Below are 72089 nucleotides of genomic sequence, written 5' to 3'. Positions count from 1 at the left end.
GAAAGAAAGAGAATTAATAGTAAAATAATACTTAAAGAATTTAAGAGTTGAAATGATAAAAAATAGATTGAAGAAACAAAAAGTTTGATGCTTTTAATCAATATGCTAAAACTAAGCATGTAGCTCTCAGTAATTGCTGTCAGCATGCCTCAGAACATGGCTCATTGCCAGGAATGAGATATAAATTAATAAACCAAAATATTTCTTTGCTAGAAATAGTCAGAAAATATACAAAGCATAAATGCAATTAGTAAGGAAAACAAATTACATGCATTGAAATCATTTTAATTATAATAAGTTCTATAAGTTGACATATATAATTTTGATAATACAGAACGCATACAAATTGACTGGCAAAACAATTCTCAAAGCAGATACAATAAATAGAAAGCAGAAAAGTTGGTGAGAAAACCTACAAATATATTTAAATATTACTTAAATAAATTTAGTAAAAATAACACAAAACTGTCTGTGATGGGTTGAGTGAGAATGGATCCTATAGGTCGATATATTTGAATGCTTGGTTTTCAATTTTTGGAACTGTTTGGAAAAGATTAGGAGACCCACCCTTGCTGGAGGACATGGGACCAGACTTTGAGGTTTCAAAACACTTGTGCAGGCTAGGCATTGTGATATATAACTTCAATTCCAGCACTGCAGAGACAGAGGCAGGTAGATTTCTGCAAGTTCTAGGCCTTTTTTCTGTCCTTGGGACTCAAGTGGTAGAAAAATAAATTAGATTCCTCCTGACAGTTCTAGTTCTCTCTCTCTCTCTCTCTCTCTCTCTCTCTCTCTCTCTCTCTCTCTCTCCCTTTCTTATCTCTCAAATGAAAATGAAATAAGAACAAAAACATGAGACAGGGAAATTGCCAAGCATCTGAGTTCAATCTGGACTACACCGTGATTTCAGGAAAGACTGGTCTATACTGTATGAACCTATCTCATCTTCCCTTCTCAAATTAGTTTAATAACTAACATAAACCCACAGGATTTGTTTGATTTTAGCATAAAATGTAAGAAAAAGAATAAAACAAATTTAAATACACAAAATCTTAACTTTATAAATAATATAATTGGAAAACAAATTATGTTTTATTGATATATTACAGCTACTGAGTGAGTGATTGTGTGTCCGATGACATATTGATTATCTTGGAGGAAAATAAATACATATTAGATATCCATTCCAGAGTGAATCACAAACACAAGAAAGAATAACGTATGTATTACAGCCTGATCAGCTTAACAAGAAAATTAAAACTAGATCTCTATACTAGAATTTTCACAAATACTCAGGACTTAGAGGAAAATGAAGGACTGTTAGCTAAGAACAAATGAATGCAAATTAGAAGAACATTTGTTTCCAAAATCTGTTTTCCCATCCAATGAGCAACAAGAGCTGTATACCACATGGAACATACTCTGGACTAGAGAACATCATATGCACCCTAGGTATACACATTAAGTGATATAAGCCTATTAAAAACCACCATGACTCTTGGTGTCTTCCCTAAGATCCCAGAGATCTAGAAACTAGGACTTTTGATCCTTATAAAATTATGATCTGCCTCTTCAGAATAGTCTTATCAACTATTGGAGAAATACCTAAAGATGTCTCATCCAGATATGTCATCATAAGGAACTGGCAAGTTAATGTTCTCAGGGATCACAGCTTACAGGAGTCTTCCTCATAGTTACATCGTCAGATATATGTGGTAAACTAAGGTATTTGGTATACACAGTTCTGAGAAAACTGTACCATATGTATTATACAAGGAACTGGTAAGAATACTGCTCACTCAAATTATAGAGTACTTAACATCTCTCTCTCTCTCTCTCTCTCTCTCTCTCTCTCTATCTCTCTCTCTCTCTCTCTGTGTGTGTGTGTGTGTGTGTGTGTGTGTAAGAGAGAAACAGATATGTTAAATGTGAAAGATTTTAAGAATGTAAATTCTGTTACAGATTAAAATATAGTAAAAGAAATAAAAACTCAGATAAAGTATAGAATTAAAAATAAAAACTCATACAGAAGAGCAATGAAGAATGAGTTTTGTAGATTAATATCCAATCAAAAAGGCATTTAATAAAGAAGAATGAAAATCAGAATGAACAATTTTTTAAGCTTCATAAATGATGGGAGATAAAAATAGGTTTGCAGTTTTTAACAGAGGCAATGAAAGTTTCCAGACAATGAAGAATTCTCTCCCGATTATTAAGAAAAATGCTTTGCCTCCAGAGAATCCACACCTAAATCATCACTGATCTTTTATATCAGTAGATGTCTATTTTAAAATCCGTTTAAACTTTCTAGAATGTCCCCATATGTCTCTTCTTAATATGGCACCTGGCTCAATGACAAGTAAGGAACATATCCAAAATAAAGAACCAAGAAGGGTCATTGCATATCAATAGCAAAGCATAGGATGAGAGCTCACCATTAAAGGTTTGTAACCCTCAGTGTGCTGTAGAGTAAATCAAGTGGCTTTAACGAAGAATTTTCAGGTTAATTTTACAGAATCTCTTATGCATTCATAAGTCATGATTCACAGTCAACCTTTGGAGGCTGTTATTGACAAGATGAAACCCATACCTGACACTGTTTGACCAAGAATCAGAGACAAGATAGACTGGAGACCTAGGGTAAAGCCAAATAGTAGTGATCTAAAACAAAAAAGAAAGAAAAGTTGCAGTAAAATTATTCCTAACAATATTCTGTTTTCCTCATAGATCAGTGTCTTATTCAGTTGTAATCAAAGAAACTTCCTCCTGCAACATATGGGAACAAATACAGAGATCCACAGATAGACACTGTGCATAAATAGAGAGACCTGGCAACACAGACATCTAAATGGGATATCATCATCTAATCTGATCCTCACTGTGGTAAAACTTAAATTTAAACATATTTAAGTATATAAAATAGATAACAAAAATGAATGTTAAACTCATAAAATGAAAATAGACAAACATGTAATGTAGTTGCTATCAAGAAAGGAAACATTAGAAAAATAATTTCCTTATGTAACAAGTCAGAGTGTGTGGAACACTCTTTCTACATCTGTGTTTTTTAAGACTTTATTTATGGGTGAGCTTGTGTGTGTGTGTGTGTGTGTGTGTGTGTGTGTGTGTGTGTGTGTGTGTGTTTCTATTCATACATGTGTTCAGGTATCCATGGAGGTCAAAAGAGGACATCAGATACCCTGTAGTTAGACATTTGTGAGCCCCATTATGTGGTTGCTAAGAATCAAACTTTTGTCTTCTAGAAGAACAATAAACTCTCTTAACCACTGAAAAACAATAGCAACAAAGAAAAGTTGGCTTAGTCTATTTTTAATAGGAGAATTCAAGTTAAAAAATAAACTAATCCCCCTCTGCCTATTAGATTTGCAAGCTGAAAATCTGAACATGCTAAGCACTGTTTTGGGAAGATGATAGTTACCAAACTACTGATGGAATAAATAGTGGAAAGCATTTGGTGATATAAGTATATAACTGAAAACCCAATCACAGCATTACATGTGGCAATTATACAGGTAAGTATTTATCCCCCACAAATACTAGCATGAAGGTATAAGACATGCTCTTTGTATCACATTCTGTAGAAGGCAAAAAGGAAACTAATGTAAGTGTCTACTATAGGTAAAAAGATAACTATCATGTCTTGTTATGAATTACCCACTGAAGGGATATCTGTGACCAGATAAATTCAAACTTTTAAATTGCACCTTGAAAACACATCTAAATAAAACACTATAAAGCAAATATGTTTAATATTTAGATTCTACACCTTTTCTCCTAATTAGCTTCATTCTCTTTAATTAAAAAAGTATTGTTGGTATCATCTACCAATATATATAATTTCATAATAGCCTGGAAGAGAGTTTAGAGATCACCTAGTACAAACAAAGCAGCTGTAAACTTCACCCAGATGATAAACTCATGAAATAAGTTGAGTCTGAAAAAGATATAATGCTATAAGTATAAATTCTCACCAGATTCCAAAGACACAGAATTGGAAAAAAATGAATGTATGTTTCTAGTACCTTTAGAGTTCAAAGCACTAAGTGCTTTCATAAAGAAATTGGAGAGCTCTCATACTAGCTATTTGACAAACAGCACACCTGAAAGCTCTAGAACAAAAAGAAGCAAATTCAACCAAAAGGAATAGATTCATAAAATAATCAAACTGAGGACTGAAATCAATAAACTAGAAACAAAGAGAACAATACTAGAATCAAATAAACAAAGAGTTGTTTCTTTGAGAAAAGCAACAAGATAAACAAATATTATCAAAATTAACAAAACTAGAAATGCAAAGTGGGGCAAAACACTGGACATTGATGAAATAGAAAGAATCATCAGGTCATATTTCAAAAACCTGTCCTTCAGAAAATTGGAAAATCTAAAATAAATAGACAATTATCTCAATAGATACCACTTACCAAAGTTAAATCTAGATCTGATGAACAGTGTAAGTCAACCTATAACCTGTAAAGAAATAGAAACAGTCCTTAAAATCTCCCACCCAAAGAAAAAAGGTCAGGACTTGATAATTTTAGTACAGAAATCTACCAGACTTACAAAAATGTTAATGCCAATACTTCTCAAATTATCTCATGAAGTAAAAACAGAAGAAACATTGTCAAATTTATTTTATGAGGCCACGATTACCCTGATATTCAACCACATGAAGATTGAACAAAGAAAGTTATAAACCAATTTTTCTCTGAACACAGATGCAAAAATACTCAATAAAATACTTGCAAACTGAATCCAAGAATACATAAAAAGATTATCCAGCATAATCAAGTAGGATTCATCCCAGAGATGCAGGGATAATTCACCATATGAAAATCAGTAAATATGAATCACTATACACATAAGTTTCAAGAAAAAACCCCACGTGATAATTTCATTTGATGCTGAAAAAAAAAAAAAAAAAAACCTTTGACAAAATCCAACACCCCTTCATGAGTAAAGTTCTGGAGAGTTTAAAGATACACTGAACATTCCTAAACAAAATAAAGGCAAGTGATACTAAGCCTATATCAAACATCAAATTAAATGGAGAGAAACTGGAAGCAATTCCACTAAAATCAAGAAGACAATGTTGTCCATTCTCTTTGTGGGATTGGAGGAGTGTGGCTGGGGTCTGAGGGAGGTCAGAACCTTGAGAGATACTTGGGAGAAATATATGAATGCTGAGAATCTGAATGCCATCCAATGGGATGAGAAATTGTTTTTAATAATATGGATCCTTCTATGTATGGTCTTTATTTCTAAATAATTTCTCTCTTGTGACTTCAAAAACACTTAAACTATAAAACGTGTGTGTTGTGGAAAAGTCCTGAGACATTTCCTTTAATGAAACTCTAAAACAATCCATTTGGTACAATTAGATGAGACTTTGATGTGGGAAGCAGTGGGAGACACCCTGGTTTCCTTCGTATGTGAGTAGTCAAGAAGAAGGTATAATATATTTACTATTTAAAGAAGAAATATAGAGGCTAACTACTACTGTTGACTGTGGAATTCCCTAGGATAATAGAGTACTTGAATAAGCAATAAAATATTAGAATAAATATTTCTTCTGTAGAAAAATTGTTATTACTTGTGAAGGAATATAAATACATGTAGCAAATTCGTAATACAAAATATCTGTCAAACACTAAAATATTTCCCATAATTTTCAAAAATGATTTCTTAAGAGTCTTGGTTAAAAAACAGCATTTCTTGAAATATATTCCAGGATTAAGCAGTTCTCAAACAAAACAATAAAGTACAATGCTCCTTGTTGTGGAATATTAGTTCAGGATGTGTTACATTTATTTATGCTCTGGAATGTTTATTTACCAATGCAAAGATGTGTTGTATTCTTTTATGTTGAATTTGTTTAACTCTTTGAAACTGTGTTGCTTTCCCTGTCTCAAACACCTAGTTGGTATAATAAAGAGCTAAACGGCCAATAGCTACACAGGCAAAAGCATAGGTAGGGCTGGAATGCAGAGAGAATACATACGTGAAGAGAGGAGAAGGAGGATAAAGAAAAGAAGGAGAGATGATGTCAGGGGCAGTCACCCAGCCAATCACTCAGCTACAGAGTAAGCAAGAAAGAGATATAGAATAAAGAAAGGCAAAGGCCTAGAGACAAAAGTTAGACAGGATAGTTTAAGAAAAGTTGACTGGAAATAAGCCAAGTTAAGCCTGAGCATTCATAAGTCTCCATGTATTTATTTGGGAGCTCGGTAGCAGGTAATCAAAGAGTGAAGAATAAAAAATAAAATAAAATAAAATAAAATAAAATAAAATAGCTACAGTTCCTCTCTTCTAAAAAGTCTGGGAAGTTATCATTGTGATCAAAATTCTATTTCATAGCCACAAGACCCCACAACATACCCATCAATATATCCTGCCAAAGTCGGGTACATAATTGTCCAGATTTTTTTGAATACCTGACTGTGGTCTGCAGTTTGTTATAATATATTACAATCACACTGAAATAGTTTATTTATCATAGGAGTTGCATTATTTTTTAGATTTATTTATGTGTGTATTTTGTAAGTATGCATACATTTATAGCACCATCATGTTGTGTACTGATCCCAACACAATTCAGAAAAGGTGGCACTCGAGCTAAGGGTGTTTGTAAGCCACCTGATTGGTGCTGGGAACTGAACTTAGGTATTCTACAAGAACAATAATAGGTCTTAATAACGGTGCCATCTCTCTAGCACTGAGGGGCATTATTCCTTAAAAGAGGAGAGTTTGGTCATTGCTAAATGTTTGTAGTATGCCTAACTGTATCTTTCTAAAAGCTACATAGATAAATGAATGTCATAGCCATCATGCGTGTCCATGTTACAAGCACGTAAACACTGAAAAAGTTATTTTGTCTTTTTTCAAATGCATGGATATAGAAATGACAAAAAGATGATTTTTTAGAAATCAAGTAAATCTAGGAGGGTGGTTTGGGACAGAGGATAAAGGTGTTTGCTGCCAAAATCAATAGCCCAAGTTCAATCCTCATCAACTCCATGCTGAGAGAAGAAAAAGGAGCTCTACAAGTTTTCTTCTGACATCCACATGTGTTCTGAGGTATTCACATGCTCTCCTCACATCAATAAATATAAAAAATACTAAAAAAGTACAAATGTGGTTCTTCTAAAATTATATAAATTAGATACCAAGATTTTTGGAGATTTTTGCAAAAAAAATAATATGTTTAATGGAGCAAATGCACCTACTTTAAAATCTGAATTTGTTTCCTTTTCTGCCAACACTGCCACACATTTCAGAGTCCTTGAGTTCCAGTCATGAGAATGTGCTACAAGAAACATGTGGGTAGTACAAGAGAATATATCCTTCTTTTTGAGAAGGAATCTCACAAATATTGCCTCTTTCTACATCAGTCAGTGACTAACTTTATGGCATTCCTCTTACATAAAATTGGGATATTCTTCCCATTATGAAAGTCTTATCTCGTATTCTCCTTATACCACATATGTGATTTTGCTTTCTCAGGCTGCTCTTCAAAGAATAACAATCAATCTAGGTGTGGATGTGACAGGCCTCTTGGGGGCCCAGAGGCAATACCAGTTGGTTTGTAGAATAGAGGAGAGAAAGAATCACAGGTCCCAAGTTGATAGAAGGCAAAATGAATCTGTGAGCTCCACAGAGAACAAGTATCAGCCATTGAGAGGGACCAAAGGAAGATCAGAAATTAGCCTTCCATTCTAAGAAAGCTCAATCCTCATATAGCTAAAAGCCATAGTAGAAATAGCAGTAAACAGGGAAAGATCAGCTGCTACTAGGATATGGGTATTAAAGAAAGATTTGCACACATGCCTGGAACAATCTATAAACTAAGTACTGATGTGGGATTCTCCTCTGTATGCTGTGAATATCATTGGTTAATAAAGGAACTGCTTGGCGCCTATAGCGAGCTATGGGGAACAGAGCTAGGCAGGGAAAACTAAACAGAATGCTAGGAGAAAGGAGGCAAAGTCAGAGAGATGCCATGTAGCCCCTCCGAAGACAGATGCTGGCTTTTTAGAGGGTAAGCCACAGCCACATGGCAATACACTGGTTAATACGATTGGGTTAAATTAATATGTAGAGTTAGTGAATAAGAAGCTAGTGGACCAAGCAGTGTTTTAAGTAATACAGTTTCTGTGTGGTTATTTCAGGGCTAAGCAGCCAGGAAGTAACTGGTGGCCTTCCTCCTCCAAAGTACAACTCAAAAACAATATGTTACTAGCTAATGACTAAGTGGAGACCTAATAGAGAGAGAAAATTTATTACAGATTGAAGAAGGATCTTTATCTTTATATCTGAGTTTTAGTAGGAGTTGAACCTGTGATCCATGCTTGTGCTTTATAAAACACCTCTTTCTAAGAACTTGACATTTATTATACTTCAGGGTGTAGGTAAATTACCCTATCGCCATGCATTGGAGATCAGAGTTCATGTAAATGAGCAACTCATTATTGACAAATCCATGTGTATCATCCTTTGCAAACCTTACTAATCAGTCACCAACACCCACTATAAAAACTTGCTTCAGTGTAAGAGCAGAATGATGGAAAGAAGCACAATTCTGTCCTTTGTGATATCAAAGAAATGAAAAATAACCCTAAAGAGGTTCGATCATGTCATGGACCTGACACAGGCAAGATGCAATTAAAATATGATTCATCTCTTACACATAAAATATCATAGTGAATGAGTCAAAGATGGAATTTTAGTTTAGGCCCTTGAGCATCCAGTTTTCTTAGAAACCTGTTATGTGATATTGGTCATCCCAAACTATTTTTCTGTAAAGTTAAGTAATTGTATTTTTACCTGAGAAATGTTTTATGGGCATTAGGAAAATGGATGCAGGAAGATACCCACTTATTTTTAACCCAAGTCATGTAAATCTTCATTCAACATGTTCCCACAAACTGGCATGGATTCCCCTAGACAAGCAATCAACAAAAAAAATTTAGAAAAGCAGAGAATTCTGAGTTTGCAGCTATCTCAGTATGAAAGAGTTGAAGGTCAATTCTTCATGGAAAATAACTGACTTCTTGGTAAAGATACACAAAACACTAGAATAACAAAAGTTTTGTAATAACCATAAATTATGACATTCTCTTCTTAATACACTCAAGATGATCTTTATAACACAGCACTTCATTAATGAAAGGAAGTTCATGCATATGCACGCAAATACAGAGGCAGCATCTGAGAATCTTAAAATGTAATCAGCCTTTTCCTTCCTTTCAGTCCTAAAACACTTCTCATTCAACACTTCCCAATTGCAAACTGTCACATCATACACATGTCTCAACTTTGCTCAAAACGTTCTTGATAGAAAAAGTTAGGTCTCGCTCTTTCGTGTATCCCAAAAGTAAGTTATATACTGTTTGGGACATAAAAGAACTTAAAAGCATGTGATAAATGAGTTCTGCAAAGCTAAATCTCTAAATAAACAGACAACTTGGATGGGACTGGCAAGGGAAAGCAGAAAGGAAATTAAACACAGAGTTTCCTTATGAGGGTGCATGCATAGAATTAGCAGATATGAAGTTATGCAACCAGAATCACCAGACATAACACAAAACAACCACATTCACAGAACACTAGCAGGGTTCTTTCCAAGCAATAAATCATACCTTGCAGATGCTGTCTGCTTTTAAAATATCACCAGGCCAGTGTGAAGACAGTCTTCCTCCACCTGTCCAAACAATGGAAGTTAGTTGTGAACAAACATGCTTCTTTCAGACTTGTAAATACTGATAGTATCTGCCCTGGAGTTAACTAGTTTTACTGGAATTTTTAAATGTTCTGAGTGTTTATTTACCAAACATCATCCAATAAAGAGTAATAAATTTCCTGTGTCTCAGCTGTTAAGAGAGTATACCACTGTTGCCTGAGTTCAGTTCCCAGTATCCAAGTCAGCTAGGTATTTTTTGGGGAGGGGATTCCATATGCACCTTCCTGTATAGACACTTGGAAACACACACACACACACACACGCACGCACACGCACACATGCAAAACTTGAAAATATTAACATATTTAACGAAGCCTTTCTATGAAAATCAGTTATTTCATTCACAAACCAAGTCATTCTGAGATCTTAAAAGTGGGTCTTCGACATTTGCTCTGAATTTAAATACCTAACAACAACAATGGAGCAACCTAGGGTCTGCCCAAGTCATCCCCAGTAAGGGACAGTGCACATGATCAAGAATTATTGTCCTGCTTCTGAGGCAATTTTTACAGTGAAAACCATAGTCTCTGGAAAGAAAAAACAATGTGTCTCTGTACGTCATAAGTGCCGCTTCAATGTGACAGGCTATACTGTGAGTACTTATTCCTCTGGAATATTCTGTAGTGTGAGCAGTTCTTCAAAAAATCAGGGGCTGTATCTCACAACTCCTGAAAAAACCCTTTAGCTCTGAAATGATTTCTGCCTCATCTTTCATTAATCCAAATGAAAATTCCATCACCAGGAAAGTCAATATGACCTTACACACATGTCTGTCCTTTGTTTTTTTTTTCAGTGTTTTATTTTTGGGTTTTTTTTTTTTGTCCTTTCTTTAAAGTAAGTTATTAGAGATTGTCGAAAGAACATCGGAAAGTTGACGAGAACACATAATTGAGGGCGAACGTGCAATATAAGGTGGCAGCAATACAGTTATATGGCAGTAACTGAGCAAAGAGGCATGGTTTTGTGTTTCCAGAAACCAGATATGATTCAGTGCTGTAGTTAGAATTCAAGGAATGGCTGAATTCTATCTGAAATTTGACCTTCTACTAATATTTCATCATCATTTACCAGAATCTCAAACTGCTGACATCTGACCATGTTCTCCCCTGAAAAGAAGGAGAAAGGAGGACCTCCCTCTATCTGTCATCCCCCGTGTTTTCTCCACATCAAGAACTTCACAAGTGTTCTATTTGAGATCATATACATGGACTTAACACCGACTGACTGGAGAAGCTGAGCCCCTATGTTCCAGAGTAATTTAGCTCTGGGGTTGAATTTGTCAACACTATAGTTTTCTGTCAAGATTCTCCATTAATCACTCTCCCAATGATTAATATTACTAATAATATTAATATTAATAATATCTCTCTCCACACATGGCATTGATAATTAGAAATGAGCTGTTTCGCTCACCTGAGAGGGAGTGGGTTTAAAGACGAGAGAGAAGGAAAGAATATCACTTCTTCAAAGCGTCACATCACAGAGTCTCTACACACAGTCCTACAGAGCCTTTAGAGTTCTCTGTCTGCATGGTGCAAAGATGATTTGAAGACTTTCCAGGGTTTCTTCTTACCAAGGATGCTTTGGCTCTCATCTCTTCATGTTATGGTTCCCAGTCATAGCACACCCATAAAAAGCCTCCACACTTTGCAGAGGAAGGGATACTTTATCCCAAAAAACTCTTTTAGAAGAACAATAAAGAAAGAAATTCAGATAGTCTCCATTATGGTAAGACAGTATTAAGATCTTGGAAAATTGTGTGAATTTAGAAAAAGAAGTTAAGTTGTTCTTGTGTACCTTTCTTAGAGGTATGTGAAATTTATATGCATTTGTATTAATAATGATGAGAATAATGAGGCTAAATCTCTAAGTAAACAGACAACTTGGATAGACATTGCTTTTCTTCTACAATGTGGGTCCTGGAAATTAAATTCAAATTATCAGGCTTAGTAACAAGTGCCTTCAACTTACGAGCCACTACACTGACCCTCATCTTATTTTAACAAAAAATAAAAATCACTCACTTACTTGGACTGTCTGAATGGCATGTGCCTTGAGGAGGTATTTAATCCATATACTCTAAGATAAAATGACCTATTTCCTAGAATCCTCTTATAAGTGTACAGTGTCATAGCCAGAGCTTGACTCACTCTTCTAGGCTAAAGTTTCAGTGTCCTTTCAAATTTTAAAGGTAGTTTATAGTATATATCTGAAATATTAAACCTTCTAACAGTTGCGGTTACCTCATAGTACAAATGACACTCCCAGAAAGTAAAAAAAGACGCACGTCTTTGAGGTTGGAAAGATGGTTTGATAGTTAAGAGCACAGATTGTTCTTGCAGAGGACCCAAGTTTTGTTCCCAGCAATTGCACTGGGAAACCCAACTGCCTATAATTCTTCTAGTCCTCGGAGATGCAGTTTCCTCTTCTGGTCTCCACGAGTACTGCACTCCTGTGCACACACCCACATGCAGATACAAGCATACACACATACTTAAAGAAGGAAACAAAGTAAAGTGACCTATAAAGTTGTTTACAATACTGCACATTTTACGTTATAACAATTGTTCCTGATTCCTGGGCTTCATTTTCTTTTCTACTTTCTAATAGTTACACAGCTGTGTCTTTGATTCTAATGAGCATGAAATAATATGATAATGTCCTTGAAAATATAACGGGTATTAAATTGCTTGAATTAGAAACTCATAAAATTCTTTTAACCACATAATGAAAATGTATGGACTTGCATTTACCAACTTATTAACTTTTTGTTTTTGTATTTTTTTGCTTCCTGTTTTTAGAATTTAAAGTACCCAGGACTACAGATGAAGGCAAAAGCCACCCAAACAAGGCAAAGCAAATTGGCTGAAAATTCACTGCTGTTTATTGAAGAAAATGACTGTGGTATCTTGGTGCTTTATTAAACTTCAAAATTCAGTTAAACTCCCCAAAACATCGGCTGGCAAATTTCTTTTTGCAAAATGTTGCTTTCTAAGTCATGCTGGTAAGAGTAGCCTACTTCTATAAAGATTCAGAAGCAGGGGTTATAGCTCAGTTGGGTTTAATCTTAACCATAGATGTGTGAATACCTGGAAACCCAGCATTAGGAGGAGGATACAGGAGGATCAATAATTCAATGTCAATCTCAGATATATAATTTGATCATATCTAGTCTGGGCTACATAATGCTCCATCTTTTTTAAAAAAAAATATATTTAAAAGTTAGAAGATCCAGGTTAAGTTCCTGATATTTCAAAATCCTGGCTCATATTTCTAGTATACTCTCATAATTTTAGTCTTAAATAAGAGTTATGTGGCTGAGTCTACCCCAATATCAAGTTTTCATTCATGCTGCACACACATTTTGCCAGTATGCATTGTTTTAGGATAGCATTTTTGTAAAGACTTTGCAACAAGGAAAATAAAAGGGTCATATTAGAAAATCAGCATTAACACTGTCATCCAGAAGAAAGCGGATGAATGACTTCAGTACAGTGATCAATTAAATACATTGAATAACAATGACTCGGTCCCAGACAGTTTTCCTATCTCTGAATATAACTTCCACAGTTTTACAGCTAGCTCTAGAACTTAAAGCCCTATTAAATTTAGTCATATTTTTATCCCCAATCCCAAAAGCTGATTATTCCAATAGTTTCCAAAGTGGAATGTTATCCAATATCTATACAAGCTATAAAACATCCCTGAGAGAGGACGATGATGGCTTGAGTAAGTGTAAACATAGATCAAGTTCCCAGTAAATAAATCCCTGTGAATGTTTTCCCTGAAGAACTACTTATTGTAATAATAAAAGTGAGAGCAAACGAAGTGGCTGAAAGGCGGAGGCAGGGAATAAAGTATGGCAGAGCCATATAACATGGAGGAAGAATCATTAAATGTTCAAAAGAAAAATACTTTGTACTTTGGGAAAATATTAAAATTAGTAAATTGTAAAAATCAAGTCATAAAATAGTTTTTATTGCTGTTAAAATGTGTGTATATATATACATGCAACTTGCATATAAAATTAAATAGAGATGCTTTCCCTCTATGTTGGTGTGATATCGTGAGTGATATTTATTTTTTGTTAAAATAAGATGAGGGTCAATGTGGTGGCTCAGAAGTTGAAGGCACTGGCTACTAAACCTGATAACTTGAATTTAATCTCCAGGACCCACATTGTAGAAGAAAAGCAATGTCTATCACTAGTTCCCCCGCATACACACATATGCATACACACACAATGCACAAATAAAATAAATGTACTTAAATAATTAAAATAAATAAAAATTTTTATAAGTATTACATTTAGCTTCATTTGAGCATTATATTTACAGTAAAAATTGAAACATATATATATATATATATATACTTTCCTTATAAAATGTAAATTCACCTGCAAATGGCATAGATTTCATGATATTTTGAAAAATGTGTAATGTGAAAAATAAAACCTGAATATCATAACTTAGACCACACACCTTGTGTTCTAATTGCCCATCTTTGCTGAATTATTTCATCCTCATCCCACTCCTTATTATCCCCATTATTATATATCATAAACTATGGGTGGGACTGTAAGTTAGTACCACCATTGTGATTAAAACATGGGACTTCAAATAGTATGAGACGCATCCAAACTCCTAGCTCAATAGTAGTAATATGCCAAAGTGGTTAATGAAGGATATTATGTAGGCCCATGATTATGGCATTGATATATCTACAAAGTGAAATTAAGGAGTCTATCAATACATGAAAGTGTAAGGAGGAGGCCGGGCGGTGGTGGCGCACGCCTTTAATCCCAGCACTCGGGAGGCAGAGGCAGGCGGATCTCTGTGAGTTCGAGGCCAGCCTGGTCTACAAGAGCTAGTTCCAGGACAGGCTCTAAAAAAGCTGCAGAGAAACCCTGTCTCAAAAAACCAAAAAAAAAAAAAAAAAAGAAAGTGTAAGGAGGATGAGATACATATGTGCATCTATGGTCCTAAAATGCTATTATTATTCTTTGCAACAATGTAGAAGGGACTAATAGTCATTACAGTAAGTGAAATAAACCAGACATGTAAAAAAATGCTACATGGTCTATACTTTGGGAAAACAAAAAGTTTGTTTGATGGAATAATGAAGTGAAGTCACAGTCCCTAGTAGTCAAAAAAGATGGGGACAGGGAATGGGAACAACTTAGATACAGTGCACCAAAGACAAGATGAACCTTAGCTCTGCTTTTCTACTTAGCAGTAAAGTCACCATTGGTTACAAGATGCTGTGACAATCCATTTCACATGACTGGTTATCAGCACTTGGAAATAATCACTATTCTGAAAAGGGAAGTGTTATTCGACCATTATTTGATCACTACTAACCATACATATCTATCAAATTATTGTATGGCCCAATATTAAAATGTATAGATGTCTATCACAATAAAACTGCGAGAGTAAAAAATAAACAGAATCCTACTTTATTTTTGATTTTATTTACTTGTTTGTTATGTGTGGATACATCCATGTCAAAGTAAGCATGTGGAGACCAGAGGAAAACTGCCAGGAATTGGTTTTCTCCTTCTACAATGTAGGTTCCAGCGGTAGAACTTGGGCCATCAAGCTTTGCCGCAGGTGCCTTTACTGAATGATTAATCTCCTATGTCCTACATTGCTACTTTAAAAATAACAAGGAGTTGAGTGTGCACACTTGAAACTCTAACAATCAGGGAGCTGAATAAAGGTATCAGGTGTTCAAGGTCAGCCTTGGCAACAAAGCAAGGGTAAAACTGTGTGGAATTAGATTAGATTCTGTCTAAAAGTACTACAAAATAAATCAGTTAATTATGATATAAATCATTCCATTTACAGATGAAGAATGAAGCACTGGAATTTTTGGTTGGATAAACACAGGTAATTAAATTCTCACATCTATCAGGAAGAATTAATTTCAGAAGTTGAAAGTCAATGCCAAATGATTTTCAACCTAGATTTCATTTCAGTATAAATAATTATGAATTTTCTCCAAATACCAAGTCCTGGGAATTGTGTGTACAGTAGCCCATTTAAGATAAATCTTAGAGTTTCCAAGTTTTGAGATCCAGAGGCTATGTTACCTTAGGTCATTATTTTAATTAAGCTGAAGTGTTGGGGCCAAGGTACTAAAATAGATGAGACTCCTTTTAAGGGTCTGCCAAAAAAATTCTGGCCCTTGAAGCTGAGCCTCGAAAACATTACTGAATATGAAAATTATAATAATTCTGCATCCCATGGAAGGCATGGAAAAGGACTTTCTACCCTGCAGCAAGCATCATGTTGATTGACACAGCTAACCTTCTTTTTGAAAAGATACATTTTCACATGATACACTTCATGCATCCATATGTGGCAATAGAGTTCAAACAATCCATATGCTACCAAAAGGCATGGTTTGGCATAAAACATGACTTTATTTCTAATCTCCATCATATACAAGATTTACTCTGGATCACAGTGAAGAAGTAAGCAAAATGGGATTGACAAAATTTATCAGCCTCCAAAGCTTTACACACATGATGTTTCACAATCAACACTAATATTTATAACCAAAAATTCGTAATGTAAAACATGTATAAAAAGCAGGCTCATTCTGTCATGTAGGTAATGAAATTTCAATACAATGTGTGTATACATGCGTGGGAAGGAAAGGGGCATGAAATACACTAAGGGTCTCACTTGCTGTCACATTCCAGACACAGAATTGCCATTTTGATTCTCTCAGTATTCAAGCTGTAGATTTTGTAGCAATGTTGTCACCTGGTGAAAGAGTTTAGAATTTTCTGACTCAGAATTGCTGAGAAAACGTGGTACTCTGTGAGAGATTCTAACTTGCCAGCATTCCAAACACTCCAGTGGAATGTTTAAGACAAACATCTGGTTCTCCACCTCAATCACATTGCCCTCTTATAGTCTCTGATGAGAAGCATCATGGAAAATGGAAATCCCACTCACACAAAGCAAAAATCTCTTCTTTTAATTCGTTTCCTTATTCTTCCAGATAGAAAGTCAATAACATTGTTTGTTTTCCTGAAACCATTTCTTCTAAGCAAATCACAGAACTGTCAGGCATGGACAAAGATAGAAAAAAACTAAAAAGACCAATTGTTGTCAGAACGAACAGGGCAGCTATGGGAAGTGAGTTTCTATCCAGAGTGCACATTGCCCTGATTGACAAGGACTCACAGGTCTGCATTGGGGAGTATTGAGTGACACAGATTCTATTCATTTAAGTATTTATTCTGGCATTTATTTTTTTCCTCTGCAAGCTCCACCTGAGCTATCTTTACTGTTTTACACTGAGAAGAGTGTACATCATATGTGCATTAGAGACTTATAGGAATCTTCATTGTGATGGGGCTCTCACCGACTGCTGTGCATCAGGCCAGCAATGCATTGTGAAAGTAGAAGTTGTAGCAGATAGATAATCCCATCTCCTAACTAACACAATAAATGAATCATCACATCGTTATTATAACTAAAACTCCTTGTATATGTCAATAAATCATCAAGATAGTAATGTTTTAAAAGAGAGAGGATTAACTTTTTTAAAAGATTTGTTATATTTTGAACTATGTGGATGTCATAGGGTTTCTATTGCTCTTCATCACCAAAGGAAGTCAAACCAGGAACTCAAACAGTGCAGGATCATGGAGGCAGGAGCTGATATAGAGACCATGGAAGAGTGTTGCTTACTGGTTTGGTTCCCATGACTTCCTCAGCCTGCTTTCTTATTATAGAGCACCACCCCAGGAATAGCACCACACAGTGAGCCAGGTCCTCCCTCACTGCACATTAATTGAGAAAATGCCTTACAGCTGGATCTCATGGAGGTACTTCCTCAACTGAGGCTCCTTCTTCTCTCATGACTCTACCTTATGTCAAGTTCACACACAAACTCAGCCAGGGCAGTAGATATGGTATTTCTATGTATGAGAGTGTGTACACATGTATGCAGATATCTGAAGAATCCGGAAAAGGATGTTAGATCCTCTGGAGCTGGAATTCCAGACAGTTATGAGACACCAAGGATCCTGGATCCTCTGAGAATAGCAAATGCTCTTAACTCTTAGGTCATCTCTCCAGTCACAGGCTAGACATTTTGAACTAACAAGCTGTTCCTACTGACTAGTCCTTTTTTCTAATTATACGAACTAAATACACTTACAGTCCTATTCTAAATGTAGACACCAAGAGATTAATGAAGAAGTACTGCAGCCTAGGAGTCCAGCTCCTAGAACTGCCCTGGGGTCACAGCAAGAAAGCCTTAAAAGCAATGAGAACTTAGCAGACTTTCCTATCTATCTGAAGTAAAAGACTCATACAGGATCTGAGGTCACCTTTTTATTTACAACTCTCATTCTCTACTCTAATTCTCTAATGCTTTGCTATAATTTCTTCTGCTCTCATTCTCTTGTTCCAAATATCTCTAATTCTCTTGTTCACACAGCATATATATATATATATATATATATATATATATATATATATATATATATATTTAACAACAAACTTCTTTCAATTAAAAAGGTTACAGAAACTTCTCAGGGTCACAAGGCATTCCTTGAGTAAGTGATAAGGAGCAGAGCCATTTACCTTGGCAACTCATAGGTGGGGTAGAGAGCTCTGGGCATTTCAGCACTCTTGGACAAGGTCTGGCATTGAAAAGCATCCCAAGCCTAAAGATGCATTTTTTTTTTATCCTGCATGATTCCCCAGAGCACATCGAGGGAAGCCTGTAACTTTTTTATTCAAGGCTGTGAGGCCAGACGACTTCTGTAGCCCTGGTTATCTATGAAACTTTTTCCACATAAAGCTGTTTCTCTCTGGACTTGGTTAATTGGTTAATTGTTATTTTTATCCTCTATATAAATTTTAGGACTTAAACAAAGTTAAGTGAGCCTTGAATTGTACCATAAACTGAGGTTAGGAGTTTGTACAAGTGTTAATTACTAAGGAATATAGCAAGGAGTGACTGCTGGTCTTTGTTATCAGTCAGGTTTGGTTAGAGAAACTGGCAAATGATCCAGGTCATGCTGTGTCTGTCTACAGGGTCTTGATTTAACAAACCGGACATTTGCACCTCTGTCCCTGAGCATTATCTGTGAAAAGTCTAGCTTACGAATCATGCATACAGACTCCCAGTCTAGTTAATTTGCCCTGTCAGCTTAGCTAACTATAGAAAACAGTTTCCTAAGTTTCTCACCACTTTGTGGAACAAAGGGTGAACTATGAGAGCTTGTTTTATTCACCAGAACTACACAGTGTGGGGAGAAGTCTTCGTTCTTTCAGTACACAGGAACAACAATGTCTAAAACGTGAGGAACACACTACTAAGGTTGTGGGAAAATTCCCACTACTATTTTAGGAGAGAGATCATAGTTTCGAACTAGAAATTTACCAGCATAATCGATCTGTTATACATAAGCAATGGATCCAGCAACCTTGTTTATGTATTTATCTTTCATTTGGTGGGTCGACCTTATGAATACAGCTGTTATTTATTGTGTTGTTCTTATGTACCCAGACAAAGAACACAGGAAATCTCATTTCAAATGATTACTCTGGTGTTTGGCCTCAACCCGCTTCCTAATGAACTAATAAGATGAAGTTTTCCACATGAACATAATAGAAAGAAATGGTAATAAGTGTATATTAGTTAAAGGTTCTCAAATAGTCCTTGCTCATTTAAACTTCATTCCAAGAAGATTAGAGCTTCTTGAGGGAAGCTGCGCATACGTGAAACTGTAAACCTTCCAGTGCAGATGAAGAGGGTTGCGTTCTCTGTAGTGTAACAAGTAAACTTTTGCGGGGGCATGCTATAATTACCACCATAACACTAAACAGAAAATTAAAATCAAGGCTCAAAACAGAACAAGTATATCACAGAATATCATACAACCATAGAAAACTGATCTTCATAAAAATTTTGATGTGTTATGAAAATATAAAGAGACTAAAATAGTCTGATACCGTGTAAAGAAAATATAATTTGGAATAAAATTTGTGATAAAAAGTACAAATTTTAAGTATGTAATTAGGTACAGAGTATAGATTCATTATAAAAGCTAGTAAGTAAGTATGAAAAAGTGAGGATTACCAATAATATTACAAATCAAAGAAAATTACACAAAGAATTTTATTAACTAACACACCTGAATAATATCTACAATATTTAATCTATGCTTTTAAAACACCTTTCTTATAATAATAATTCTAAAATATATTTTTCTCATTTTTTTCTGCTAGCACACAGTAATTTTTAAAGCTATGGCCTTTGTTGTGATATTTTATATATATAGCATTCCTGCGATGAACCATTTTGTCATACTCCCATTTTGATCATCTGATTTCTATAATTTTTAGTAAGAAGAATAAAATTAAAATTTGCTCCCCTCATAGTTAACCAAACCCTACTCTCTATGACTAGTAAGGTTTTCTTTAGTTCCCAGATGTCATCTTATTGGCAATGTCATTGTTGGTACATTATGTCCCTCTAAAAATGATAATCCTGTATTTCCTGAGTTCTGTGCTGTAACTAACTTGGAAATAGAATCTTTGTTGGTGTGACCAAGAACTTTCAGCTTAGATAATCTTGAATTTAAAATTTATTGTCAGTAATTCGTTGGCTAGTTTTGAGGGAAGAAAGACATAGGAGAGAGACCTAGAAGATGAATGTAGAGATTAGGTTGAGATATCTATTAGGTAAGGAGTGCTGAGGACCAGCAGAGACACAAGCCAGGAGATAAACCAGGAGCCAACTCACCCTCAGATCTACCAGGTAGGCTGCCCTGCACACACCCTGGATGTGTGCACACATACTTGCTTCAAGCCTTGACAGCACAACAGAATATCTCCTTGCAGAAAGAATAACTTTGTGCTATGAATAACTTTCTGCTGTGCCAAGTTACCAACCTTGTGGTGATTTGCTAGGGCACCTCAGAAATTAACATACTCAAGTGTTCCTTTCTTTCAATGCCAAGCCTAAGAATTCCATCATTTCATGCTTTCTTTCTACAAAATTTTTAAGAAATTTTTAGTTGATGCTTGTTAGCCAGAATTTTTAATTATAGTTCTCTGTTCTGTGACATGCAGTGGATATATCTTATCTTTTCTCAATACTCCATCTTAACAAAAGTATTGATAAATATATATATTTTCCATATCTTACAATTCTTTATAGTTTTCTGTATTAGAAAAGTCATACTTTTTCATCACTCCAGTTCCTCACTTTCTATTTCACACTGTAGTTTTCCTCTGTACCCACAACTCAGGCTGTATTTCTCTATGACAAAATTTCATAAAATTGTATGGCTCGTGGTTCTATATACCTTATCAATTGCAATCAAACAGATGAGGCACTGGAAACTTGTGTAAAATAACTATACACATAGATGATAGAACCACAAAACTGCATCAAACTAGGCTTAAAATACATGTAGTCCATCTATCCATTGCTTACCCAATCCCAGAAATTGCATAATCATCTCAACAAGCGTATACACAAGGTGAACTGTATCAGAAGAATGAGCACAAAGCTACAACAGAATCATTTCCCAAAATAAATAATAAATCCACTGCAATAAATGAAGAAATAAATATTATACCTTCTCTCTAAAGTATTCACCCCCAAAGAGAATGTGTTTGTTGAACACATTGATAAAATTCTGCCTTAAAAGGAGCCATGCAAGCAAGAATTCCAAGGCTGCTACTTCATTAGCTTTGTAGAAAACTGACTCCCATGATGGATAATTCTTACTATATGAAATAACAATAACAAAATATACTTTTATGTCCTACTAAGATAAAGAGACAGGGTGTGCGTGCTTTTCCAAATCAGAAGAAACCATCTAAGTTAGTTTAAGCTACTGTAACAAATGACTGTTATCTAGATGTATGGGACAACCAACATTTATATCAGTGATATGGGGCCTGCCATATCCAAAATCAAGCTCTCTGATATTTCATATTTTGTGTTCATATGATCTAATCTGTCTTTTTCATGCTGATGATGTGAGAGTTAAGAAAGAAAACAAATTCCATGTCTCATCTTAGGAGTTCTGTCTTTCTGGCCCAACCACTTTTCAAGTGTGATATTTTCTAAATTTTTTTTATTTTGAATTAAGATTGCAGAATATGAATTTGGGGCTCGTGATTCAGGAAGTTTCATTGCAAAACAAACACCCTGGGAATTGACTAAGTTGTCAAGACTGAGTTCCATCTCAGGATCCTCATAGAAGAATATTATTCCTACACACTCAAATATATTCATAAAAATATATAGATAATAGGTGATATATAGATACAGATAGATAGATAGATGATAGATAGATAGATAGATAGATAGATAGATAGATAGATAGATAGAAATAACAAATTTCTTGCTTTGTTTTCTACTTAGAAAACTCTAACACATACTTCAAATTATCTTTAATATTTTACCTTCTATAAACTAATTACCCATGAGTTCCTAGGCAGGTTCATAACCATAAAGATATTACAACTAATTCAATTTGCTATTTAATTAGGATGAAACCTACCACATGCTTCCCTTGCAAAATTATGAAAATTGTAAGCATAATAAACCTCTCAACATGGAAAAGAAGTCAATATCTTTCTTTGTATATGAACTAAAGATATGATGTGTGAAAAAAATCAACCTAAAACAAATATTTCCCAATGCCAAACATCCTACATATGTCAGGCATGTTTTTTAATCAGTAAAAATATTAAGCCAAAAAAAGTCTGTACTCAATGTGTTAGAAGATAGAACTACAAGAAAATAAAAAGCAGATTGAGAAGAGGATCAAAAGTAAGGAAGGCAGTTGGAGATATTAATGGTTTCATCAAGATTAATTTATGGAAGAAATAATATTTGAGAAAAAGTTCCAGGAAGAGAGGAAATTAGACATGTAGATGAAAGAAAACATGTTGAAGGCTTTCCAATGGGAGAACTTCTAAGACATTTGAGAAGCCAGGAATGAGACCATGTATTGCTGATATTTAGGTGGTAAGGATGGCAGACCGGGTCAGAAAAGTAGAAAGGGGTCAAGCCCTCTAAACCATTTCAAAAATCTCAGCTCTATCTTGTGAGTGTTGATGGAATGGAAATCCCTCATAGCCCATTAATACATCTGTAAAATCTCAAATGTCGAAATTGGAACAGAACACCATGAGGAACCATTGCTTAGCACAGGCTGTTAGCAAGAATGGCAATGAAAGATAGATTCTGGCCATGGAAATATGTGGAGGAGAGACTCCAGGATTATGTAAAGGCTTGAAAGTAGATAAAAATAGAGAGTCAGGCTGGGTACTTTCCCCAAAATAAGTCAAAATGTGGAGTTTAACATCAAATAAAATAGAGGAAACTGTGGGTACTGCAAATTATATTGAAAGGCTTTTGATTTGTATGACAAATTTAGTTTTAAATGTTTTAAATTTGAAAAGTCGAAGTATCAAAAAGCAAGTTGAAAAATGCCCTTGGATACAAGTTGAAGTTGAAGTTGAGACCTATACTGCAACTTTTGTTTGGTTCATTAATTGTGTGGTTAAGAGAAATGACATAGGCAAGCACTCTGAAAGTAATCACCAAAATGATATTTTATTCATCTATGTTCTTCTTTTTTTAAGTTCAGGTATAGAATATGGAAAAAATATTTTTAATCATAATTATGAGTTTGCAAATAAAATTCACAGAGTTATTAAAATGGGAGCTAAACTGAATTTGATGACAGGGATTAAGACTACCTACTTGTTAAGAAAGGTTTTTTTAGGAAATACAGTGAACCAAGAAGGGGAAGAGGTGGAAGTTAGCAAACAATTAAATTAACGATGAGGAGAGAGCTAGATAAAAAGACAGAAAATGATCTGCTAAAGAAGCAATGCTTGAAACAAAAATCTCTGGGGAAACAAGGCCCACAGCAGAGCCACAGAGCATGCTGAGCTGGAAGGAGAAAATTAAAATTTTGGAGATGTGTAAGACTGCATAGTTGGTAAGTGCTCACTTTATGAGAACTTGGGTTTAATTCCTAGAACCTGTATAAAACAAGTCCACCTTGCCATACTCATGAATATCTTGCATATCACCATAGAACCTTCACCTGGCATTGGATGGAGAAAATGACAGAACCCCACATAGGAGCACCGGACTGAGATCCCAAGGTCCCGATGAAGAGCAAAAGGAGGGAGATCATGAGCAAGGAAGTCAGGACCGTGAGGAGTGCGTTTACCCATTGAGATGGTGGGACAGATCTAAGGGGAGACCACCAAGTCCAGTTGGAATGGGACTGGTGGAACAGGGGACCAAACCGGACTCTCTAAATGTGGCTCACGGTGGAGGAGGACTGAGAAACCAAGGACAACGGCGATGAGCTTGAACTCTACAGCATGGACGGGCTCACTGTGAGCCTTGTCAGTTTGGTTGCTCACCATCCTGGACTTAGGGGGAGCTGGGAGGACCTTGGACTTAACATAGTGAAGGGAACCCTGATGGCTCTTTGTCTTGGAGAGGGGTGGAGTGGGGGTATGGGTGGAAGGGAGGGGAGGGAAGAGGGAGGAGATGGAAATCTTTAATAAAACAAATGAGAAAAAATAAAATAAAATAAAATAAAACAAGTCCATCATGGTTATGTGCACTTTTAACCCCAACACTGTGGAAGGGAAGACACATAGACCCTTGAAGCTAACTTATCCCAATTGAAAAGCTCTAGACCAATGAAAGTTTCTGTCTCAAAAATTGAAGTGGACAGAAATTGAAGAATGACACCCACAGTAGTCCTCTGACAACAAACACGTGTGTGTACACATATACACCTGCACACTTACTTAAAAATACATATACAAGAATTATGGGAACAAGGAATTATATATCTTAATTAAGGGAGCCATTCTAGGGTTGGCAGAGACTTGACTCTAGAGGGGTTCCCAGGTGCCCAGGAAGACGCCCCCAGCTAGTTCCTTGGGCAGCTGAGGAGAGGGTGCCAGAAATGTCCAGATCCTATTGCCATACTCATGAATATCTTGCATATCACCATAGAACCTTCACCTGGCATTGGATGGAGAAAATGACAGAGCCCCACATAGGAGCACCGGACTGAGCTCCCAAGGTCCTGATGAGGAGCAAAAGGAGGGAGATCATGAGAAAGGAAGTCAGGACTGTGAAGAGTGCGTTTACCCATTGAGACGGTGGGATAGATCTAATGGGAGACCACCAAGTCCAGTTGGAATGGGACTGATGGAACAGGGGACCAACCCGGACTCTCTGAATGTGGCTGACGGTGGAGGAGGACTGAGAAACCAAGGACAACGGCGATGAGCTTGAACTCTACAGCATGGACGGGCTCACTGTGAGCCTTGTCAGTTTGGTTGCTCACCATCCTGGACTTAGGGGGAGCTGGGAGGACCTTGGACTAAACATAGTGAAGGGAACCCTGATGGCTCTTTGGCTTGGAGAGGGAGGGAGTGGGGATATGGGTGGAAGGGAGGGGAGGGAAGGGGGAGGAGGAGGGGAGGAGATGGAAATTTTTTATAAGAAAAAAAAAGAATTAAAAAAGAATTAAGTTTAAATAAACAAAACTAATGTTGAGAGTGGCCATAAAGCAGAAGCTGAAACAGAGTAAGGCAGTATGTCCAGAAATTTGGGCAGAACAATGAATAGCAGGAGATGAATACCCAAGAAGAGGTCTTCTGGGATGAAGAAGGTGGCAGCAACACCAATTGAAACAATAGGGAAACATGTGGACTACAGCTCTAATGAAACACCTGGACTTCAGGAAAGCTGCTTCTTGAATTCTCCAGGGGAGAGTCTGGAGAATAGAGATGGGCTTAGTTAAAATGGGTTGGATGGGAAAGTAGAATTCACCAAAGAGGAAGAAAATGTATGCCACAGGACTATGGACTGCAGAATACAGAAGCACAAACATTCAAGGACTGGGGAGAGAGGAAAACGAGATCTGAGTAAAATAATGTATAAAACTACCTGATGTTCAAATACTGGTGAGGGAGCCTGTCGTGGGGTGACATAAACAGGAACCTGAGATAAATCCTGGTGAATTCAACACACATAATAATGGAGGAAGTGATGACATTGAAAACACCAACAGCTTGGAAATAGAATATCACAACAGACAGCAACCATGAGACATCAGTTTAAAGGATGGATGGAAATCCAGGTGGGCATGTGATGTAAATTTCTCTCTTTCTTTTAAATAGCAGAGGATAAAAAGCAATTCAAAATTATTTTTGTTGTGTGTCATCTGACCTGCATAGTAAGTGTGTTTTTGTGGAACTTACTGTGGCTTGTGGATGGCATCAGCAAGCAACAATGACATTTAACATAAAGAAACTATCCCAAACCTACTGCAACAAGATACCAGGCTAGTGCTAGTTCAAACTCATATTATGTTACATTGTGTAAGGCTAAATTGGAAAAAAAAAAAAAACTCAGTAGCCATGTTTTAGGAAATTATCCTAAATAATAAGGTGACTTAGTTCAGATTTCTATTATTGTGATAAAGACCTTTACAATAAGTTACTTGGGGGAGAAGAGGGTTTATTTCAACTTACATTTTCTTATCACCATCAGCTTGAAGGAGTCAAGGCATGTACTCAAGGCAGAAAGCTGGAGTCATGAACTAGAGCAGGAGAGGAGTTGCTTGCAGGCTTGCATCTCATGACCTGCTTAACCTGCTTTCTTGTATCATCCAAGACTACCTACCAAGGATAACAACATCCACAATGGTCACCCCACATCAATCATTAATTAGAAATGCACCAGCATGCTTGTCTATAGAGTCTGAAAGCATTCTCTCAATTATATATTCTCCCTAGCTTGTGTCAGATTACAGTACTAAACATGAAATTGTCAATTTGACAGACTAATTCATCACTGCTCAGCTATAACCTTTCTTTTCTTGTTTCTCCCCAATATTTCATATCAGTAGCTCAGTATAAAAAATATTCAAATTTTAAAAACCCCGCAGTCCTTTAAAATTCAAGTTTTAAACATTCAGTTTGATTAAAATACCTGGTCTCTGTAAGATGTCAAACTTTCTTTAAAGGTTAAAAGTCTATGGACCCTTGTAAAATCAAAAATAAGTTACAAGCTTTCTACTTCAAAAGGAAAGGGCCAGACTGTGGTTACATTAAAAATCAGACAAAAACCAAAGACAAAAAATATAAAGTTCAAGATTTGTTGTCTGAGACCCACTTCCAACCCTATTGACTGTAAACAGCCTTGGAATGAGCACTTCTGTAGGTCTCACCTTCATGTCACACACAGAATGCTTTTTCTCTGATGCAGTTAGGATGCAGCTTCATCAGTAGCTTCTCCTTGGCTCGCTTCTGGGACCCTGTGTCTGCCGCAGCATGTGAAGTCTCAAATTCTTGACAAAACCCCTTTCGCCCTTGGGCTTCTTCTGCAACTGAAGCTGCATTATCACCAAAGCATCTCCTGGTCTTGTACCGTTTGAAGCCTCAGCTGCTTTCCATGACTCATTTGCTCCTGCAGAACCAGTACCACCTGGGAAACTGTACGTCATCATGAGGTATAGCTCTGTGCTCCTCTGAACCACAACTTCTGTGTGCTAACCCTGAGGTTAACAAAAATCTCCTGAAGATTTGGTCTCAACCTTCTGATCTCTTTTTATTGTAGCTGATAGTTTATTGTCCTAGCAAGGCAAAGAATACTTTACTACAGACTTGCCTATAAGCAATATGTTGGAGAAATTTTCTCAATTTTCATATTTCTTATTCCCAGATAACTCTGTCTTGTGTCATGTCAAAAAGAAAAAATATGTCAAGACAAAGGGTGTTAAATCAACAATGAGAAAGGCTAGGGAGAGTAATTATAAGCACAGTTCAGCACTAAATTTATGATCAGTTTATTACTTGGTTCAGCTACCGTTTAAGGCACAGACTCATCACTAATTCTTGAACATTTGCCCATCAAAATAGTCTGATAGTTTGTATTTTGTCTGATGAACTAATAGCTGGATCATTTGGGATTCCAAGCATGTACTCAGTAGTGAAAGAGTATGCAAGTCAATAAAAAGTAGATTGTCACCCTTAGGATGATGATCAGAAATAACTGGACTATGGAGTTCATGTTGCTTATATTGGAGAAAAGGACAGGAGAAAGTTCAGGGACATCCTGAAAATGAGCAGAAGGGTGTGAGCTATGTGCCTCACAGACACCTCATCACACAAATGATCATCCCTGCTCAGGACAGAGATGTAGAAAAAGAAGTCTCAAAGTCATGTGGAGTGTGAAATTTCTCCATTCTCCAGAGGGCAAGCTGGAGCCCATAACCAATGTCAGTGGGAGAAGGGTAGGCCCTTCTCCAAAAATGTCCTCTGTTCAGATAAGACAGCACATAGACCAAACTTGTCTCTGTTCACACCCAAGATTTTATTATTGTTGTTGCACATATGTAACTATATATATTAGTATATATAAATGTGTGTATACAAACAATACATATGAAAACTATAAACTCAACCTTATGAGTCATTTAGTGTTGCTTGTATTATGATGTTAGGGGTGATCATGATGTTAGGTAACCAGTTAGGAGTTCCATCCCTGGAAAAGACTGAATTTCCTCTCAGTAGTCATTAATTGCCTTGTTTAGGGGTGGATACTTGTGAGATTTTCTCCATTCTTGTTGGGATGCCAATTGATGATGTCATTGTTCAGGTCTTGTTTAGGCAGCAACATGGTAGAGAGTTCATGGGTGCAGCATCCCTCTCATATACAGAAGACACAATCTCACACCAGAATTCCTGATCCTCTGACTCTTACCGTCTTTTCTGTCTTCATCTTCTACTATGTTCCATGAGTCTCAAGCTTAGAGATTTTGTTATAGATGTATTCACCAAAGCTAGGCACTCCACTGCGATGGTCCATAGGAATCATGTAGTGACATTTCAGTTGATATAGCAGAAGGCTGACCCACCAGAACAAATGTGTTCTAATGGAGATAAACCCAGTTCGCCAGGCACTGGGCCTACAACCTTTTATATATCAGCTGATTCTTACAGCAGATCTTTTGTTAAGCCATAAGTATTCTCCCTTGGTGTAAGATTCAACAGAGTATGTGCATAAGTGGGCACAACTTTTTTTCCCATATAGTGGTATATTGTGTTATTCCCCCCCACACACAGTCTGTGGGACCTCCAGTGGGAAATTTAGTCAAGAACTCAATAACCTTTGTTCCCACAGTCTAATCTCTGTGTTGTTCCCTGAGATACATTAGAAGTCAGCTCCCTGCAACTATCTTCCATTCGGCAGGACATGCAGTCAGGAAAGGAGTCTTTTTATATAGATCACATTGGGACCTTCAAAGACAAAGCAGCATCCAAACTCAGAGAAATGCCTTTGTTTTGCATGTGTATATAAACTGTAAACTCTCCAGAATAAAAGAGAACAGCAGGAGAAGAATAAAGAAACTGATGCAGAAAAGTGTGTCGTGGAGATTTCATGACGCCCTCGGATCTAAGTCCCGCACTTGCTGTGAGCCTTCTTCTGAGGTCTGAAAGGGACACTGAGGCTGGCACTCAGATGTCCCTATATCCCACTGTCAGTTGTCCTTATCTTGACCAGTTGTGGATTTTTTGTGATGATTTCTTCTGAAAACTGAAGCTTCTCTGATGATGAATGAGAGCTACAGTTGAATGTGAGTCTAAGGAAAACAAGAACACAGTTAGAAATTATACTCATTTAGGTAAGTGGCAGTATTAAGTTCTTCTATTTGGGCCATGGACTTGCTAGCCATGTCCATTTGTCTCGTTCTTTCCTTTTTTTGAGGTAGTCTCACCATGTATCCCATGTGGGCCTCTAAACAGAAGAGGACTAACTGCCTCTGCCTCTAAGATTAAAGTGGTGTACTACCCTGCATGACATTTAAACTTTCTGTATCCTCATATGTAGATGTGACACTTGTTCTACAGTATGCAGTTGGGCAGTTTTTACATGCAGAACATAAACTTGAAGCTCAGCCACAAGCTTGCTGCTGTTCCAGATGACCCTAGCTCTGTTCCTTGCACCCACAACAGGTGGGTTACAACCACCTTTAATCCCAGTCCAGCGGGTCTAACATCCTCTCCGGCCTCCCACAAACACCCATTACACATATGACTTCCAAAAGCATCACACTGCTTCTTAAGTTTCCAACATCTGGTGGCATCATCAGACCACATCCAACTTAACACAGGCATAAAGATGTCTATTAGCTGAAAAGTTTCCTTTTGGATACCTTTCAATTACTTTGATAAGTGTACTTAATTAATATCTTCCTATTACTAAATTTTTATTTATACAATATTGTTTATTATAGACATCAAGTTATACAGTTCTTCATAGGACATATTCATTTGGTGTAAGTAAAAGTCTTCATTTTTGACTAACATATCCATTCTATGCACCTCCTACCAACCGCCCCTTTTTCTCTACTCTGGGAAGATTGATTTTTTAACATCATAAATGCTGTTGTGAAAGGCTTGACTTTCTAGGACTGACTTGCTTTAGTGACTATAAAGCCCTTCCATGTTGCTACAAAAGAATGTAATTTCATCATGAAGGGGAAACAACATTCTTTTGTGTATATGTATGACACTTTCTTATCCTTTCAATGACAAATGAGCAGGTAGGTTGTTTTCATGTTTTCACAACTGAAAAAAAGAAATCCTTGGGATATATAAGCCGACATGGGGCTACTCAGTAACATACATGGTAGTTCCACTTTCTTAAAATTGATTTTATTGAGCTAAACATTTTTCTCTGCTCCCCTCTTTTCCTCTCCCCCGCCCCTTCAATCCTCTCCCATGGTCCCCATGCTCCCAATTTAGTCAAGAGATCTTGTCTTTTTCTACTTCCCATGTAGACTAGATCCATGTATGTCTCCTTTAGGGTCATCATTGTTGTCTAAGTTCTCTGGGATTGTTCCACTTTTTATCTTTAGGAATCAACACACAGTTTTCTACAGTGTGTGAAGAAACACATTCCTACCAATGCTGTAGTGTAGTTGCTTCTGTTTAGAATCATTGCTACTGCTTGGAGTCTTATATATGGAGCAGCTGTGCTAACACAGGTACACTGATAATCCATCGTGATACTGGTTTGCATTACCATGGTAACTATTAACACTGAACACATATTCATAAACTTGGCCACCATTTCTGTCATTTCAACAAATCAGCTACTCAGTTCCTTTGTGCATTAATTTATTTATAAGTTTTTTTCCTAATGAGTTGGAGAATATAGTTCTAGGTAAATTAGTCACAACTAATAAGTTTATTATAATTTAGTTTGTAAATCTTTTTCCCATTCCTTGACTGTATTTTCATTATGTTGACAATATGTTTTGCTTTGTAGAAGGTTTTTAACTTGATGTAATCAGACATTTCTATTTTTAGTTTCAATACATATAATTTTGATGCAGTAAAAAAATCACTGGAAATGCCAACATCAAGAAAAGTGTCTTTGTATTTTTATCCACAGGTTTACAATTCCAAAAATTTTGAGATCTATAAACTGTGTTTAGTTGATGTCGCTATAGTATAAAGCATTAATCCAGTATCATCCTTTTATTTATTCACTCATTCATTTTAAAAGGGTCTGATGTAGTCCAGGCTGGCATCCAACTCAGCTGAGGATAACATTGAATTTTGGGCCCTCCTGCTTCAACCTTCCAACAGTGGGATGGCAAGTATTAACCACCATGGTCAGCTCAGCTGTGCTGGGGTTCAAACTCAGGGCATCATACATGCTGGACAAGCACTCTACCAAGTGATCTATAATCCCTGTCCATAGTTTCAATATTTTCCTTGTTGACTTTCAATTTTTCCAACACCATTATTAAGCAGAATATTTTTCTCCTTAATAAACACTTGTTCTTTGTACCCTTATTGAAAAACTAATTAACCATACAAGAGGGGGCTTCACAGGTTCAATTGGTCTGGGTCTGTTTTGTTGTAGGTGGCTGGTTGATTGGTTGGTTGCCTGGCTGGTTGATTGGTCAGTTGGTTTTTGAGGAGGGAATTGTTCCGTAGCCCACATTTGCCTTGACATTGCATACCTGTGTTGAAGTTGATTATCATTGCACTGTTATAAATTTCTCCCTCTAGTTATGTCAGTGTTATATTTTTCTGTTTGAATGACCTGATGCTCACTGCACAGGTATTTATAATTGTTAACTCCTTCTCGCACACTGACATTTTTATCATCACACAATTCCCCTCTTTGTCGCTTCTAAAAACTTTTAAGTTCTTCTTTGATGTAAGGACAGCCATCTTTGCTATCTTTTTAACACTCCATTATAATGTCTTTTTCTTCCCTTAATTTTCAACCCCTTAATTCTAAATTGAGCCTTCTACAGGGAGAATGGAGTTCAATTTTTTTTCTGGTAAAATCTGCCATACTTTTTGATCGCTTTCAATTTGTTCTATTTATAAACTCAATTGCTGGTAGGTTAATTACTTATTAGTACCATTTGAAATTGTTTTTTGGGTTTTAAGTTATTTTATGACTCCTACTTTCCTTTGTGATTTGATTACGTTTTCTAGAAATATACTTTGATTATTTTATCTGTCTGATATGGAAACATTTGTCTATGTAATGACAATGAATATTGTCATAACCAGATACAATTTAGCTTTAATTATTTAAAAAGCAACAAAATCTTTATATCTATACACACACTCCCTCCTCATGTTATTGAGCCTGGGATTCTTTGTAAATTACATATTCACTAAAATATGTTCATACTTTTAGCAATTTTCTTTCTATTTTAACTGGTACGCTAAGTTTAGAAGTGGTTTTTATGAAGCTGGAGAGATGGGTTAGTTGTTAAAATCCTTGGCTCCTCTTCGAAATGACTGGGATTTGATTCCTAGCAGCCATATAACTCCAGTTCTGGGGGACCTGATGTCCTCTCCTGGCCTCCCTGAGCACACGGTTCAGACACGCCTGCAGACAAAAGCACTTATACACATAAAATATGATATATTTTTAATAGTAGGGAAGTGGTTTTCTGCCACCTTAAGTTACACTTTGTGTTGGCCTATCTGTTCACTGCTGGCAGACAGGCGTTCGCTCCCACAGGCCTCTACACTGCCGCTCAGCATTGTTCCCTGCACCGCTGAGCACTTCTCATCGGGGAGCAGAGTTGTGCTGAACCCCTCAGGTTTAGCTCTTTGGAGACATCTTTATCTTACTTTCACTCGTACAGATGGAGTTTCCAAATGCAGTATTCTCAGGACACTTCCGTTCTGCAGAGCTCCTGCTGAGAAATGTGCCGATAACTCCCTGACAAAGCTTTGACTCTACATTTTCCCTTCCCCTTTGACTTTTGATGATTTAATATGATGATCTGGAATTTGCCTCTTTAAGGGTAAGGAATGTGGAATCCTCAAGTCTTTGTAAATCTGAGAACCCATTTCTATCCCTAGACCTACTGGCTTTTAGTCCTTAACTTCTGGAACAAGTTTCAGTTCCTTTCTCTTCTCTTTAATCCTGCAGGACACATATTAAGCGTCATTCCGCATATCCCAAAGTATGCCCACCTGCCTGGCTCCCTCCCATCTCTCTTCCTTTCCCCTATTTCACTCAATTTTTTCCCTCTATTGTTTGTCTAATATTTCTGGTTTATTTGCCTACTCTATTTTCTTGTAGCAGGCAAAACCCTTTGACAGTAAACTCAGCCAGGTATTCAGAGTGCTTCAGTGGAATTAACACCAGGTCCGTGATGACTGGGCATGGCTTTCCCAAGGTTTGTTGGCAGACTTCAGATCTAGAATCTGGGTGGCGGTTACAGTGCCTCACCCCTTGGTTTGTTCTCATCCTTTGGGTGATACATGTTGATTCTCTCTGAATCTAGTCAGGCTCAAGCTAACTAACCTTACTAGACTGTTCCTTATAAGAAACTGCTCTTTGCTCACTAGCTTTTGAGTAGGCCCTCAGTGCCTCAGAGTCTTGACTCAACAAACAGTAAGAAAAGGATTGGCTTGCTGTGGCAATTAACCTCTACAAGGAAGTTCTTGAAACATAGCTAAACATCTTCAGCTAAAAGATGCTAGCTAGTTTCCTGTGTTCTAAACCATCAAGTGGCAACTAACTCGGTAGTAATTTTCATTTATAACTTTTCAACACTAACAAATTTTTGATACTCAATGACTTTTTACAGCCTAACTAGGACACACAATGGGAATCAATCAACATTTACTTTGTTTATACTCTATATTTGGCAGTCAGCAGTGAAGTTCACCTGGTCCAAGGAAATGAGCCAAATGAATTTATCTCTTATTTTGGCCTCAGGTGGAGAAGGTTGAACAGTCATACTGATTAGTTGATAAATGAGTGTCAGTAGTTGAGTAATTATGTTAATTAGCTTAGAGTCATCACCTACATTAAACTATGCGGGATCCTCTTTATTTTCTTTTCGTTTTCTGTCTCCTCTTTGCTGTTTTTGTGTATGTGTTTGGTTGTTGTTGTTGTTGTTGTTCTCTTAATTATTTTTTGTCAGTTTGTTTTGAGACAGATTCTTCTGTATCTCAGATTGGTTTCAGGCTTGAAATGTAGATAAGAATGACCTTGAACTCTGTGATCCCTTTACCTTGACTGCCACCCCCAATGCTGAGTTGGCAGCATTTGTCCTCTGCCAAGTATCAAGGATTCCAATCCTCATGTATATTGGAATGGTGTCCAAATAGCTATTGTACATTATTTATGTAGACCTATGGTATCTATCACCTATGGTTCTGGCCTGGCGATGTGACATTTAGAAAGTGTTGCTGGGGGGCTAGAGAGATGGCTCAGCGGTTAAGAGCACTGGCTGCTCTTCCAGAGGTCCTGAGTTCAATTCCCAGCAACCACATGGTGGCTGACAACCATCTGTAATGAGATCTGGTGCCTTCTTCCGGCATGTGGGCATACTTGGAGGCAGAATGTTGTATATATATTAAATAAATAAATCTTAAATAAAAAAAAAGAAAGTGTTGCTGTTTTGGGGATGTACACCTTGTACATCTGGCTTGGTTTTACTTATGTTTGGATATTTTTAACCTTTACTTTTCCCCAAAAATAACCATTCTAGTAGTTTGAGATTTGTTTTTTAATTGTGTGTGTTTATGAAAGAGAGAGAATATGCCTCCAGTATTATTTAATAAATTAATTTTCAATAAAGATACATTTGTGATAACTACATAAACTCTAAAATATGTATCCAAAGCCTTCTATGGCACCCTGTACAGCGTGTACTTAAGGATTGCTTGCAGTCTCAAATAGCAATTCTGTGTCACATCCCAAGTGCCTGCTCCCCAGCTCCCTCAGATCTCACCCAACCCCCAAAAAAATTCTAATATAGAAATCTCTGAAAATTTTATTCCTCCCATTAATGGTACAAAATAATTGAATTCATTTTCTCAGAGTTGCATTTGTTTCAGGTCTGCTTCTCGCCAATATAATCTCATACCACTGCCAACAGAATGTCTCCAAGAAAAATTAATTAACTACGGATTGTACTCTATGTTTAAAAATAATTTCTAGTAACTCCCTAATGTCTACAGGACAACTTAAACAAATCCTTTGTACCCTGACTCTGCTTTGAACTTGAGTCTTTTATATTTATATATAATTTGTGTTTTAGATTTATATAAAGAATGAGGTTCATTGTGACATTTTCATTTATTTGCATTATACTTTGTTAATATTTACTCTCCACTAACCTTTTCTCACCCCTCCTTATTCTGCAGCCCCCATTTGTCTCCCAAACAGTTCTCCTTCTATTATTTTGCCATACACACATACAGTATATATAATACACATATTAACTCTATATATGAGAGAAAATTCAGGATTTTTTCTTTCTGAATAAGTCCCATGTTGCCAGTATGATGACCTCCGGTTCCATCCATTTCCTTGCAAAAATGTTATAATCAGAGAAATTTTGGACATAGGCATGAATATATGGAATCCTACCTCAGACTTAGACTTCAACTCATTTGCTCTCTCTCTCTCTCTCTCTCTCTCTCTCTCTCTCTCTCTCTCTCTCTCTCTCTCTCTCTGTGTGTGTGTGTGTGTGTGTGTGTCTCTCTCTGTCTGTCTCTCTGTCTCTCTCTCTCTCTCTCTCTCTCTCTCTCTCTCTCACACACACACACACACACACACCCAACACCTTCCCTTCCTTCCCTTCCTCTGTCCATCCTTCATCTTTTTTTCTCTCTCTAATCACCCCCCAATTCTACTCTGGACAACTTTAAATTGCATAACTACACATATGACAAAAGAATAATATCTAGAATCTATAGCAAATTGGCAAATGCAATCTTACTTGTTCTAGGCATTTTGTTTTGGGCCACCAACCAGATTCCAAATCAGGACACAGAGACTTACTAGTTTTGAATGCTCGGCCTTAGCTTAAGCTTGTTTGTGGCTAGCTTTTTTAACTTAAATTAGCCTGTTTCTCTTTATCTACCTTTTGCCCCAGGGATTTTTACTTTTCTTTCTTTCTGTATTTTATTTTACATTCACTCTTTATCATGTATGGTTGGCTGGCAGCTGCCTGGCTTCTTGATCTGAGTGTGTCCACCTCTATCTCCTCATCTATTCAATACCAGGTACCCAAGGTCAAAACTACAAGTTATGAAATAATTTCCAATGGCATATTTGTGTGTGTCTTTGTGTGTTTGTGTATTTGTGTCTGTCTGTCTATCTGTTCAAGGCACTATTCAAATTCAAAATCTAGGAGTAGAATCCTAGGTATATAATATCTTTGATCTTTGAACAGTTTCCTGAGAGAAATAGTTCTTATTTAGTTTTACTGATAAAATTTTTAAAAAGTTCTACTAAAAGACAGCTGATTTTTAAAACAAAGCCATCTATCCTGAGATTTCCTTGTTATCATAATTCTAAATACTAAAACCATATAAGCACGTTTACTTTTTTAAATAAAAATATCATACATTCTAAATCTTGGCACTTTAGATTTTTAGATAAATACTTATTGAATTCATGAACAAATAACACTGATAAAAAACCCACCACGTGTTATAACAGTCTTATGTGTATTAACATACATGTACACCAAGGCATTTAGAAAGCATTTCTCTGTTTCTGGGACCAAAAAATAGGACGTATGGTACTGTTTATTCATTTCCTCAGTGATTCGAGAATCACACTGAAGTTACAAGTCTAATAAATACCAAACAGTCCCATCCTTTTAGAGAAGTTTCAGCAAGAACAGAGTGAGGCCTTTCACATATTTTCCATAAACCTAGTCAGTAAATAAAATTAGAATTTTATTCAAGAGTTCTTTTTAAAAGAAAACAGAAAAGATGCTAAGCTGTATCATACAGACCATCCAGCTTTTGTTCTGCAACGTCTCATAGTTTTACATCTTTGTAAACTTTTAAAAATACTCTGTGGCCGGGCAGTGGTGGCGCATGCCTTTAATCCCAGCACTCGGGAGGCAGAGGCAGGCGGATCCCTGTGAGTTCGAGACCAGCCTGGTCTACAAGAGCTAGCTCTAGGACAGTCTCTAAAGCTGCAGAAAAACCCTGTCTCGAAAAACCAAAAAAAAAAAAATACTCTGTGAATTTTACTCAACAAGTAGAACAATATGTACTTGTTTTGTTCCCAGATGTGGTTAGAAAGGTATAAATGAACATTTATCCAAAAGAACTATTGCTGAACTGTATAACTCAAATTTTATAACAGTGTTATATGGTGTATTAAAAACTATAAAACTAATATCCAAACAATTTGGTAGGGTCATGAAAAGCTTTCTGAGGGTGGCTTACAAAACTGAGAAACAATGACACATTGGTCCCAGACACCCGCTGCAAAGCTGTCAGGTGGAAACACTATACACAGGCTAGCACTAAGCTTGAAAGAAAAGACAAAGATCAGAGTGTTTTGACTTCCTTGTTCTCCATCCCAGTGCTACATCTCCCTTATTGTCTGCACACTGATTTTCCAGGCCTGGAGCAAGCTGACCAAATTGCTTTTTAACTGTTGCTTTGATTTGTACAATAACGTTTTAATTACAACTTTGGGCTCTTCTTCTGCCCTATTGATAACATGATTACCTTTACCAGTTGGAGCTTCCCAGAATGTCAAAAGACATCAAATGAAACTGAATACAGACTTAAATATTTTTGCCCATCCTCCTTCCAGTAACTATAGTCCCAAAGTGTCTGTAATTTCCGTTTGTCTACAAAACTCTTTTAAAAATGACTTTGTTTAAAAGACACCTTTAAAAACAAACCCCAAACCATTTCCCTTTATGCACCCCCTCCACCAGCTCAAATGTTCAAGTAGTGATCTTCTTCTCTTAACTCACTGATACCCAAGGGTTACTATTGCCAGGAAGAATTATTTTGGATAATTGCAATGCAGAAAGTACTCAGCTCTGTGAGAGTAACGCAGTTACATGGAACAAGGAGAAATCAACATAGACAGCAGGACTTAGTAACATTGCCTTTCACCTTGATGCAAATATCTTATTGTTTAACTTGTTATGATATATGCATAGCATTTAGCTTTATTTGAATAAAATATTGATGACACTACTGTCTGCATTAAATTTGAATATGTCAGTGAAAGAAAAAGATGTGTACAGCATATACAATCAACAAAATTACTATATTTAGTAATGTGTTTGCTAACTATAGTAATAGCTCAGCGTTCAGAGCCTTCATCTGTCTATCTAGATTCTCCCAAGGTCTAAGAATTGAACAAATAGAACAGGACGTTTAAACTCTAAAACGTTGAAGGTCGTACTTGTGTGACACATTTCTTTGGAATATGCTTAACAAACCTTAGCCTGTGAGTAAACTATACAACTTTTAAATATTCACCCTCAGATAAACTTAGAATAAGCAAAAAGAATGAGTGCAAGGCATAGATGTTGAGAACATTAAGAATTCAAGCAGTAGCTAAGAACTGCTATTATTGTATAGTCATGGTGACAGAAATACTCAAAAGTTCTAAAAGTGTTGTTGCCCTTTTTCTAGACATATGTTAATTATAAAAGTATTGATAATATGCAGACATTTCAAAACCATAAATGTTCTGCTATTGCCTAAAAATAACAGTCATGCCACTACTTATTTTATTCATTTATTCCTTCTGATCTTCTAGAAATAAGCTCTCACCCGGAATAACTTTTTGGAGCAGCCTAATTATATAGCTGTCTGTACTCAATTTATTGGTATTTGCATATTTTCCTTGATGTTCACTAGTTCAGACATCTAGTGTTGTGGTATTAACCAACTTAAAACAAAGTAGTAGCTTCAGACAGCATTCTAATGCTTCTTGATTCTGTGAGACAGCTAGCAGCTGGTGTACCCTGGTGCTTTGGTTGTAAGTTGAGATATTAGGTAAAATTCTTCACCTGGGATTCCTGCTGTGATGGACAGGTCTAGTGCTGCATCTGCAATGGGCAGTTAGTGGGTGCTGAATGAGCCTCTCTGTCTCCATGGAGTTTTATACTATTAAGCAATAGTCTTCATCGCACGGATGCGTCGATTGTTGGAAGGTGAAAACACAAACTATAGAATCCTTTAGGAATATTTCCAGAAATAACAGAAAATTTTTGCTATGTCCTATTGATCAACACAAGGTATAAGGCTAGACCAAATGAAAGAAAGAGCAAAGGACTCTGCTTCTCATTGGAAAGAATAGCTGTATATGCATGACTTGCCTGACTCAGAGCAAAATCATTGCTAGTGACCTCTGAATATGGGTATTTTGTGCTTATCAATCCATAACTCCACAAAAGAAGTCAAAGCCTTTATTAAAAAAGAGATTGGGAGGTTTAAGCAAACAAGGCCATCACAGAAGATGCAAATTTTGAAGGAGACAGAAATTAGTCAGTGTCTAGAGGTGAAGTATCCCGCGAGAGAGCGACAGAAGCTGAGACCAGGTCATGGAACAGGTCATCATCTACAGATGTCAATGACTGGGAACTGTGAGTAGAAACAGCTTCCTGAAAAGAATCCTTCTGCATTCCATCAGACATCAGAGCAGGTAGTCACTACCAGACTCATTATTTGAAAAACCCAAACAGTTTTTGGGAGATTACCCAAAAGACAAGCCTGTTTCATATTAAACGCTCTCACAGATAAAAGGAGGGGAGGGAAAGAAGGAGGGAGGGAGACAAATAGAGGAAGAGTCATTGAAAATGGCAAAGTTTGAACTCCCACCTATGCGAACATGCAGCAGCAGTACATGCACACACAAGTAAATATAATATAATAAAACTGCTTTTTAAAACTGGAACACTTGAAGCAGGAGTCTTGTCATAAGTTTGATGATAACATGTAATACACAGTGAATCCCAGGCAAGCTTGAACTACACAGCAACTGTGACAGAGACACACAGACAGATAAATGGATGGACAGACAGAGAGAGGGGAGTATTGTGAATAGAACAGCAAGAAACATGAATACAAGTCACCGTAGTAAGTTATAGTCTTTTGGCATTTTCATGGTGTCTGAACCAATTTTCACTCCCACTAGTAAGTATTCTCTGTTTTCTACATCCACAATGGCATTAATTTTCACTTTTGCTTTAATCTTAGCCATTTTTATTGGGCCAAGATGAAATCTTGAAGTTGTTTTAATTTGCATTTTCCTGATCACTAATTTTATAGTTGAGCAGTTGGATATATTTTATTTTTGCAACCTCTATTTAGATCTAGAACCCCTTTTTTCCCCATTGAGTTGTCTGTTTTCTTGATGTTTGGTCTTTATAGTTCTTTGTATAGACTAGTCTGTAAGTCTTTTTCATATATTTAAGTGAAGACTATTTTCAATTTTATGGACTACCTCCTTAAAATGGTGTCTTTTGAGATACAGAAAATTTTAAGTTTCAAGACTTTCCATTTATCAATTATTGATTTCAATGCCTGTGCTACCACAGTCCTATGCAAAAAGAAAAAAATCCTTTTCTGTGTTTATAAATCAAAGTGCATTCCCTACTATTTCCCCTATCAGATTAGGGGTATCAGGTCTTATATTGATGTCTTTGATCCATTTGAAATTGAGTTTTGAGAAGTGTGAGAGATAAGGTTCCAGGTTCATTCTTCTGCATGCAGTTTGACCGGCACCATTTGTTAAAAATCTGACTTTTCCAAAGTGTGCATTTGGGAGCTCTTTGTCAAAAATAAAGTGTACTAAGAGTGAGAACTTTTATATGGGGCCTAGTTCTATTCCACTGGTCAATGTGTCTCCTTTTGCGTGTTCCTCGTGTTATTTTTTTTATTGGTATAGCTCTATACTTTAACTTGCAATCATGGATGATACCTCTAAAAGTGTTTAATTGTCCAGGATTATTTTGGCTATACTTGGTTCTTTGCATTTACATCTGAATTTTGAGGTTATTGTCTAAATTTCTATATAAATGCATTAGAATTTTGATGGAGATTATATTGCATCTGTTCATTGATTATAGAGGAACAGAATTAAATTAGTTTTTTATCATTTTAATGTTTGTAAAAGTTAGAATTCATAATTAAAATCATTTTTCAAAATCAAATTGACCTTAACTTTTAAAATGTAAATTAAACAGATCGCAAGAAATTGAAAATAAATAGTACATGAGGCCACAACTATCAAGTCAATATAACATTGTCGGGTAGAAAAAGCAACCATTGGGTTTCTGTCTCTGCACAACAAAGAATCTTTGTGTGACCAGATAAGTGGAATTTTACATATATGTGTGTGTGTGTGTGTGTGTGTGTGTGTGTGTGTGATACAATTCTCCAGTAAGCGCTGGAGGTGCTATAATTCAGTTAACTTGGATGCTATATGTAGTAAATGTTACACTTCATATGTGTGTGTTGACAAGTGGAATGGCATGTAATTAAAATCCTCTGCACAGAAAAGCAAACAATTATGTGGAGAGACAAACTACAGAACAGGGTGAGTGAGCCGGGGAGTCTTTGCTAACTACACATCTGACCAAGAAATAATATCTAGAAAATAGAGCAAGCTCAATCTTACTTGTCCTAGGAGTTTTCTTTTGTGCCACCAACCAGATCCCAAATCATGACACAGAGACTTATTATTAGTTTTGAATGCTTGGCCTTAGCTTAAGATTGTTTGTGGCTAGCTTTTTTAACTTAAATTAACTTGTTTCTCTTTATCTACCTTTTCCAGGGATTTTAATTTTTCTTTCCTTCCGTATTACATCTTACTTTCACTGCTTCTCACGTATAGCTGGCTGGCAGTTGCCTGGCTTCTGGCCCCAAGTGTGTTCCCTCTTTCTCCTCCTTCTTTTCTTTCTTTTTCTTTTTTTCCTCATTCTAGATTTTTCTTATTTATTCTTTCTGCCCACGAGCCCCACCAATCCCTCTCCTGCCTAACTATTGGCCATCAGCTTTTTATTAGACCAATCAGGTGCCTTATGCAGGCAAGGTGAAACAAATGTACCATATCTTTACATAGTTAAACACACATCCTTACATCATTAAACAAATACTGCATACACTAATATGATACACCTTTGCACAGTTTAGAAACTATAGCCTAACTGGGTGAGTTTCCAAAAGGCCCCTGCAGGCTCTCAAACAGTCCTCCTCATCTTCAGCAGTAAATAATAAATCATGTACATACTGAAGCAAGGTTACTTCAGGATACCGGTCTGAACCAGTTTGAGCCAGATTAATCCAGTCTGAACTGGTTTGAACTGGTAAGAACTGGTCTGAACCGGTTTGATCCAGACTGAACCAGTCTAAACCAGTTTGATCCGGTCTGAAAGAGTCTAAACCAGTTTAATCCAGTCTGAACCGGTAAGAACCAGCTTGAACTGCTCTAAACCGGCTTGATATGGTCTAAAACAGTTAGATCTGGTCTGAACCGGTCTGAGCCAGTTTGATCCGGTATAAACCGGTCTGAACCAGTCTGAACCGGTCTGAACTGGTCTAAACCGGTTTGATCCGGTCTAAACCGGTTTGATCCTGCTTGACCGGTTTGATCCGGTATAAACCAGTTTGGACCTGTCTAAACCAGTTTGATCCGGTCTAAACCGGTCTGAACCAGTTCAATCCGGTTTGATCCGGTCTGATCCGTTCTAAACCGGTCTGGAACAGTCTAAACCGGTTTGATCCGGTCTAAACCGGTCTGAATCGGTCTAGACCGGTTTGATCCGGTCTGAACCGGTTTGAACCGGTCTGATCCGGTCTAAACCGGTTTGAACCGGTTTGATCCAGTCTAAACCAGTCTGCACCAGCCCATACCGGTCTGAACCGGTCTGAACCGGTTTGATCCGGTCTGAACTGGTTTGATCCGGTCTGAACCGATTTGATCTGGTCTAAACGGGTCTGGACCGGTCTAAACCGGTTTGATCCGGTTTTAACCGGTCTGGGCCGGTTTGAACCGGTTTGATGCGGTCTAAACCGTTTTGATCCGGTTTGATCCGGTTTGAACCGGTCTGAACCGGTTTTATCCGGTCTGAAGCGGTTTGATCCGGTCTAAGCCGGTCTGATCCGGTCTGATCCGGTTTGAACCGGTTTGAACCGGTTTGATCCAGTTTGATCCGGTTTGATCCAGTCTAAACCGGTCTGATTCAGTCTAAACCGGTTTGAACCGGTCTGATCTGGTCTAAACCGGTCTGAACCGGTTTGATCCGGTCTAAACCGGTCTGATCCAGTCTAAACCGGTCTGAACCGGTTTGAACTGCTTTGATCTGGTTTGAACCGGTTTGAACCGGTCTGAACCGGTCTAAGCCGGTCTGATCCAGTCTAAGCCGGTCTGAACCAGTCTAAAACGGTTTGATCCGGTCTAAACCGGTTTGATCTGGTCTGAACCGGTTTATACCGGTTTGAACAGGTCTGAACCGGTTTGATCCGCTTTGATCCGGTTTGATCCGGTATAAACCGGTTTAATACGGTCTAAGCCGGTTTGACCCGGTTTGATCCGGTCTGAACCGGTCTAAACCGGTTTGATCCAGTTTGATCCGGTTTGATCCAGTCTAAACTGGTTTGATCCGGTCTAAACCGGTTTGATCCGGTCTGAACCGGTTTATGCCGGTTTGAACAGGTCTGAACCGGTTTGATCTGGTATAAACCGGTGTGGACCAGTCTAAACTGGTTTGATCCGGTCTGAACTGGTCTGAACCAGTTTGATCTGGTCTGAACCGGTTTGATCTGGTCTGAACCGGTCTGAACCGGTCTATACCATTCTGATCTGGTCTAAGCCGGTTTGATCCGGTTTTAACCGGTCTGATCCGGTCTGATCCGGTTTGAACCGGTTTGATCCGGTTTAAACCAGTCTGATCCGGTTTAAACCGGTCTGATCCGGTGTGAAATAGTCTAGACCGGTTTGATCCAGTCTAAGCCGGTTTGATCCGGTCTTAACCGGTTTGAACAGGTCTGAACCGGTTTGATCTGGTCTGAACCGGTTTGAACAGGTCTGAACTGGTTTGATCCGGTATAAACCGGTGTGGACCAGTCTGAACCGGTTTAATCCGGTCTAAGCCGGTTTGATCCGGTCTGAACCAGTCTGATCCGGTTTGAACCGGTTTGAACCGGTTTGATCCGGTTTGAACCGGTTTGATCCAGTCTGAACTGGTCTGAACCAGTTTGATCCGGTCTGAACCGGTCTGAACCGGTCTAAACCGGTCTGATCCGGTCTAAGCCGGTTTGATCCGATTTTAACCGGTCTGATCCAGTCTGATCCGGTTTGAACCGGTTTGATCCGGTTTAAACCAGTCTGATCCGGTTTGAAATAGTCTAGACCGGTTTGATCCAGTCTAAGCCGGTTTGATCCGGTTTGAACCGGTTTGATCTGGTCTAAACAAGTCTGGACCATTCTAAACCGGTTTTAACCAGTCTAAACCGGTTTGAACCGGTCTGATCCGGTCTAAACCGGTTTGATCCGGTCTGAACCGGTTTGAACTGGTTTGATCCGGTCTGATCCGGTTTTAGCTGGTCTGAACTGGTTTCATCCGGTCTAAACCGGTCTGGACCAGTCTGAACTGGTCTGAACCAGTTTGCTCTGGTCTGAACCGGTTTGATCCGGTCTGAACCAGTTTGAACCGGTCTAAACCAGTCTGCTCCGGTGTGAATCGGTCTAAACAGGTTTGAGCCGGTCTGAACCGGTCTGAACTGGCTTAATCCTGTCTGAACAGATAAAGTCATGCCCCATCTTCTTTATTAGATTTTATCTTCTGTCTCTGTTTCTAGTAGTTGTCACTCATTCTTTCTTGAAAAATCCATCCATGTTTTGATTGTCAGGAAACAGCCATAAGGGAGCAAGAACTGAAGGAGGTGTCCCCTCAGAACCAGAATCAGAGGAGGAATTAGGAGGCTCATATGGGACTCCATGGCAGATGTAGGGAAGGGAAAAGACAGGGGAGGTAGGGAAGAACTGGCAGGAGTGGAGAGAAGATAAATGGAGGTAGGGAAGAACTAGATGATGGGGTAAGAGTATTCTCAAAATCAAGTCACGGATTAGGAAAGGTCAGGATCCAGGAAGAGAAACTCATTTTTAACAACACAACAAAGGCTCTGGCCTTCAAAATAGAGTCAGAGAGGTTCCTTAATGACAAAGTCTAATATATATATATATATATATATATATATATATATATATATTCTCTGAGTCAAAGTATCAAGTCTACCATGAAAAAGGGAGAGTAGCCTGTAAATTTTAGATGGCAATGGAGTTTATAAAAATAAATCAGTAGTATCCCCCCACAACCTCAATGGAACTCTGAAACACAGCCTGTTGCTACACAGAGAGAACCAAGAGGTGAGTGACCAGCCACCCTGTAGGACACCCCACTTTTTAGGCCTCCATAGTGCAGCAAAACCCTTGTCCCCTCCCCAACCTGCTGCAGCTTCTACAGGCAGCTAGCAGGTGAGTTACCTGCAGGTAGGCTGCTTCAAAATCCCTGATACACAGATAGTGACAGTACAGAGCAGACCAAAAGCAATTCCCAAAACATAGATGGCCACTGCAAGAATTGGACCAAGACTTGAAGACTCTGCCGGCATCAAATGAAGGAAGAGATGGGTAGGCACCAATGCAAGAATTCATCCAACAAAGCATCCTAAAAAGCAACATGGTAACACCAGAACACAGTAGTCATATATCAAGAAGACTTAATCATCCTAACACAGAAGAAGCAGAAGAAAACAATTTTAAATGTAACTTTATGAAGATGATGGAGACCTTCAAAGAGAAAATGAAAAATTCCTTAAAGAAATGGAGGAAAAGAAAAACAAAAAATTGGAAGAAATTAATAAATCCCTCAAAGAACCCAAGAAAATCAAGAGAAAACAATCAAACAGGTAAAGCAAACAGTTCAAGATTTGAAGTCTGAAATAGAGGCAATATTTGAAACCATCAACTGAGGGAATTCTGGATATGGAAAATCTGGGTAAACAAACAGAAACTAGAGAGGCAAGCATAATCACGAAAATACAAGAGATGGAAGAAAGAATCTCAGGGGTTGAAGATACTGTAGAGGAAATAGATTCAGTGGTCAAAGAAAACATTAAATCCAGCAAATTCTTAACACAAAACATCCATGAAATCTGGGACACCATGAAAAGACCAAACCTAAGAATACTAGGGATAGAAGAAGGCAAAGAACTCCAACTCAAAGGCACAAAAATTATATTCAACAAAATCAAAAAAGAAAATTTTCCCAACCTAAAGGATATCCCTATGAAGATATAAGAAGCTTACAGAACACCAAATAAACTGGATCAAAAAAAATCCCCTCGACTCTTCCGAGTTCTAACTGCGCACGTGCAGCCACTGCTCAGTGCAGCCTGCCAGCGCGGGCCGGCAAACATGTCGCACTTACAGATGAAACTACTGAGCAAAAAGATTGAGAAGCGGAACATCAAGCTGCGGCAGCGAAACCAGAAGCTGCAAGAAGCATCAAACACGAGCCTATCACAACCTTCCAATGAAGATGTGCCGAAAGAAGAGGTAAAGGTCAGAAAAGTTAAGAAAGCCTTAAAGCACGCTGCGAGGGTGGGCTCAGCAGAAGCACAAAGTGGAGGCGTGCCTGAAGAGACAGCAGAAAACTCGACGAAAGTTGAAAAGTTACCCCAGAAACCTACCGCTTTAACCAATGGAGAAACAGCAGCAGTGCCATCTCCTGATTCAAAATCAAAAAAGAAAAAGAAGAAGAAAAAGAGGAAAATGGCAAATGACGCAGAGCCTGACACCAAAAAAGCAAAAACTGAAGAAAGCAATGTGGCTCTTGAGGAAGCAGAAGATGCTGCCGTGGAGAAACCAGATGACAAGGAAGTGCCCAGCCTGCCCCTAGGGTTGACAGGGGCCTTTGAGGACACTTCCTTTGCTTCCTTGTCTAACCTCGTCAATGAAAACACTCTGAAGGCTATAGAAGAAATGGGCTTCAAGCGCATGACTGAGATCCAACATAAAAGTATCAGGCCACTTCTGGAAGGCAGCGATCTTCTAGCAGCTGCTAAAACCGGCAGTGGCAAAACTCTGGCTTTCCTCATCCCTGTGATCGAGCTCATTGTGAAGTTAAAGTTTATGCCCAGGAATGGAACAGGAGTCCTTATTCTCTCTCCTACCAGAGAACTGGCCATGCAGACCTTTGGTGTTCTTAAGGAACTGATGACGCACCACGTTCACACGTACGGGCTGATCATGGGTGGCAGTAACAGGTCTGCCGAAGCGCAGAAGCTCACCAATGGCATCAACATTGTTGTGGCCACCCCCGGCCGGCTTCTAGACCACATGCAGAATACTCCAGGGTTCATGTACAAGAACCTCCAGTGTCTTGTTATTGATGAGGCTGATCGTATCTTGGATGTTGGATTTGAAGAAGAATTAAAGCAAATTATTAAACTTTTGCCAGTACGCAGGCAAACTATGCTCTTTTCTGCCACACAAACTCGAAAAGTTGAAGACTTGGCAAGAATTTCTCTGAAAAAAGAGCCATTGTATGTGGGTGTTGATGAAGATAAAGAGGTTGCCACAGTGGACGGACTTGAGCAGGGATATATTGTGTGTCCCTCTGAGAAGAGGTTCCTTCTGCTCTTCACATTCCTTAAGAAGAACCGGAAGAAGAAAGTGATGGTCTTCTTTTCGTCGTGTATGTCTGTGAAGTACCACTACGAGCTACTGAACTACATCAACCTGCCTGTCTTGGCCATCCATGGAAGGCAAAAGCAAAATAAGCGAACAACCACATTCTTCCAATTCTGCAATGCAGATTCAGGGATACTGCTGTGCACAGATGTGGCAGCCAGAGGGCTGGACATCCCTGAAGTCGACTGGATTGTTCAGTATGACCCTCCCGATGACCCCAAGGAATACATTCATCATGTGGGTAGAACGGCTCGGGGCCTGAACGGAAGAGGGCATGCCCTGCTCATCCTGCGCCCTGAAGAGTTGGGTTTCCTTCGTTACTTGAAGCAATCCAAGGTTCCGCTGAATCAGTTCGACCTTTCCTGGTCTAAAGTTTCTGATATTCAGTCTCAACTGGAAAAGCTGATCGAAAAGAACTATTTTCTCCATAAGTCTGCGCAGGAAGCATACAAGTCCTACATACGAGCCTACGACTCCCACTCTCTCAAGCAGATCTTCGATGTGAACAACTTAAACTTGCCTCAGGTGGCTCTGTCCTTTGGCTTTAAGGTTCCTCCCTTCATTGATCTGAACGTGAGCAGCCATGATGGCAAGCTTAAAAAGAGAGGAGGTGGAGGTGGATTTGGCTAACAGAAAACAAAGAAAGTGGAGAAGTCCAAGATCTTTAAACACATCAGCAAGAAGACAGCGGACCGCAGGCAGTTTTCTCAATGAAGGGAATGGCTTTCCACCTGGAATTTGCCCTAATTTTCCCTTTCTCTTTAAGAAGGAACTTTTTAAAATCACCTTTAGGATCTTTTTGTCTTTACTATGAATGATAATTTTTATTTTTAAATACTCCCATAAAAAAATCATGTCATTTTTTTAATGTCATTTATACTTTTCCTTTTTGGTATAAGGAGGGACGCAGTGATGGACAAAATAGGCTGGATTTTTATTTTTTGAACGTTAGCAATAACCTGGAGCCCCTGAAAATGCCACACGTATGAAAGGGCAAAGACTGTTGGGAGTAATTAGTGCACATCTTCAGTGGTGCCATTGCAGCTGAGATGACTCGGTGGGTAATCAAGTGCTGCTGCACAGATCCTGAGTTCAGCATCCACGAAAAATGCTGAGCGTGGCAGCGCATGTAACTCGAATGCTTTGGAGCCAGAGACAGGCAGGTCCTGGAGCTTCCTGGCCAGCTGGTCTAGCCAAATACCATTCCATGTTCAAAAAGAGACCCTGTTTCAGCAGCGAAGGTGGAACGCAACTGAGGAAGCTATAAGTAACTTCTGGCCTCTACATGTGCACATAGAACGTGGACATAAAATTAGTACCACTTCTGTTGTATGTTCCTGACTTTTTGTTTTTCAAGACAGGGCCTCTCTAACTATGGAGCCTGTCTTGGAACTCATTCTGTAGGTCAGCCTGGCCTTAAACTCTCAAAAATCTGCCTATTTCTGCCTCCCCAGAGTACTGGAATTAAAGGCGTGTGCTTTAATAGAAAAAAAGTCCCCTCGCCATATAATAATCAAAACACAAATCATACAGAATAAAGAAAGAATATTAAGAGCTGCAAAGGAAAATGGTCAAGTAAAGGCAGACCTATCAAAATTACATCCAACTTCTCAATGTAAACCATGAAAACCAGAAGGCACTGGGATAATGTGCTGCAGACACTAAGAGACCATGGATGCCAGCCAGACTACTATATCCAGAAAAGTTTTCAATCACCATTGATGGAGAAAACAAAATATTTCATGACAAAACTAGCTTTAAACAATACCTATCTACAAATCCAGCCCTTCAGAAAGTACAAGAAGGAAAACACCAACCCAAGGAAACTAACACACACAAACACAGTCAACAGATAACCTCAGTTGAACATAGTAAATTACATCATTTATAAAGACAATTTGTAATAATGTTGTACCAGACCTGAACTCAAAACCATAATGTAACTTCTTACCAGTTATCAGCCACCAGAACTTGTTAGAATAGCATTTTTCCAAAAGATATTCCATTTCTCAAATTTTTTAATGTATAGGACTAATGTGGGATTCTTCTATGTATGATATAAATACCATTGTTTGATAAAGAATCTGTGTTGGGCCTGGCAGTGCAGAATAGAGGTAGGCAGGAACAACTAAACTGAGTGCTAGGAAAAAGTAGGTGGAGTCAGAGAGAAGCCATGGAGCTGCCTCCAGAGACAGACACACTGAAACCTTGTTGGTAGGCCATGAGCCTTGAGGTAAAGTATAAAATAATAGAAATGGGTTAACCAAAGATATAAGAGCTAGCTAATAAGAAGCTAGAGATAATAGGCCAAGCAGTGATTTAATTAATACAGTTTCTGTGTGATTATTTTGGGAGTCTGGGTGGCCAGGAAAGGAACAAGTAGTCTCCTCATAACATAAAACAGCCTAAAATCTAGGCAGTCAATATATATTTCATGCCAAGCACACTTGAATATCATCAATTTTTGCTTTCAAAAACAAAACTAGTAGTCAATAATTAATTTTAAAATTACTTTTATATACAATAGTACATAAATAATATTTTATAGCCTTAAAGATACACATAAATCATCATTCCTAGTGAAAATGAAGGCAGTTGTCTTTGTGGTTCTGGCTTATTGTTACTTAGAAAATAATCGCCAACCATCTAAATTCTTGCTATGATGGAAACTTTAAATTACAACACTGATTTCACAGAAATTAAGAATTATCACATTTATCTAGTTAAATAGTTCTATACATAAGTGTACACCAATAATATTTCTCTGATAATAATGGCCAAACCAGTTTGTGTAACTCAAGTGGAAATGTTCTAAATTCTCACTTAGCACAAACCACAGTGTTGATTTCATTAGTAAGAAAAATCACTGTATCTCTGTGGTTACACAAATAAACATTATGATCATAAAAAATACCCTACATATTGGCTAGGCTGACAAAATAGAAAATAAACATGACAAAACAAAATGGTGGTAAAAATCCTGCTGACCAGAAATGATAGTCCAGTGGAGTGTGGTGGGGGCAGAACTGAGATCCTGGTATTTAGGAGACAGAGATAGGAGGATTGTGAAATTGTGGTCAACCTGAGAAACTGGAATGACCCTGTCTCAAAACCACAAAACAACAACAAAGACAAATCGCCCTAATTTAACGAAAATTTGGTCATTTCTTACATCCTTTCATCATGTGATCCATTAACCCTAGGCCTGGCTCTTGACATAAGAAAAATAGGAACATCTGTCACAGTGGATAGCTGATACTCCATGTGGTTGTGACCAGGAAAAACTACACCTTAGAATACCTAGTCTTCCTGCTTCTACTCCCCAGGACTGGGTTACAGGTATCTGCAACCTTATTCCGTATCTCATGATACTCCTTAATTTCTCTTCCTGCTTCCTCTCTGTCCCTCTGACTGCTTGAGAACCCACTATTTAGTTTCTATTGTAAACTTTCCCAAATTCCACTAACCCCATATTAGGGTCTACCAAATAGATCTTCAAGTCAAACTAACAGCTTTAGACACATATGTCTAAGAAAAAAAAAAAAAATATCCTCTTGGAATGGCCTGCAGAGCTCTTCAAACTTGCTGAAGAAAGCCACGCCTGAAATGTTTACCTGAAACAGAATCTGCAATTCAGTCCATCACTCAGCTTGCTAACCAGACTCTTTTAAGCAACATCTGAAATTACCCAGAACTAAAATCTACCTTGGAGTATAACACCCTGCCATATCATTCTTACCCCTATAAGGACAGGTTGTCTAGTGGTTCTAACTTTATATAGCTATCCATGATGTGATGAAAACCAAGTTTGAGTAAATAGAGCCCGCTTCGCATCAGGACAGAGAAACAAGTAAAGCGTTCTGGGCATGGAAGGGGGTCTTTGTTGGCATGGGTAACAGGCTGGTGAAACTTGAATTTCATCATTCATGGAACCACATTTGTATTTTTCACTGGAACTAGGGGTGTTGAGTTCATCTTCACAGTGTTAAACATTTGGAGTATCCTGCTGAGATAGGTGTTTTCTGTTAAGGTAAATGATTGACCTAATTTTCCATAAAGAGTTAGTGAAATACTCTGAACATAACAAAATGAAACAAACAAACAAAAAAGTTTTGAACAACATGTTAAATGAAGAATTGAGGGTATTCCCTCCAGTAACCTGGCTCCTTTCACCTCAGTTACCCATGGAAACAAGCAGGAATATTTGTCTTGTTTTTTATGGTACACTCTGTGCTGCTTATTATTGGTTTTGTAATCAAAAAGTTGAAGGAATTTCAGGAACTTTCTGTATCTGTTAACTCTGCATGAAATTAAGCTGAAATCATTTGCTGTTTTCAACCTGCATATCCACACTGGCTGCAGATGGAGAATCATCACTCCGGGGAAAGATTTCATGATCTTCTTGGGATCTTTCCTTTCTAGCCACTACTCTGCTATGGGACATAGCATTTGCTCCCCTTGGCACAAGCCACCCCCTGCCCTGAGTTCTCTTACACTTATAACTAGAAGTGTCTCAGCCTTTATTTTGTTTACATATTCTGTCAGTAAATGATGCCAATAAACACTGAATATGCGCACTCTTTGAGAAGTCTCCAGCTTTTCACAAGCCCAACATGATTCTGCTCTCAAATTATATTTCATTGTAACACTTCTCTCCATTCCCTTCAGAAAGAAGTGTTTAAGATGAATAATATGTAACATCACCCTCATTTCTCTTACTCCATAACCTATTTCATTCTGGCTTTAATTCTCATGCAACCTATTGCCATCAAACTGGTCAAGCATTTTGCTTCAATTCAAGTTGCTATCTTGGTTTTTCTTTGGATCTCCGTAGGCCTTTGACGTCATTACCATTATTGGACATTTTCACATTTTGGAGTCTCCATTTTGTTCCCATAAAACCCTCCTTACTCTAAACTTGTGGATTACTCATTCTTAATTTTTTTTCTGGTTGTCTTCCCCATGCTTCTGATTTTATCTCTTACAAATTTGATACGCTGGCACTCATTTCCAGTCTTGTTTTATTCTATTTCCATATGTTGGAGGGAGACCCCTTATTAGTTCCTGGCCATCCAGAACTGAAATAATCAAATAGAATCTGTGTTAATTAAATCACTGCTTGGCCCATTAGCTCTAGCTTCTTATTGGCTAACTCTTACACATTAATTTAATGCATCTCCATTAATCTGTTCATCACCATATTGTAGTGGCCTACCAGCAAAGTTTCAGCATGTCTGTCTTTGGCGGAAGCTCTATGGCTTTTTACCGAATCCACTTCCTTTCTCCCAGCATTAAATTTAGTTTCCCCCACCTAGCTCTGTTCCCCTATAGCTCTGCTATAGGCCCAAAACAGTTCCTTTATTAGCCAATGATATACACAGCATACAGAGGGGAATTCCACATGATCCATAAATTTGTTCATGGATACATTTCTAAGTCCTAAATATTTGGCTGTGATTAGCATTAAATTCCAAAAATGGGTTATTCCAAATGTCCTGTTGATATTCATTTGGCTTATATTAATTGCAACATGACAGAAAAATTTCCTGCTAAATTCTTCCCCTTCACTACCCATCTTCGGTCATGTGGAACCACTTCCTTTTCAGAAATGACATCAAAATCTCCAAGACAGAATTATGGATGTCTCCTACTGAACCATGCCTATGTCATTAGGCCTTGTCTTACTTTTCTCTTATATATTATAGTATACTTTTTAGCTATTTTGAATTATTTTATCTCATAGATTATTTTCTATTTCTCTGATAAATACACTGATGAAAAACAATTTTATCAATGGTTTGTTTCAGCTCCCAATTCCAAGTTATAGTCTATTGGGAAATGAATGTAGCAGCAACTTAAAACATCTGATCACATGACAGTCACAGTCAAGAGTGGAGACAAATGAATATATGCATGTTTCCCAGTGCTCTGCTCAAGTTCTACACGTTCTCAGTCAAGGATGCCCTTCCTAGAGAATGGTGCTACCAACAGTGAACTAGGTCCTCCCCTATCATTTATAGAATTAAGACAACCCCACAGACCAATCTGCATTAGATAATCTTGCATTGAGATAGTCTTCCCAGATGATTCTAGCCAGTGCCAATTTGACTATTAAAAATGTGAGACCAAAGCAGGAAAAACATACCTTACAGGTTAAGGGTTCTGATTGAAATTAAGAATACGTTCCTGTTTGTCCTATGCTTGTTTGAGCTACCCTTAGCAGATATGCTTGATCATATGTGAGCAGGAGGTACATGAGCAGGAATTATGTCATGATGTATGCTTGCCCCTGATTGGGTCTGATGAAATGCATGGTTCACTTAGTAGCTTTGCCTTTTTAAGATCCTGCAAAATGTGTCTCATGGCCACTTCCTGAGAACCTCAGGATGGTGTTGGTCAGAACCCACTCTTCTTCCAGTATTCAATTAAAGCTTGCTTCAAACTTGACCTAAATGCTGGTAGTGGTCTTATTCTTGCCTAGTGGGATTAACAACCCCACATATGCACACATACATGTATGCATGTATGTGTGTGTTGTTAAATAAATTAACAGATGAGTAGATTTTAAAAATATGAAAATTATATGTATATATATATATTATAAATAAATCAGCAGATGAGATTAAGAAAATGTCCATACATACAATGGAAATTCAAACAGTCAAACAGAAAATGAAATCTTGACAGTTACAGGAAAACCAGTGTAACAGAAAGTTATTATGTAAAGATAAATTGGCTATACTGAAAGAGATAAACATGTTTTGTCTCATCTGCAGAACCTAGGCTGACTCCTAGCTTACATACACTTCCAAGTTATACCAGCATCCAGTGTTTTCCATGTCTTCTCAATCTACCTCATCACACATGCTCTGTAGATGAAGAATCTGCATCTTATCAGACATGATGCATGGCTCATGAATCCCGAAAAATAGACTGAATGGAATTGCATTAAATGTTCAAACATTCACAAATCACTTTAGTCAATTCAAATTGAAATATGAGAGTTTTAATTTTATCAGCAGTCATCACTGTTAAAGAAAACTTCAAGGACAGATCACATTTTAACGATATTTCTGAAGACAGACTAATTTTATATTTCCTGAAAGTCATGTTGTCCTTCCAGAATATTTATTACTTTCTACTGAAAGAAAGTCATAAATTTTTGTACTTTTATTTTTGTATTAAAAAAAGTCATAGATTAAAATCTAATCAAGCTTTAAATTTAGAAGTATTGAACAGTTTGAAAATGGTATACAAGATGATGACAAACTCTCAAAAATCTAACATAGTAAGAAAATTCTGCATGTGCCAACTTCTGGTGCCTTCTCATTTAAACTCACTCTTATCCAGAAGATTGGACCATTACAAAATAAAGAAACAACATTTTTAAGAGTCCTTGAATAACTATTTTACATTTTTCAGACCATTAGTATTCGTACACATATTCACATTAATTGAACAGTTTCTTCTAATTTAGCGATCAGAATAAAAAAAGCAACAAAAGTTATACAAATTATCAGGCTTTGCTAGAGTCTTGTAATACTTAAAGGCAGTAACAGATGTCCAGGGCATACTTTAAGGAAGTAAAAGATCTCAAGCCTTGTATGCAAGAAGCTGAAAGTCTTCATTCCATCTCAAAAGAAAATAAAAAGCTCAATACACCAAAACTCAACAAAATGACTTACAGTTATCACAGAAGTTAGGTCAGAGTTCAATATATATCCCCCAAACTGTGGAAATGGATGAATTCAAAGAAACAAAATTGACTTCTCTTGAACATGTTCCTTGTGTGTTAATTTACATCACATAGATTTGTGGTGGTATCTTGTTTGTACTCTAATAAATAAAACTTTCCTGGTGATCAGAGGACAGAGATGGTCACTAGGTAACCATAGATGTCTGGAGGACTGTACAGAGAGACAGAAAGTGATATGGCTAGGTGGATAGAGGAATATAATAAGGTAGGAGGAGACAGGAGCTCATCCCTTTTCCACTGAGGAGTTAAAAAAAAGTTGGCTGTGGCTTGCTCCTTTGTCTCAGATTTTTCAACATTTGCTCTGATATTTGGTTCCAGATTTTTATTATTAAGATCAATTAGAACTCATGCAACAATTGGTACCCAATGTGGGACTCAAACCCAAAACCATGAGATTAAGAGTCTCATGCTTTACCAACTGAGCTAGCCAGGCAAAAATATCACCACAAGAGTTGAAGGACATTGGTATCAAGATTAGACTATATTCACCCCACTAATAGGTTCCTAATAAAAGAAGGAGCCTTTTCCATCTCTTTCTACACCCGCTTATTGAACTTTCCCTTTTTGTCATGAGATGACAAAATAAAAACTCTCACTCCAGATGTCTAAGTGAGGTGATTCCTTTTTATATATTCTTTGTACATTGTATATAGGATAGTTTTAAATTAATACAAAATGGAGTTATATTATACACTGAAGACCATAGGGTGATTCCTCTTATTGGGGCAGAGGGTGTGTAAATACAAAGTTCTGGAGATAAGCCTGACAGAACACTTTCTTAACAAGAGCCTGCTTTAGGAGAAATGTTTGACCACAGTCTGAACTACTAGGGTTTAGGAACAGCTTAACTTTCCTTTAAGAGAAAGCAAAACTCAACTGTAGCTTTACTTTGCTTTTTATAGGGGAGAAGGACCATAGAAGGGGCAACAACCCCTAGTTATTTGTTACACCTGAGAGAAGGTTCCTGACATGCACCTCAGGAGTGCTGAGAGCTGACATGCAGGCTCACCCCCAGAAAGCCTACTCGCAGAACTGCAGAATTTCTGTTGTTCAATACCTTAACATCACCTTTAAAGGGTCTGTCACTTAAATTAATCTCAACCATGTCATTCACACTTTTCAATTAATAATAATCACAAGGCATTCTAAAAGGTAAAATGCAGAATGAGAGGCAACAGAATATATGTTAGAATAAAACTAGAAATTGTGACAGAATGATGTGTTTCTAAAAGCAGAATTCCTGAGAACTATGGAGATTGTGTTAATGGCATTAAATGAGTTGACAAAATGGCAGAGAATAGACAAAGTCAGATAATAAATGAAAATTCTAAAAAAAAAATCATAAAGAAATGCACATAAAATATATTTCAACTTCTGAGAGTCTGGTGGACAGGTAGAAAAACAGTCATAACTGAGAAAAGAATCTGTGAGCTTGAGAGCAGGTAATAGAAACTTTCTTTTTTTTCTTTCTTTTTTATTATTACTTTTAAAATGTACCAATCCAAATTTCCACTCCCTCCCCTTCTCCCACTCCCCTCCTTTCACTCCCTCCACAGATCCTCCCACCCCCTCCAATCCTAAGAAATGGCAATGCACCCAGCTCTGTGGAAGGTCCAAGGCACTCCCTACTACATCTAGGTTGAGCAAGGCTTACATCCAAAGAGAAGAGGATCCCAAGAAGCCAGTACATGCAGTAGAGACAAATCCCACTGTCAATATCAGTGGCTCCTCAGTCTGCCCCAACTGTCAACCACATTCAGAGGGACTTGTTTGTTCCCATGCTCGTTCACTCCGTCTGGTTGGAGTTGGTGAGCTACCATTAACTCAAGCAAACTGTTTCAGTGGATGACCCCCTCATGGTCTTGAATTTCTTGCTCATACTCTCCTTCCACTCTTCAACTGGATCTTGGGAGCTCCGTCCAGTGCACTGATATGGGTCATTGCCTAACAGAAACTTTCAAAAGTGAAGAATGACAAAAAAGCTGAAAAATTAGAAAATTGAAACCAAGACACAGACAGTAATAAAATGATCGTATAGGGTTATGTGTAATAGATACACCACGAGAAAGGAAACAGAATGTATTTAAAACAATAATAACTAATAATAAGTATGAAACCTAAGATGTGGGAACTTTAAGAATGTGAAATGAAAAATGTCTTGGAGCTCAAGAAAATAAAAATAAAAAAATGATGCATCTAGGAAAGTTACATCTAAATGTAGGAAAGTAATAACAATAAAAAAATATTTTGAATAGGCTAAAGGAAAAAATACTTATCTGAAGAGAGGAAAACATAGAAATTAATTTGGGGGAAAATTACTTACAGAAGTACTATATTTACATAATTCTACCCCTCCCTCTACTCCCCCAACTCTCCAATGTTCCCAACTCCTCTTTAACTATTTTATAGAAACAGAGAGTGCTGAGTCTATTTAGTGTTGCTCTCATGTGTATTTTATTTTTTTAGTGCTGGCCAGCTGTAATTGATTAAGCTATCTGAAAATTCATCCCTGGAGGAGACTAATATTCCCTCTCTTAGTATCAATTAATTTCCTATAGCTCTTCCTCTAGAGTGAGGCCTTATGAGATTTCCACATACATGTTGGCATATCAATGGTATCATTTTACAGGCCTCATTTAATCAAATGAGTAGGGAGGGGTGTGTGTGTGTGTGTGTGTGTGTGTGTGTGTGTGGTGTCTGTTGCATGTGCATGTGTGTTTGAAAGAGAGACAGAGAGAGGTAGAGACAGAGACAATGATAGAGACAGAGATTTCACCACTTGGGGTGATAATGCTCCCCCGAAGAGCCACAGGTTGTCCAACAAAACCACTAGTGGTAGGTATGGGAACCTTCCCCATGAGTTCTCAAGCAACGAAGTCAAAGAAAATTCCAAATTAATTTCAGTTGTTGACATTGTCTTTAGTTGGCTCCCAGAACTTGAAAGTAAAACTCTATTGCTAAAAACAACAGAAATTTCAGATATTAGAGGAATAGGGCAGGAACAGACCTAGGAGCCTCTGCCCTATGAAACAGTTCTCATAGTGTCTGAAGATGCTATGCTAGCTGCGAAGTGAGAAAAGCAATCAATAGTTCTACCAATTGGTAAAACCTATAAACCTTACCAATTACCACATTGAAAGATATCCACAAGGATACAGTAGGGCACTTATTCCTAGGGATGACAAACCAGGAAAAATGGACTTCCGTCCTGCTTAATATGAGGGAATTTATGCCCAGTACTCTAAACCTAGCCAACTACTCATAGGATGTGAGGTCATAGATCCTGGAGAGCAACCTGCTGCTGCCACTTTCCTTAACCAGGATAATTTTTGACTGCATTCAAAAAGTGTATCCTTATACACATAGAGCAGTATAGTTCATATTCCAATCAGGCAGAGGTCATTACAGAAATCCAAAACTAGTTAAAAATACAGATAGGAACAAATCATACAGTTGGATCAACACTGGTTGATTTATTAGTAACACAATCCTTCCAGTGAATTCTCAGGGATCATTGTGAAAGAGGGGGCAGAGAGGCAATAAGAGCCAGATGACTAGGGCATCTGCTATGAGATCAGGTCTTCTACGTATGACCTATCATATGGAGTTGCACCTATAAAATTTCATTTACACTCTTATAAACAAGCATCATTTGCATTATTGCCAACATTCGAAAATTTGCTGTACATTCTGTGATCAATTTTGCCAATTTCAAAGATTTACCCATTTTTCTAGCAAAGAGTAGCTAACTTTTCTTCAGTGAGGAAAGCAACATTCTCTACCCTTAGCACACAAACCTTCTTTGTCCATTTCCATTCCTTTCACGATGACTATGACTTTTAATTTTCTGTCAGTAGCTACCATTTCAGAGACCATAAGAATACCTTTAAACTCAACAGATTAAAAAAACCACTCCTACTTTCTAATATGTGAATCTGCCATAGAGAGAATTGTCACAATATACAAGAAATATCACAAATAAAAAAGAAATAAAAGGAAAGAAAAACTCTAAGATTATGTGCCAAACAGGAAAACATGCAAATGTTAAAATTCACTAAATGATCATGTGGGATTGGAGAAGGTCGAGAGTTTTCTTCAGGATTGAACAGAGCCTGGACAGTGAAGTGAAATAGATATTCCTGTACTTGGCCCACACCCCAGCTTTCTCAGGTCCCCCAAAGTTTGTGACACTCCCAGGTTAGGAAGAAGTAGTCTCAAGAACATGGCATCCTCATCCCTGCCTCACCTTCTACTCCTTCCTAAATCTTCACCTTTTTATAATAAACAAAAGGGAAGAATGTTAATATTTTGACACCTATGCTGGCCTGTCCTTAGGGTCCTGAAGAATATATCGTCAGCTGTAGCCACTAAGAGCACCTCCTTGCACATTCTCTATGTTCCTTTTTAAAAGGAGTGCCTTGCTTACCTCTTGTCTCTTTTTCTTCTTCTTTCTCTCTCTCTTTCCCTCTCTGTCTCTCTCTCCTCTTCTGCCACTCCTGTCCCCAGAAATTGGAATCCCCCTGTTTTTCCCCTTTTACCATTCCCTTTCCTTCAATAAAAACCCCTCCATGTGAGATCTGTCACATAATGTATCTCTCTCTTGCACTACTTTTTAAATTATGACAATAAATCCCTATGCTTTTCAAAATATCTTGTAAAAGACATTAGGCTAGCCAAAAGACATGGAATGAAGATTCTTAGCCAATTACTTTCTTCATGCAAACATGACAATCTCATTAAGCTGGAGTATTAATTAAATAAACATTAGCACATTATAGATTGAAAACTTCTGGTCCTATAACCAAAATGTTGCTTGTTCCATAATGTAAGTATTCACCCCTCTTTGATGTCAGAATACTGCATGGTGCATTGGACTAGGTGTAGCAATTGTGCAAGAATTTCTAGTGTTCTTAGGAACAAATATAGTTATGGTCAATGTATTAAGAAAATATGGAACCCAATTACACCAAAAGTTGCAGGTAAAATTGAGAAATGTTTGTCATAGGAAAACTATTTTATGTAAGAATATATCTATATGTATCAGCAGTAGAGACTGAATTTTGTCCTTCTAGAGAAAATTGATAGAATAATTTTTTGCATTCTTAGTTTTTCAATATGAGGCACATCTTAAAACTCAACATGCACACACACACATACACACACACACACACACACACACACACACACCTCATCAGTGTTATTGTCCAATGGAGATGAAACCTTAAAAACCAACTGTTGAGAACAGTTCGGTGTGCCTATATTGTCTTGTTAAAATTTAATTACCTTTATTCCATAGGCCAAATAATAATAGAGAGCTTAACAAGTAAGTTATTTGCAGAAAATTGACACAGTGAATAATTGAGATGTGGAGTGAGAATTCCTGCATCACACTATAGCAAGAAGATAAGGAAAGAAGGCATGCAGATATGTCAATTCTGTTTTTGCAAAGTCATGGTGCACAATCATTCTTTGATTGTTAGAATGATAAAATCTAGCTGAAATGAAAGCAGTAAACATCATCATTGATAGTATGAAAAGATGCATCCACTGGTAATGAACATCATTTAGGTGCCAATTCACAGAAGACACTAGGACTTTCAGTGAGTGCTATAGTATTCTAGTTTGTGTTTGCTGTAACAAAATACTGACCAAAAGCAACTTCAGAAGGGAAGGATTAATTTTGTTTGACACTTTATAGTTGACCATCAAAAGAAGTCAAGGCAGAATACGGGAAGTAGGAACCAAAGCAGAGACCACGGAGGAATGCTGTTTTCTAGCATGATTTCCCTGCCATGAATGGCTGTGTGTCTTACAAAACCTAGATACACCTGCCTAGGGTTGCACTGCACACAGTAAGCTGGGACTTCCTGTATCAATTAGAAATGATAATAATAATATGTTCCACAGACATGCTCACAGACCAATTTGAAGAAATTTCCCAACTGAAGTTCTTTCATCTTAGGCTTGTCGTGTTGATAACCAACATTAGTTATCACATGTAAACTCTATGAAATGTATGCTATAAATTTATTAAACATTTATTAGTGGCGAAATTTATAAGCAAGTAACCTCTAAGAATAGGTACCATCTTTCGTGTCTTAAAAACCTTACTGTCCTTACTTCTTAGATGTGACCAATGTGACTGACTTAGGATTTCTATCTCCGTGCAAAGACACCATGACCATGGCAGTTCTTGTAAAGGAAAACATTTAATTGTGGCTGGATTACAATTCAGAGGTTTAGCCCATTATCTTATTTGTGGAAAGTCTGATAGCACACAGGCAAACATGGTTCTAAAAGGGAACTGAGAGTTCTACCTCAGGACCACCAGGCAGTAGGAAGAGAGAGTGAGACTGGGTCTGGCTTGAGCTTCTGAAACCACAAAGCCCACCCTCCAGTGACATACTTCCTCCAACAAGGAGACATCTACTCCAATAAGGCCACACCTCCCAATAGTACTTTATGGGGTCCATTTTCAAACCACTATAATGACTTTACTTTATTCTAAGAAATAAAACTTAGAAAATCTTTTCAATATGACCTTGCTAGTAACAGGACCTAATCTCAGATATTTCCCCAGTACTGAAACTATTAAAAAGTCATACACATGCATACACACACACACACACACACACACACACACACATACACACACACACACACACACATACACACACAAACATACAGTTTTATTATCTTTGGGAAATATAATACAGTGCTCACAAATGGGATGGCAGATTTCCCTGTTTGAAATTGAACATTTGATAAATAATTGCAGGTGTCTTTCAAAGAGCCATGTGAGTCCCTAATGCAAGAAGAAAAATAGCAAATAATCTGGCAATGAGCACACAACCAGCATCATTAACTTGCATCTCTAGGGTCTACTCTTTTCAAATGGAAGAGGAAAATAAGGAACTCTCAAAGCTGTACTATTATGACAGTCAATTACATTTTGATATAACAGTTTCATGTCTCCATCTGTAATTAAAGTCAGCAGTGTTATAAATTAAATTCCTACAAAGGGGAAATTGGATGGGAGCAAAGGGAACACTTAGCTGTTTCTACAATAAAATCTGGTAAATAAATAGTGTATAAGGCAAACTATATCTGAACAGCACAAGTTATTGTACACACTTCATGTGCATATTGTATAAAAACATGCATTATTGAAAGGCAAAATGATAGTTAGCATTCATTAAATCAAAACAGACCCCAAATAATATAAACAAATCCTAAAAATTTTGTAATGTTATACAGCCTTTTCACCTTAGCACAAACTGGCCAAAACTATAAAGTTACATCATCTACTGTAGTGAATTGGTTGGAATCTTACCATTTCTGCTTCTTTCAGCACAACTGTGGATTTGCTTTGATCCATCAGTGGGATGGTAACAGAATGGTTGCAAGTGTAGTATTGAATACTGATGGCAAAGGAGCTCTTGCTTTCTTCTGGGTGCATCTTCTCCCTAGAAGACAGTGCTCAGTTTAGTCTGCTAGTCTCAAAAGGAAAATGAGAGAGTGGTGGGTCAGACTGGATCTAAACTCAGTGTGGGTCAGGATCTTCTGTATATCTGAACTTGCTCCATATGACAGTAGCCCAATCAGAACCATCAGAACTATCCTGCTGAGCAATACCAAAGTTAGCTTGACATTACTCATGGACCTCCAGAAAAATGAGAATAAAGCTGTTCTAGGGCAATACATTCTTGTAGCAGTAACTGCAAAATACATCCACATTCTTTAACTCTAATGCAATATGTTCCTTGGTCTTATACCTACTTCTATCACATAAGTATCTATTTTTCTTTTAGTTTTTTTTGAGACAGGGTTTTTGCTGTAGCTTTGGAGCCTGTTCTTGTACTAGTTCTTTTAGAGTAGGCTGGCCTCAAACTCACAGAGATTTGCCTGCCTCTGCCTCCCAAGTGTTGAGATTAAATGTGTTCTCCACAACTGCCCAGCAAGTATCTCATTATTAATCAAACCAAGCAGTAATTATGCATTACATACTACACTGTCAGTTACTGTTCTAACAATGAGGATATAAGGTTACAGTCACATTGGCTTACCATTCAAATGAGAGATAACAGAAAAAGTAAAATGTTGAAGCTCCAGAAAAGAACAAAGGAGAATATAAGTAGAGAGTTCTGGCCAGAGAACACCCTTCTGATAACATGGGAATAGCGCCATATCTGGGACTCAATATTTATTTATGCCATTAGAAAAATCTGGCACTCAGCAGCAGCTGTAGCCTCTTCAGCTTTAGTAAATGGAAGCCCATGTTGTCCAGCCCATATGCAGTATCTATGTCTGCCATACTGACCATTTTGTTTGTGGGTCCAGTGGGTAATGACAGAAATGGCTGGGGGAAAAGGCAGTTTGCAGAATAGGTCATCCTACCTCTTTGATTATTGAAATCCTCAGATGAGGTCAACTTTTGATGATCCTTTACATGGAACACAAGTATCTACACATCCTTTGCTCATTTGAAGAAATCTATCCACATCCTTGTTCTGTAGATGCCTTTCTCACCAATTTTCCAGTCATGCTCTTTCCAAGTCACAGACAATCCAACCAATCCATTGACCCCTCCCCCAGACCATAAATCAGCGAACAATTGGACATTTGACCATTTATCCCCCCAAAATAACTGTATGACCATGTGTTCTGGCCAAAGTTCTGTGCACTGTGAACATTACCATTCACAAATGTCTTTCAGAGTAGTCTCAAAACAAGGTTGTATGTCTCAGGTGTCCACTTCAGGGGTGGCTGCATAACACACAGAACCCTCACAAAACCAGAACCTAGCCTTCTCTTCCTCAATCTGATTGAACATATTATCAAGCTATAGGTACATACTTGGCAGCAGATGGCATCATGACAGGAATAGAAACCAAAGGCATTTGGGCAACTTTTTTATGTAGCGTGCTTGTGCCTTCAGGATCTGCTCAGGAATTATCACATTTATACCACATACCATTTGATAGTACATTGCTGCTATACAGGTCCTACTTTATGACTTGGTGATTCAAGTAAGACCAAGTTCTTGCCGGGCAGCTCAGGATACATGATAACTTACTGGCCTATTATCAAATGCTCAGTTTACCCTAAGGCCTCATAGAAGGCCAAGAGCTGCCTTTCAAAGGAAGAACAGCTGTCTGCAGATGATGGTAGAGTCTTACTACAAAATTCCAATTTTCTTTTTGGTGACTCACCTATAAGTACCTGCCAAAGGCTATAAACAATATCCCTATCTCCCACTGAAACCTCCAGTACCATTGAGTGTATTATATCATATAGTTCAAGAGGTAGATCAGCGTGTGCAGCAGCCTGAATCTATAAGAGCCTTCTCCTGTTTCAGATCCCACACAAAGATGTCAGTTTTCTCAGTTTCTTATTATACAGGGTGAAGTAAAAAAATCCAAGTGAAGAATGCGCTGTCTCCAGAATCCACAGAGGTCCACTAAATGTGCTTTTTCCTTAGTAGTAGTAGGGGCCAGGTGCAACAATGTATCTTTCACCTTAGAAAGAATATACCTGCATGTTCCATATTTCCATACCACTGGACTCCCAAGAATTCCACTAAGATAGAAGGCCCTTGAATTTTGACTGGATTTATTTCCTATCCTCTGATACAAATATTGATTGTCAATGAGTTCAAAATGGTTGCTACTCCCTGCCCACTTGGTACAATCAGCATAACGTCATTAATATAGTGTGCCAACATGACATTTTCTGGAAGAAACAGACAATCGATATCCCTTCTAAGTTGTGACATAGGGCAGGAGAGTAAATATATCCTGGAGGTAAAACTGTAAAGGTATACTGATGGACTTGTGAACTGAAAGCAAACTCTGGGGGTCCTTATGAACAGGTAACAAGAAAAAGGCATTTGCTAAATCAATAGCTGCATACCATATACTAGATGTGCTAATTTTCTCAAGTAAGGACACCACATCTGGTAGAGCAGCTCCAATCAGGATCACTACCTCATTGAGTTTTTGATCGTCGACTGTCATTCTCTCATGTCCCTCTGTCCTCTGCACTAGCCAGATAGGAGAGTTATAGGGAGATGTGGTAGGAACCACCACACCTGCATTTTTCAAGTCACCAGTGGTGGCACTAATTTCTGCAATTCCCCCAGGGATGTGATACTGTTTATGATTCACTATGTTCGTTGACAGAGACAACACACTAAAGGTTTCCATTTAGCCTTTCCAACCATAGCAACCCTCACTCTGCAGGTCAGGGAACCAATGTGAGAATTCCTCCAACTTCTAAGAATATCCATCCCAACTAATCATTATGGAGCTGGGGAAATAGACACAGAATGAGTTCAGGAATCCACAGGAGTTAGTGTGAGTCAGGCTCGGCCAATATTCCATTGATCACCTGATCTCCATAAGCCCCTGATTTAATGAAAGAGCCACAATGATCCGTGGGTCTCCTGGAATAGGTTCAATTCATAACCTGTATCTAATAGATCCCCCAAAGTCTAAAGGTTTCCTTTCCTCCAGTGTACAGTTACCCTTGTAAATGGTTATATGTTTTTCTGAGGAACATCTGAAGAGAGGATAACAGTAAAACTTGTAAGTATCTTATCAAGGTTCTTTAGAGGATCCTGACCATGCTTTCATTCAAGGAATTCTGGTTCTGCAAACTGGATCACATCTGGAATTGATTCACGAGCCAAGACTGCCTGTGACTACAGTCCAATGTAACTGTTCTTTCCTTTGTTTGAGACTTTTTCCACTTATACAGATTAAAAATAATTCAGTAGATTTATCTATTTCATACTTAGAAACACCATGATTAATTAGCTAGTACCAGAAGTACAAAGGAGTTTTGCCACCATGAAATTCACTTTGCCTGTGCTGAGTATTATGGGTTAGGCCATTACAACTATTGTTTTGTCTATACTTCCCATTACAATAACGATCTCCTTACCTTTAGCCATTCAGTGCTTCCACTTGGCCCCTGCCATGTCAGGGCCAATTGAACCCATTGCAGTCAATTTATTCAACTGAACAGCAGCATCTGGAACCCAAAGGTCTGGGACAAAGGGAAAAGCACAACAAAACTGTTCAAATATGCTGGTGCCACTTTCACCATTTTGCATTTTAGAGGATTAGCGAAGGGCATGCCTTTTGAGCCTTCCCAATGTGGAGGATTAGGTTTTGCACAGAGTGCTCACATTAGCATTGTAATTTCCCTGATCCTTAAAAATACCATCATCAACACTAAGTCAAGGAATATCAGGCATCTCCTATGCTTCTTCAGTAGTAGGCCAACTTTTGATAAATGCTTCAGCCAAACAGTCAAAACACCTTTTGACACATTTTTTTTAAAACTCTACAAGCTTTGATATTAAACCTAGACTCTTCACTCAGAGGGCCCATATCCTTTTACCATTTTCTCACACAGTAAAAATCCATTCACACACACATTCCTCTGATGTTTGCTTGAACGAATTAAGAAACTCATTAAGCTCTTCAGTAGTGTAGCATATCTCTTCCTGGACTTCACTTGCTCCCTCTCCACTAAAAGACTACTTTCCCATCAATCTTGTAATAGGTCTCGAAACAACTATTGGTAAGCCCTGAAGAATATCAATATTGTCTCTCCTGACATTTTCTTCAGGGAAAGTCACTAATGGTTTGGAAGACAACGAAGAATTAATTGCTTCAAACAACTATGAAAAATGAAATATTTCAAGGGAAGCAGCTTGAGGGACTACTTCCTCAGGTGAGAGAATCTGAGGATTAAATCTTCTCAGCTCCAATAGCATCTTAAACAGTTTCCTATACCAAGTTGTAGGATCCCATTCTTTACCAGTCAATACCCTTATTTTAACTGACAACAGCCTCTCAGGCTGGGACTTAAGTTCTCAGTGTAATTTAGCCAACATTATAATGAAGGCTTCAGTTTGATTCTCTACAACTCAAGCCCTGTGGCTGCGGGAGAGAAGATTCTTTTCCAGGGCACACTTAGAAACCTTTAGATTGCTTATGCACATATGGAGCTGGTCAATTTGACCACTAAGATTTTTATTATCCTTCCTGTTATTCTGAGATGCTAGAAGTTGGTTAATTTAATCACACAGCTCCTAATTATCGTTTATCAACTTATTCATAGATGATAAAAAACAACCTTCAGGCAACATTTTCCTTATTTCCTCTAAACTGTCAAAAGTTTCATAAATGGCATCACCAAATACATTACTACTCACAACGGGTAAATGAGGATAATCAAATGCATTTATGTCCATAAGTGTGTAACATAGTTTACATCATAAGCTCCCAGTACTATCCAACTCCCAGGAAACTGAGTGACTTAGAGAGACTTTGAAATCTGTAGGTACTGGGGGTTTGGCAAACTAGAAAGCTTCTTTCAGATACTTAAAAGTTTTATTCTTATACTTTACATCAGGTACAAAAATCTGTATTAGCAAGGGTTTTCTAATGTGACAGAACTTATAAAATGAATCTTTCACTCTATCTATCTATCTATCTATCTATCTATCATCTATCTCTTTTTCTGTCTGTACACACACACACACACATGCACATATAGAATTTATTGGAATAAATTACAAGCTTCAGTATAGCTAATTAAAAATGGCTGGCTATGATTAGATGCTATAGATGAATAATTTGCTTTGGTATAGATCTTGATTTATTGATACAAATTTAAAGTCAGTTTTGTTATATGTATATATATTTCTGATCTTGATTAAGCTATTGTGTTTCTGTAGCTCATTTAAAAATGTAATGTATAATTAAGAAATATAAGCTAATATATAGATAGTAATCTATAATAGTCAAGAGTATAGCCATGTTAGTTAGGTTTTCTAGATATATAGAGATATATTTTGGTTAGATAGGTATTCTTCAAATCTTTCAGAGACCTTCAGAATGTGAAATGTTTTAGAAATTTAGGACTTTTCATGACAGTGAGACACATCTGCTCGTGGCAGCACAACCTACTTCAAGAGGAAAATGGGTATAACATGAGGTCCTGCTTGTTAGGGTTTCTGTCCAACCCAGTTCCCATAGTTGTTAGGTCCCAAGGAAAATCACACAGAGAACTCTATAAGTTATAAACTGATTGGCCCATTAGCTCAGGCTTCATTTTAGCTCTTATAACTTTTATTAACCCATTATTCTTATCTATGTTAGCCACATGGCTCAGTGCCTTTTTCAGCAGGGCAGGTCAAACCCTGCTTCTTTGGTGTCTGGACAGGACTGGGGAAATAGATTCCTTCTTCCCAGAATAGTTCTGTTCTCATTGCCCTGCCTCTACTTCCTGTCTGATTGTCCCACCTATACTTCCTGCCTGGCTACTGGCCAACCAGCATTTATTTAAAATATAATTGACAGAATACAGAATTGTCCCACACCAAATGGGCATTGAAGAATCTTCTTAAGGAGTTGGTTAGCCATTTGGCAAGAAACTGCTCTTGCCTGAACTGCTGAACTAGACATTCAAGACCACAGAGAAATGACTGCTGAACTTGTCTAAAGATGAGATGGTCTTTTGGGTTTACTCCTTCATTAAAGAGTCTGTGAGATATTCTGCAGGATACAGAAGAAAGTAACTGGCAAGCTGCCTATATAGGCAGACCTGTCTTTGAAATTTCCTGCTTCATGGAAAAGTCTGCAGGATACAATGGGTCTGTGGGTTGAAAATGGATGCCCCAACAGTACAGAAGAACTTTGGTTGACTGTCCAGACAGCAAGATGTCTTTCAATTCTAGAGTTTTGGAAGTTGTTTGCAATATACTTCCTGTTTATGTAGGTAATAGTATATCCTTCTGGAGTCTTTGATAGAGTTGAAGAATATATAGTAATAGTAATAGTTTTCCTTAGTTATGATAAAAGATAAAGTAAATAGAAATCTTGTAATTGTAATTCTTGCTTGATAATTGTTTTGTTATATGTAATTTTGCTATGTTAAAGTTAAAAGCTAATTTTTTATTTAAACAGAAAAGGGGAGGTGATGTGGGAGTTCCCTCTGTGTGCTGTGACTGCCATTAATGAATAAATAAACTGCAGAGGCCTGTTGATAGGGCAGAACTTAGGTAGGCGGGGACAACTAAATGCCTCAGGCAGTCGCCATGACTCTCCTCTCTGAGACAGACGCAGGTTAGGATCTTCCCGGTAAGCTACCACCTCGTGGTGCTACACACATTAATAGAAATGGGTTAATCAAGATGTGAGAGTTGGCCAGTAAGAGGCTGAAACTAATGGACCAGGCAATGTTTAAATGAATACAGTTTCCATGTAATTATTTTGGATAAACCTAGCCAGGTGGCGGAAAGCAGCCCTCTGCCGCTCCATCTACAATAGTTCAATAAAAAGGATGCTCAACTATATCACAAGGCTACTTCCTCAGCTACATTTATAGAAGCTTTATTTGTAATAGCCAGAAACTGGAAGCAACCTAGATGCCCCTAAGTCAAAGAATGGATAAAGAAAATGTGGCACATTTATAAAACGGATTATTACTTGACTGTTAAAAACAATGACATCATAAAATTTGAAGGCAAATGAATGGAACTAGAAAAAAATCATCCTGAGTGAGGTACCCCAGACCCAAAAAGCAAACATAGTAGCTATTTACTCATAATTGGACATTAATGTAAAGTAAGAGATAATCACACTACAATCCACAGACTCAGAGAGGCTAGGTAACAAGGAGGACCCAAGGTAGGGATTCCTGTATCACCTTGAGAAAGGGAAATAGAAGTGACCTCCTGGGTGGACAGGGGGCAGGTAGGGATGGGAACTTGAGAGATCAGGTTGGGAGGTGGGTAAAGAGGAGAATACTGAAAAAGACTGGAAGGGCGTGTTTTGGGAGCACTGGATGCAAGGGAAACCCCCAGAAATCTACAAGGGTGACCCCAGCTAAGATGCCAAGTAATTTTGGCTCTAACCTGAATTTGCCATCTCCTGTGATCAGATCAGTGACTATTCTAATTATCCTCAAAGAGCCATTTTCCAGTGGATGATAGAAATAGATGAAGAGATTCACAGCCAAACATTAGGTCAAGCTTGGGTGTCCTGCTGAAGAATGAGAAGGAGGATTGTAGGAACCAAATGGGTCAAGGGCTTTACAAGAAAATTCACAGAAACAACTAACCTGACTCATAGGACCTCACAGAGTCTGAACCAACAACTAGGAGCCTGTATGGGACTGATCTAAGCCTTCTACACATATGTGAGAGCTGTATAGCTTGGTCTATTTGTGGAACACCTAACAATGGGAATAGGAGTTGTCCCTGATGCTTTAGCTAGCCCTTGGAAACCTATTCCTCCTACTGGATTGCCTGTCTTAGTCTAAATACAAAAGGAAGCACTTAGTCTTACCACTATGTAATATGCCATACTTTGGTGATACCCATGGGAGGCCTGCCCATTTCTGAACAGAAACAAAGGAGGAGTGGATTTGGAGAAGATGGGGCAGGGAATGACAGAAGAGGGAGGAAAACCTGCAGTCAGGTTGTGAAAGAAAGGAAGAAAGAAAGGAAGAAGGAAGGAAGGAAGGAAGGTAGGAAGGAAGGAAGGAAAAATAATTAATAGCTACCATTAATAAATAAAATTATTAAGTAATGAAGGAACAAACGATAGCATCATTCTTCTTTACTCCTATTATACAATTAACAAAATTTTACTAAAGCAACTCTTTCACTGACTGCTGCCTGTAACTGTCCCTGCTAACAAGGAAAACCAACCCTCACATTTTCATGTTTTTCCTTCAGGTTCACAACCAAACTGGATTAAGATTTGTGGGCTAATCAGAACTTCTGGCTTTGTTGTTTTTCAAATAATTTAAGCCAGTGTACAGCTATAATACTCTGAATATTTCTATCATGTCTAATTATTATATCTGATTACTTCTCTCTGTATGTGCTATTTTTGTATTGCTGAATGTACACTATAATTATTGGTTTCTTCAAACACAGGTTTGCCCATTCCTAATTTATTAATGCCCATGTATAATTTTGCTCTGACTACTTGCAGGCCTAACAAGTTTCTAGATAATACCCATGCTGCAAGTCTAAGGAACATAAGATTATAGTCACTGAATCAATTAATTATTTATGGAATTTTATATCAAATTTTCAAACTTAGTTATTAGTTTTTAGTGAGAAAAAAGAGATTAAAAGGTGAATAAAGTTAGGTAGGGCTAGAGTTATAGTTAGTGCTAGAGCTCAAGGTTAGGGATTACGGTTAGGGTTAGGGTTAAAAAAGTGAATGAGACTGGCAACATTTTTAGTCTGAAAAAAAGATCTGAATGTATCAATAAGTACAAATTGAAAGAATGAGTTAACATGTAGATCAAACTGTAGTTCTCCCCCGCCAAAGTCCTGAATAAAAGTTCTTCACAGAAGGAAAATAACAGAATTGGCTGTATCTTTCTTTGCTGAGATTGTGAAATTTCCCTATTAATAAGAATGGAACACATACAAATTTCTAATTGCTAAATTAC

General features: G+C 37.7%; 1 protein-coding gene across 1 annotated transcript; it reads left to right on the top strand.

The window, feature by feature from the left end:
- Nucleotides 1-46567: 46567 nt before the first annotated feature.
- LOC119828031 (ATP-dependent RNA helicase DDX18-like) lies at nt 46568-48475 on the top strand. The gene has a single exon (XM_038350051.1). The coding sequence runs from the start codon at nt 46568-46570 to the stop codon at nt 48473-48475; it is 1908 nt and encodes a 635-aa protein (XP_038205979.1).
- The last annotated feature ends 23614 nt before the right edge of the window (nt 48476-72089 follow it).

Source organism: Arvicola amphibius, chromosome 12 (assembly GCF_903992535.2).
Source record: "Arvicola amphibius chromosome 12, mArvAmp1.2, whole genome shotgun sequence".
In the NCBI taxonomy this organism is placed as follows: domain Eukaryota; kingdom Metazoa; phylum Chordata; class Mammalia; order Rodentia; family Cricetidae; genus Arvicola; species Arvicola amphibius.
The sequence above is the reverse complement of the archived record's forward strand: the minus strand, read 5'-3'. Positions and strand labels throughout refer to the sequence as shown.

What these genes read in the sequence shown, in the direction of transcription:
- LOC119828031 (XM_038350051.1), top strand. Translation starts at nt 46,568, where the DNA reads ATGTCGCACTTACAGATGAAACTACTGAGCAAAAAGATTGAGAAGCGG.